The sequence below is a fragment of the Gymnoscopelus microlampas genome (assembly GCF_963454915.1).
Source record: "Gymnoscopelus microlampas genome assembly, chromosome: 6".
NCBI lineage: Eukaryota > Metazoa > Chordata > Actinopteri > Myctophiformes > Myctophidae > Gymnoscopelus > Gymnoscopelus microlampas.
This window is the reverse complement of record NC_139943.1, coordinates 28371613-28443491: the sequence shown is the minus strand read 5'-3', so window position 1 is coordinate 28443491 and position 71879 is coordinate 28371613. Positions and strand designations below refer to the sequence as shown.

The following is a 71879-nucleotide window of genomic DNA, read 5'->3' as shown; positions in this document are numbered from 1 at the left end:
AGGTTTTGTTTTGTTTTTTAATTCAGCAATACAACTTTTGTGAGTATCTTTGACTGCATTAATTTACAATGTTTTCTCACTTTCATTAATGTCTTACAGGTGAACTTAGGTATTATTTACAATCATTATGAATGTACTGTAACCTCACATAATCAATACTAACTTGTTTGACAGGTGCATATAACTTGGGATGATAATGACTTTGCAGCATCTCCTTGTTAATAATTGGTTACAATTTTTGTTTTTCATTCAAAGCTACAGAACCTGTAGTAATACAATTACTGTGAAATAACTTCCGACTCCAACACTACAGCCAACAAGTTGGGTTGATCGTAAACAACAATAAAACCAAAGTCATGCCCATCAACACCAATACACCAACACATATAACAATAGAGGAACAGGTCTTGGAAAACGCAGACCATTTCACATATCTTGGCAGCATCATTCACCATGATGGGGGAGCAAGTAAGGACATTCAAAACCGGATCAACAAGGCATACACAACTTTCATAAGACTTAAACAAATCTGGAAGTCAAACCAATACAGCACCAAAACAAAACTCCGGATCTACCAAAGCTGCGTACTATCAACACTACTATACGGTGCAGAATGCTGGAAAACCACAGAAAGCGACATCCATAAACTATCCACTTTCCACACATCATGCCTACGCAAAATCCTGCGAATATTCTGGCCCAAGACCATCTCAAACAATAATCTCCTCAACATCACCCAACAGGACGACATGCTCTGCATAATCAATAAACGCAGGTGGACCTGGATTGGCCATGTCCTCAGAATGGACATCAACGCGATCCCAAGAGTCGCATTACACTGGACCCCAGAAGGCAAAAGAAAGAAAGGGAGGCCTAAAACGACATGGCGGAGGACGATAGAGAAGGAGCTCCAGCAACAACACCAGAGCTGGGGGACCATAGAGAAGATGGCCAAAGACAGATGAAAGTGGAGAAACTTTGTTGCTGCCCTATGCGCCAGCCGGCGTAATGGGGATAAGTAAGTAAGTAAGTAACTTCCGACTGTAAATGTCATTCACAGTGAGAAATTATCAGTTAGTGTGTGCCATAGGCATCCATATAACAGTTAACATCCGCTAGTGATAGCTAAATAGTTTGTTTTGATAAATTATTCAAAACAAAGAGAGTATGTATTTTCCCCACTTACTGTTTCTGGCCAACTCTGTATCCCTGCTTCTTAATACCAACCCTGGATGTAGTCTAAAGTACAAGGCCCATTAGGACCTTGATACATACTGTACAACAAGTGCACAACATTCTCAGCAACAAAAATAAACATTTGAACAGGTTTGTTTTTCTGAACCGTGGTGTTTGACATGTATATGTATCTTTATCCCCTCAATAATGTGCCAGCTGGTGGGCAAAGCACATTGAGCCACACTCATCCCCCCGAGGCAGATATATGGCCCAGGCAAGGCAATTGTATTTGTATAGCACATTTCAACAACAATTCATTGTGCTTTACACTAAACATAAAGCAAAGGAAACACAATTATAAAAGGCAGCCGTTTCAGGACTGCATTTCTAGGACCCTAGTTATTTATGGTTGTGTGGGGGAGAGGGGAGCATTCATTTTCTTTCACTCAATGTCCTGCATATTTGCAATTCCAATTTCGAAACCTATTCTGTCCACCATGGCATGCCAACTCAGATGGCACACTTTTTGACATGTGTGTCTGTGAGCAGATAATCTCTGGCACCGCAGGGCAGATCAGCATCAAACCTTGCATGCACACTCCCAGTGAGCCAGACACTCCACCCAACATTTTTCAAATCAGCTTTATTGTGATACTATACCGGGGACGCTTTACATTTTGCCCTATAACTCTTGAACCGCAGGTCGTGCAATGACAAAACCTAAATCGCCTGGATTCCTTGGATCATGGACAAATTGGGTTTCACCAAATTAGACAAATGATCTCATGGGTCATGTGACAACAAAAATAGATTTTCTAGTTAATAGTTATTTCCGCTCTGGGTTGTGAAAGTGCCTGGGCTGAACACATGATCAAAGCAATTTCCTTCCCTCAAAGTACAACAAGGTGGCAGTATTTATCTAGTTTTTATCTGTTATAGATAGACCTCCCTCTCCTCCCCTCATCAGTGTGCATGTGTGTGCACAAAAGTTAAACACACACACAAGCACACACACACACACACCCACACACACGCACACAAACGCACGCACGCACACACGCATGCACACACAGGTGTTCAAAGCAGCTGGGGCATATTTTGCTGTTACTTCAAGGCCATTCCCAGGAAAAGTGTCCCCCATGCACCCACACCTCTCCTACATGAGAACAGGAACATTGACCTCCAAACAAATTCCTTTTTTGGTTTTGGTTTTTACATTTTGCTACTGTACGTGCATTGCAGACATTATGAGAACCCAAATAAACTCTGTAATGTGGCGTCTGTAACGTTGATTCTGTAAATGGGAAGAAAACAATTTGATTATTTTAGTCATGGGTAGTAGGACTAAGGTCATCCAAACATTTATCTTGTTTTGAAGGTTTGGTGGCACTGTAAAGGTTGGAAAGGAAATAACTCTGTATTTGGAACTAATAACATCACAGCGATATGACATCACAGTGTCAATATGATGTCATTAACTTGATAGCCGTGATCCACATGGCAGCCAGACACCGTCTTGTTTGTGGTAAAAGGCACTCAAGCTGACAGCAAACATCTGAAAAAAGTGTCACAGTTGGACACTTTTTTTAAAATTTTGTTTATAGCTCCTTACTATTCTGTTTACATTACATTTATTTTAATCTGTCAGAGGGTTTTTAAACAGTTAAGAAAGTCTAAGAAAATATCGTCCAAAACTAGTAGGCTAGTATAGTTTTAGATTTAACATGAATCATAAAAGAACCATTATGAGTCTAGCTTGGCTCTTTTTTGCCATTTAACTTATGTTGTATGCATATCATGTCACTCTACCACTAGATGCAAGTAGGCCTACATGGACACAGATCTGTTCAGCTACTACATGTTTAGTTTTATGTAATAGTCATACTATTCCAACTATTATACTGCACTCTATATTCAAAAATAGAGCTAAAGTGATGCAAGGTCTAATACAAAGGTTGATACAACCTGCCCACTAGTGGTGAACATGTCAAATTTCAACCTGACATTGTCCACTGAATTAGGTCAGTAGCAGGAGAAGGTATGCGAGGCCTCTGCTAATGTCTTCTATAGACTTCACCGGCACAATAACCTACAGACAAACGCAGGACATACATTTCTCTACTAAGCTGTTAACTGTGTTTACGGTGGAAACGTGAGAGGAAGGAGAAAGACAATATTGTGGATGTTCTTTCAACCTCAAGTAGATCAATTCATGCATTTCTGTGTGTAGGTTTACAGGTAGGTCACAAGCACAATATGAGTAATTGGAAATTAAAATATGCATATTTTCAGTGTGGCTTAAGGCTTGGCTTGGTAGCACATTAAGAACACAAGAACCTTTGTTAGACTGAGCAACAAAATAGCCAATAGAGAGAGACAATTACACTGCTTACTTGCCACAAGACAATGAAGGTTACAAAAAAGTCCAGTTTAGTAAGGCTACATTTTCCCAATGGATCACGTTTCAGTGACATACAATAATAGTCAATGAACATACTGTAAGACAGTATGCACTGACATAAAGATAATTAATACCATTGTTTATTCATCTGTAATGATATGCAAACCAGTGCAATATTTCCACATTGTCATTTACCAATGTTAGGGCACTCAGCAAGCAGTTTACAGTTGTATTCGCTTTCAAAATAAACAGCAATTGCATAACAGTTTGTTGCCAGCTAGGCAACACTTCAGGCACTCAGTGAGAGTGAATAGAAAACAGAAAGGCACAATGAGGACGTTGAACCACAGAACAGGAAAAGGTCAACCCCCACACCAACCAATGATACTGCTTCAGTGGTCACATGGCCACCTTTAATGTGCAGTTTCAGTTGTGTGTCTTTATAGCGCAGGACAGTGAGATATACAGTGGATGTGTGGGGGTCTGTAAGTAGAAGGCAGTAAGGTAAAAAAAACATCAACATGTTTGGATCTTTGATACTCATCTGGCTGGCAATCTGCCTCCTCTTTTTTCTCGTTCGGACTCACAGGGCTAAAAACTTTCCTCCTGGCCCCATGGCCCTGCCTTTCTTTGGAAACTTGCTTCACCTTAATTTGGAGAATCCCATTGCAGATCTGGAGAAGGTAAAGATGACAGTGACATCATGAAAATAGTTATGGAAATGTAAATATCCAGACCTGATCAAATAGTTTTTACACATCATTCTTATCCTTTGGCTTATCTAGCTTGTAGTGCCTTATGGTTGGGGTTTACTGCATCAGAACCATTTAAGTCTGCATTCACAGAAAGCTATTGTATTGCCATAGTATTGTCTTATGCGGCAATCCGTCTGTACTTAGTGCTATAAGCAGGTTGAAAAAACTCCTTGCAAATACTATTTTGTACAAGTAGGAATATGAGATGAGAGGTTTTGTGTTTGTTTGTATGTATTGTATACTTTTATCTTGAAGAACAAATCTATTTGATGCAATGAATCACATATCTGATCAGGGCTGACAGCACATATAAAGGGGAGTAGTTCTGTGGTGTTTGAATTTACATGTGTTTATGATGCATAAATTGTCATGATGGTAAGCACAACAATCAACTAAACCAACGAAAAAACAACTAATCAGTAAACTATCAGCCAATTAATAAACAACTGCCTACTTAGGTAATTACTGCATCTTGCCGGGTGCACAGCACTCAAGTTCTGTCCATTCAGGTACTTCTTATTTTATTTGCAAAAATAGGCAACATGGTGGCACACTGACACATTTCGGCTACAAGCCTTCCTCAGCGTTCAAGTAACCAACCAAATACCTTGCTACCTGAAAAGCTGATCAAATGACCTATGACCCACTGACCAACATGTCTTGACTTTCACCATGAAAGACATTTCAACATGTCTATTTGCTCACCATGAAAAGACCAACCGATATCTTGATTGTTATGTCAAAGCTGACTGTTCTCAATGCCAATGCTAATATCTATTAGTCTCGCATTGCCGTATGATCGGTGATCTCCGCCTGCTATACGTCTGGGGACTTCTACTTAAATGCAAGGTAGTTGCTAGAACAGCGGCAAGAATGTCCGCTAACTAACATACTTATGCCTACTGCTTTGGAAACCAATCCTGTCACTGCCCCAACATGAAGGACCGCCTTAACGTCTTTGGATTGATTCTGCAAGGCAGTTTTTTAAATATGTTTTAATTATTTCTACCCAGTTTTAGCTACAAAAGCTGGGAGATCCTCAGTCTCCATTGAGCAAAGCGTTTAGAGACTGACTTGTGAGTCTAATAATCTATCAACAGACTGAATCACTGATTAAATACACAAACAATCCCAGTAATTGACTAACTGGCTGGCTAACTAACAAACTAACTGAGACGTCTCTGTTGTTCTTCACTAGCTCAGTGCCCGCTATGGCAAAGTTTTCAGTCTGTTCTTCGGTGGCCGGCCAGCCGTCATTCTGAATGGAACCAAGGCCATGAGAGAAGCCCTGGTTACCAAGGCAACAGACTTTGCCGGACGTCCAAATGAAGTGCTGCTCAGCCATCTCACACAGGGCAAAGGCATGTTTACTTCTACACTATAGGTGGTAGTCATTCCACCAGACACAAGCACAACCAATTACACTTTTAATACAGTTCATGGTCCATCCACCCATGTTGTTGCCTAGCCCCGTTTGTCTCGGGTCCCGGCAGAGGTAGAGTCTATCCAAAGCAGAGAAGATGACATTTTTCGCAACATCGTATCCAAAAAGTAAAGGTAGTCCGAGACACCTGAGATTTCACCAGAAAGCAATATTTAACCGAAGGGTTGAAAAAATAAAAACGTTTAAATCAGCCTGTGCCATGTTTTCCCATTGTAGCCGAATCGGGAGCAGTACTGGCACCTGCCGTCGGGGGTCCGGGTTGACGGCTTGACCTTCCGGGTTGACCTTTACTTTTTGGATACGATGTTGTGAAAAAGGTGATCTTCACTGCATTTGGAAGGACTCTTCCTCTGCCGGGAACCAAGATAGCAGGACCTCATCTCGGAGCTATCGTGCAGAGTGAGGTTCCAGGTTGCCTAATATCCTAATTTCAGTGGTGTGTTCAAGTTTCTTTTCGGAGGGCATACAATAATCATTCCCTGCGTGTGGTCGTGGTTGCACACTTGCACATGGTCAACGGATGAAATGGTTAGTAGAGGGCTATGCTTTTTTTCAAAACATTCTGCACGTCATACTACGTATATAGCGTAACACGGTAGAACACACCACTGCCTAATTTCAACCAGGAAGTCATCTACTAATACCACTACGCAGTTACTATTAATACAGAATTTCCTATCATTATTATACGCAGCCTGAATCACTGATCTATTTGCACACTCTTCTGAGTATAATTAACAATGAGGATTTGACTTCTGTAGGAGTGATCATGGCAGACTATGGCCCTGGCTGGAGGGAGCACCGCCGCTTTGCTCTAACGACCCTGAGAAACTTTGGCCTGGGGAAACAGTCTATGGAGCAGAGGATTCTAGGAGAAACACAACATGTCGCTGCTGTGCTGGAGAATAACATTGGTCAGCATCAATCTATCAAGTGCGGCCTATAGTTAAGGGTCTACAAACACGGTTATATGGAGTATAGAGTTTGAGCCTGTGTGTCTCTTTTCTGGGGTGAAGGTTCAGTAAAAATAGCTGATCTAAAAGTGTGTAGATTAGCGATTTTCATCTGAGAATCACACAATAGGAACACTAGGGTTTAAGTGGTTGAAACTTCTATTCATCTCTTTCTGTGCACAGGAAAGTCAGTAGACCCGCAAACGTTGTTCCACAATGCTTCTTGTGACATCATCTGCTCTATTATGTTCGGGGAACGTTATGACTACGACCACGACTTCTTCCAGGCCATGATAAAGATGATGTCTGACAACTCCAAGATCGCCAACGGCCCCTGGGGAATGGTGGGTGTTACGTTCATGATTCAATGGTCCCTGGGGGACAGTGGGTGTTATTACACTTACTATTTATGACAATTCACATAAATTCACATTTTTAACAGTCTTTCAGGTATTTTTTGTCTTTATTTAAAACTTAAATAAATAAATATATCATATATATAACAACATAATAATTATATATTTTTAAACACCATGGGGGTAAATAGAACTAAGATGTCTTCTTCTTCTTCTTCTTATCATTATTATAATTTTTGTAGATCTATGACACCATGCCCTTGTTGAGGGCCCTGCCGCTGCCCTTCCAGAACCCTCTGAAAGCCTATAACGCCATCAAACATCATGTCAGCGACATCATAGAGCAGCACAGAGCCTCACGAACGCCCAACGAGCCAAGGGATGTCATAGACAGTTACCTTGACCAGATGGAAAAGAGGGTAAGGCTGTGTGTGCGTGTGTCCTTTGTCCTTTCCTACTTTCCACTTCACCTCTCCAATGTTTTCACCCTCTCATCGTTTGCCATGATTGAATGTTTCCTGTCCTTTGTGTCATTAGACATCAGAGGGGGGCAGTGTGTTTGAGGAAGATCAGATGGTGGTTATGTTACTGGACCTGTTGTTTGCTGGGACAGATACCACTTCCAACACCATCCGCTTTACTGTGCTGTATCTCATGACGCACCCTGAAATCCAAGGTGAGTCCCACTCCCAGTCTTTCTGTCTATAATAAGGGGCTATTTTGCTGGTCCTGCTTTATTCAAATCAGGAAATCTGCCTTCCCATGTATGAAAATAAACAAAACCTGGCACACAGGTCCAGTCTGATGGAAAACGTCCTCAATAGTCCCATGGCGTCACAGCCACAGCCGTCTCAAATTTAAAACCTTGACAATTCATAACAAGTCGGTTGTATGTGCTATCACTCTGTTAGCCTGGCATTGGCCAGACTGATAACGTGGATTCACTCACGTTCCTACCCAGCATCAGACTGGACTTCGGTCCATAGGGAGCGAGTATGAGAAATCAGAAAATGATCGGGCCAATCAGTGACTGCGTTTCAACTGCTGTCCGTACAACAGTGAAAAGAAAAACAACAGTAAAAACATATTTTTCTGATTTCTCATACTCGCTCCCTATGGGCCGAAGTCCAGACTGATACCGGGGAGGAACGTGTGAGTGAATCCACGTTATCAGTCTGGCCAATGCCAGGCTATCACTTTGTCACCTTCACCTAACAGTAGGGCCAAGTGAGCTGAAACGTTTGTATGTTTGAGTTGGTTGGAATGATCAAGTCAATCACTGTCTTTTTCTCATAAATGGTTAAACAAATTAAACCTGTCTCCCTCCACATCTTTGACTTTTACTCATTTGACGCCAAACAGGGAACATGAAATCTTAAGAATGTCCTCTACAAACGATCTAGATCGATTTTTTTCTGGGGGGTCCAGACTGTGGATGTGTTCTGGACGATCAGCAGAACTTATTACTGTAACCACGTAATAACCACTTATTAACCCAATCTTAAAACTGTATATTTTTTTATTGATATTATTTTATGTTGCTGGGATTTTTTTATAGTTCATTTTGTATCCTGTATTTGTATTGTCTCCTGTTCCAATAGAGGTGTGCACAAGCACAGCATAACATGAACACAGTTCTATTCTATTCAGCATCTGCCTGAAGCTGCAAAGCTAGCCCACGCCTTTGTCTCCTGCAGACTTGACTACTGTAACGCACTTCTCATCGGGATCCCAAGCAAGAGCCTTAAAAGGCTCCAATGCATCCAGAACAGCGCTGCTAGGATCCTGATGAGAGTGCGTAAATACGAGCACATCACACCCATCCTCCCCTCACTGCACTGGCTTCCCATCTCCTCCCAGACAGAATACAAATCTCCCTGTTAACCCACCATCTGCATCCACGGCAGTGCCCCCCTTTTGTTTTTATTCTGTACTGTAGCACTTTGAGGTTTGTTTCAAATGTAAAGTGCAATACAAATAAAATGTATTATTGTCTCCGCCAGGAGAGTTTGTTTTCACTTTCCGTCAGCCAAGCAAACATTGGTCGAGCCTCACGTGACACTTGACAATATGGTGAAATAGTGTGATCTGATTGGCTAGTGACATATAACGGGCTATAAATACATGTGTCACTTTGAAAGAGTCTTTGCCTCTTTCAAAGTGAGGTAAGACAGGAATAATCACTAAATGGCTGAGAAATGGCGGAGCAATACATCATGTAGACACACTGGTGTCATCACAATATGTATTATAAATAGCTTAGACAGGATTAATCAAGAACAGTACATTCCAGTACAAACTGAGATCACAGTTAATGACACAGTGCAATTAACTCTTATTATGCAAACTGAAGAAGCTAATCATTATGTGCAAACCGATGAAGAACCAAAGGCGCAACGCCAACAGGAGAAGGACCAAGCTGAGAAACAAAGACGAAGAACACTCGCATCTGAAAATGACAAAGAACGAAGACGAGCAGCTGACACCACAAGGAAAAGAAGTCCTTGGTCACATTTTCAATTATATAATACCAATAAGAAGAGATGCCTTAGACCACTTAAAGACGTTGAAGTTGATAAAGCTGCTGCTGCATTCTTAAAACAGTAACATGTTCTATTTTTTGTAAGAATTAGAACATAAGAATTCCCAACATTCCCAACACAAGTCTGCTGGCGGAGACTTGTGCTCCGAGGAGCACTTTTTCTAGTTATTATTATTATTATTATTATTATTATTATGTGTCATCTTGTCCTCCAGAGCGTTGTCATCAGGAGATAGACCTGGCATTGGAGGCCAAGGACCATGTCAGTTTTGAAGACAGACACAATATGCCCTACATGCAGGTACAGATAAAATATCATATACAACAATGATTGCTCATGATGAGTAACCTAAAGAAAAAGAAAAAAAGATACATAATCAGTAATATAAACAGTACCATTATTGTCCGTATTATCTAATCAAGTTCCTCACTCTGTGAACAACTGAACATTCTAATTATTGATGACTTTCCTTGCAGGCAGTGATCCAGGAGGCCCAGCGTTTCTCCAGCACCCTGCCTCTCAGTGTCTACCACTCCACCACTAAGGACACAGAGCTCATGGGATACCACATACCCAAGGTACAGCAACAGAGCAGGGTTACAATACAGCACAGCAAGTAACAATAACTGCTCACACAACAGAAGCTCATCTGTCACCCCCCGATACTTTTCTTTGTCCCTGTCTCTACCACGCTCTCTCCCACTCTCAGGGAACTTTGGTCATCCCTAATCTGTCGTCAGTGCTATACGAGGAGGGACAGTGGAAATTCCCATATGAATTCAACCCTGAAAACTTTCTAAATGACCAGGGAGAACTGGTGAAACTAGAAGCGTTCATGCCTTTCTCTATCGGTAATAATTCACATTTACAGGCTTTGTCCTTGGGGAGATAGTCTATCGGGTAGACATAACCACATGAACCCTATAGCGTCCCTATTCTGGGCATGTCATAATAGGCAAACATTCACCAAAAAGGGCACCAAGTACAGACCCCTGGGGGACCACGGTCAAGGAAGTACTGTACATATATATATATATATATATATATATATATATATATAGGGTTTAAGTGGTTAAATGAACAACATGAATGAATCACTTTGTCCAGTGCATATAATACATTTGTTCTTATAAAATATGGTGTTGACTCCTGCTCCAGGTCCCCGTATGTGTCTGGGAGAGGGCTTGGCTCGTATGGAGCTCTTTCTGATCTTGGTGACTCTGCTGAGGAAGTTTCAGTTTGTCTGGCCGGAGGACTCAGGGCCGCCAGACTTCAGTCCTATCTTTGGCATCACACAGGCCCCTAAACCCTACCGCATGATTGTACATCCCAGAGAGAGCCAGGAGGTCTAGGAATATTATATTTTTTGGTGAGCGACGTGGTCGTACCACAAAGCATAAATTAGGGTTAACAAAAATAATTTACGAACAGAAAAGGATCAATAACATCTTGATTGTGAACTATAGATTTGGATTGATGGATAGAAAGTTATACCTGCTTGTAATCCTTCATTAAACATTCACCGTCTAAAAGTCAACAGTTCACTGAGTTCATCTTTCACTGATAGTAGCATACACAGTGTCCTTGACTGACTGATAATGCAGTAGGACAAAGGTAAAGCTGTGTCTTGAGGTGAAGAAAATGCACTGTACTGTGTATTTCCAGTAGCTGAACATTTATTTTAAATTTATATATATATATTATTTTACTTGCATCCTCACACTAAATAAAGGATTAACATTTTTCTCTTGTCTCCTTTTCTTTTCCATTATTGTATTTGCAAAATGTAATAAACAAAAAAAGAATAAGCAATAAGTAAGAAAAATATGTAGTAATGAATACACCCCTGGTGATGGTTGTGACATACAGGTTGACAGCACATGCTAGTGGGAGGGGATGGCTCTGTCAGAATCTATATAACATGACATATAATGTCATGTTAAATATTGATCAATCACAACGGAACCCGATTGAGTATGTAACCTGCATAAATGGCAGAAGTCATTCTGTTGTGTAATAACAGCTTGGTGTATACCTGCTTAATGCTTATCACCTCACTGATATGTAAGATTGCTTTCTAAGACCATGCCTATCTTAACTCAATGTGGCGTTTATAGACCGTGGACTTTTTGTATATTAATTTTATTGGAGATTTTACATGGTGTATTTGTTTAGTTTTTTTGTGTGTTGTTTGTTTGTTTTTGTTTAGTTTTTGCTGTTGTTTATACCCTAATGAATTTATCTTTTTTTCTCACTCACTTAATATTTGTCTATCCTGTTACCCTCTTGGTTTCTTGACTGTTTTGAGATACCGTGTTTATTTGCTTCAATACATGCATTATGAGTATACATACATTATGCAACATACATTATGAGTATAAAAAAAAATGACAAGCACTTGGAATTGTATTACATTTAGTTTGACTCGGTTTCATAGATAAAGATTGTGAAAATAGCAGATCTACAAGCTCACAACACCTTGCTTTGCGAGGTGTTGTGAGCTTGTAGATCAGCTATTTTCAAAATGTTTGCCTCTTCTTATATTTGACTATGTGGCCAATGTTTGACCAGTTTTAATAGTATAGTTTGTTGATTACTTTTTTCTTTTCTCTCTTTTTTTGTTGAGGTATTAAAATGGTCTTAAAAGTCATTAAATTGTCACTTCATTGTCCTCTGGGACCCCCCAAAATCGGTCCCAACCCACAGGTTGAGAACCACTGTACTACTGAATCTACTACACTCCGGTGCAGTAGGTGGCAATATTCAGAAAACAAGTTCCTCACATACAAACAGAGGCGCATGCGTAGAGACACACCTCTCTTCTCGTGTAGCACGGATTCACTCAAGACAAAAGTATAATCTAGTGTGTAAAATCCACATGCTATTAGTACTACTGTATGTAACATTAGTGTAGTTGGCCTAAACTGACACTTGAGTTCCATAACTTTATGCTTGAGTTAGCCTAAGGGCTGTTTATCTTGGACTCACAAAATGGCAACAGAATCTAAAAGATTAAAGGTTAGAGTTTATTCTGTTTTACCCCCATCTAAGAAAAACCCAAAGCTTTAACTTTTACGTGTGCATGTTTTGCAGTGAATGTATTATTATATTATTATAACCTTGGATCAAGACTATCGTAGATGTATTTTATCGAGTCTGCCTTTTACTTTCGGGGCCTGTCTTGGCCTGCACCTCCCCAGTGCGTCCTCCACTTTCACCAGTAAAGCCCGTACTTCTCCGTACACTACATGTACAAAAAATATATAAAAGGTGCTTACCCGGTTTCCCCACATGTTAACTCGCACTTCGGAGTCTTTGTGCAATGTATTAGTCCGTATCTTTCAACAAAGAAGTGTTTAATCCCGTCTGTGCATAGAGTTAAGCGTCTGTGTCGGATTCTGTCGGAAGTTCAATGGGCGGTAGTGACGGGGCGCATCCGGTGAAAGCCGGAATTACAGAGTGTAAACAGGAAGTGAACGAGGGGGGGGAACGGGGTTCGGCCACAGACGGGATTAAAACACATATCTATTGAGAAAATATGGACTAATACATTGCACAAAGACTCCGAATGCTGAGATAACGTTTGGGGCAACCGGGTAAGCACCTTATATATATTTGTTGTACATGTACGGAGAAGTACGGGCTTTACTGGTGAAAGTGCAGGACGCACTGGGAGTTGCAGGCCAAGACTATCGTAGATACGAAAGTAAAAGTCAGACTCGATAAAATACATCTATGATGGTCTTGATCCAAGGCTAATATTATTATAGCTGTTAGCTAGCCATGGTTGCTGGTTGCTGTCTGTGTAGGAGACGATTCCTCTTTTATGTTGTAGGCTATGTATTTGATTGAAGCACATCATAACCCTGTGTGTTTTAGGTAGATGACAGCTCAGAGTTGGAGCCACTACAGAACTTCTTACGCTGGTGTGACAAAGTCGGTCTGACACTCAGCAGTAAGGTAATTGTTTCAGTAGCATGTAATGTCACTTTTTTTCTGTTCACCTTTAATCAGTCAATCAGGCTACATTTGTAGCTTGTATATCTGCTATTTTTGAATAGCCATCGCAAAAACCTGAAATCTAAAGATGTAAGATGATGGGTTAACTGCATACATCACTATCATTATTAGGGCATTGCCTCCTGGTGGAGATTTGCACTATTCTCAGTGCACCATTCTAGTTGCATCTGTTTTAAAGGTATAGACGTTACTGTCATCTCTCTCACACCTCAGGTTTATGTGAGTAAAGAAGGAACAGTGGCAGAGTATGGCATGCTGGCCAAGGCAGACATAGAAGAGGGGGAGGTTCTGTTCACCATCCCCAGGTCTGCTCTTCTCCACCACGGAACAAGCAAGGTCTCTGCTCTACTTAATCAAGGTAATAATGAGCAAAGAGGAGAATGTGTGTGTGCACTGTGCATGCATTGCACATGTATTCTACTACTTTTCTGCACTGCAGGGACAATTGATACAATTGTTGATTTTCTTGTAAATTGTTATTGTCCTATCCTTCATGTTTTTGCACTTTGACCAAACCCCATCCTGTAAGTCCTACTGGTGGCAATAAAGTGTCATCTGTGTTCTGAGTTCTTTGCTCCTCCTGTGTTTCTCCCTTTCTGTCTCCCAGACAAGGTATCTCTAGAGAACTCCTCAGGCTGGGTTCCCCTGCTGCTGGCCCTGCTGTATGAGTACAGCTCCCCACAGTCCCACTGGGCTCCCTACCTCTCTCTCTGGACTGACTTCAGCACCTTGGACCAGCCTATGTTCTGGTGAGGATCCGAAGAACCCCTGAGTGAATCTCACATAAATGTTGACTGGATTTGGGAAAATGAATGAACACCATATCATTTTAACTGTACTGGTGCATCACCACAAGTTCATCACTGCTATGGAGGCAGACACAGTAGACTCATCTACAGTAGCACCCAAAAAAGGTTCCATTGCTGCTATCCTACCCCCAATATCTTTAATTGTAACACCTTACACCTTTTCCTGTTCAGGCCCAAAGAGGAGAGAGACAGGCTGTTGAGGGGTACAGGTGTTCCAGAGGCTGTGGACAAAGACCTGGCGAACATCCAGAAGGAATACACAGATGTGGTCCTTCCCTTCATCACCAAACACCCTGACCTGTGGAACCCCAACACACACACACTAGAGCTCTACACACGTCTGGTGGCCTTTGTCATGGCCTACAGGTGAGAAGGCATGGGACATGGATAAAGCATGCATACATTACACACACATGCACACATGCACACCTGTACTCAGTCATTCTCCCTGACCTTATCCCTTCTCTGTAGCTTCCAAGAGCCCCTGGAAGAGGAGGATGAAGAAGAGGAGGAGGAAGAGGAGAGGGCCCCCAACCCACCGATGATGGTCCCCATGGCTGACATGCTCAATCATGTGTCCAACCACAATGCCAATCTAGAGTACACACCAGTGAGTAGCGTCAGACTGCTTTACTCTTAGTGCCCACAATTTCCATGGGAAACATAAAAATACCATTATTGAAATGACACCATCTGTATTTGATGGTTCATCATTGTTTACTCTGAAATGAAAACATAACTAAATCATCATTTAAAGTGAACAATGAAATAATGAGATCAAAACCATTGTGGTTGTCTTAACTCATACTCACGGACTCTTGTGATTGTTCCTTTCTCTCTGTGCCTCCATTCCTTCACTCATGTTCTCTCTGTCTCTCTCAGGACAGTTTGAAGATGGTGTGTGTGCGCCCCATTCGTAAAGGGGAGGAGGTATTTAACACCTTCGGACAGATGGCCAACTGGCAGTTACTGCACATGTATGGCTTCACTGAGCCGTATCCCACCAACACCAACGAAACGGCTGACATCCCCACAGCCGGCCTCTACAAAGTTGTCACTCAAGGTGATGCGCCACAATATTAACTGTCTAGCAAATGTACTCTCTCACACACACACACACAGTTTAACAATTTATTTATGTCCACACACAGGGAAAGCATACAGGGACACAAATATTTTAGGCGCAGTAAAGGTTACATTCACAAACTCATGGATATACAGTACTGTATGTCCTCATGATACAACATGCATGTCACTCATCATATGTCCTCATGATACAACACGCATGTCACTCATCATATGTCCTCATGATACAACACGCATGTCACTCAGCACTCCAAGTAGCAGCGGCTCCTCCACATATGGCAGCAGAGACAGCACAATACTTTGAGTTTGCCAGCCTTTCTGCCTGGTCCTTGGGCATCCCTCCCACGTTGTCGAAACCCTCCAACAAACAGTCCGTGGGTATGTCCTAGGCTGGATCACCAGAGGAAACAAAGTTCTTAGTCTTGCACTGCTGCTTGGTGTTAAAGCGCTCTCTCTAGTTGTTCTCGTGGGCCTGGAAGTCCACCCATTGCTATTCCGACAGCGGACGGACCCACCGCGGGATGGCCGCCGGGTCTATTGCCTCTCTTCCCGGTAGCTGTTCACGGGAGGGGCCGTCGTCACGTAGCGTGTTGGTAGTGTCCACCGGTGAAAAATGCCTTCTTGTATGCAAGCTACATAGTCCACAGAAATTGCAAATGCATCCACTGCACCCACTACATTAACGATGGTAGTTACAACGGGGCAGTTTAACGTCATGCCCAGGACACCACACACACTTGACACCAGTGTTGGTGAGGAGCTAATTACAAGCAAAATAATATCACTTACTGCACTGTCATCTATTCTCAGTGTAAGCTTTGCCATTTTAACAGTTTCTATTGCTAAAGTTGGAACAGGTCTCAACATTTAACCTCTCTCCACTCTTATCCTCCCATTCTGTCTTCCCCCTTTCATACCACACCTCATCTCTTCTTACTCGCCTGTTCCCAGGTGTTCAGTCTGACTTGGACCGGCAACTGCTGGAAGAGATGTGGAAGATGCTGTGTGAGATGATGGGAGAGACCAGAGCCTTCATATTCAGCAGACAGGGCTGTCTCACAGAGACCGAGCTTCATACCACGCTTAAGGTAACAACTAGAATAGTGGCTATATGCATTCCAGAAATATTCCAGAAATTATACTGTGCACTAGAGGTCTTCAGGGTTAAAAAAAATTGACCCGACCGAAATGGTCCCAGGAAATTTGGTCCGATTCCGAGCCATTCGGAAAAAAAAAAATCTTTGTAAATAAATGTGGACTTTATGAAATAATAGCATACCTATTGACCAATGACCATTTTATGATCAAAGCTTTACTTTCACATTGTCAAAGGTGTGCCATGATTTGCACACCGGTGCTTTCAAATCAGCCTGGCAGCTGGCTTGCCTTGCAGTATGGTGGTGCGCATGCATTGCGTTGCTCAAATTACTGCGCTGCAGTAATCTGATCTTAAACCAGCCTAAAACATCAAGCAAGATACACAGCCATTCATGTCACTGCTGCACTAACCTGATCCTAGGTCTGTCTAAAACATCACAGACAAGTTAATCAATACAGGTCTTCTCGGATCCACTCAGGTATTACACATAATGATAGACAGACCCGAGTTCTGAGGGAATATCACCGATTCCGACCCGACCCCGAGTGATTATGATAAATCACGGATCCGACCCGTGCGGATCTCGGGTCCTGTGGGGTATTTTCAGAATCGGGGGCCCCATGAAGAGCTCTACACTTATATTTTGCCATTTCTAACTGAAATGTAAAGATTAGCACTTAGAGGCCCAAGTATAATTCCACTACAGTTTAGTTCCCTTGTGTACATCTGTTCCCTCTCTCCATTCCCAGGTGCTTTGCATGTCAAAGGAGGAGTTTGTTGATTTCAGAGAGAATGAGGGATGGGAGGAGGAAGAGGATGAAGATGATGACGAAGATAAGATCTCCCAGGCTTTCTCCAGCGATGGTCTCCCCAGCCTAAAGGCTCCATGGCGAAAGATGATCCATGAAGCAGCTCGCCTCACTCTGGAGTCTTACAAAGAGGGGAGACAGGTCATAGATAGTGACCAAGCACTGATGGGGGACAATGCATTGCTCGCACAACTGAACAGCCGGCAGCAGAGGGCGCTGCAGGTGCGGTATGGCCAGAAGAGCATCCTGTACAAACTGATGGAGCTCACCAGCTCATGAATCCAGGTGCACACAGCAAAGACCAGAGCCATCTTTTTGCCTGGTCGTTCACGAAACATCCATCATCTATTTGTGTGTTTTTCATCAATGAGAAAATGTGCATGCTTTTAACTTCCATTTCATTCATGGCATTTCTCACATGTACCCTAGCATCCCTGTTGTGGGGTAAACATTCAGCAAAAAATAGATCTGCAAGCTATTCTTTGCTGAATTATCACCTGGTTAGGACATGCCTAGGATAGGGACGTTAGGGTTCATGTGGTTACGCCTTTATGTCTGTGTGGGTCAGAATGGCAACTTTTCTAATTTAGATCAAATCCAAAACGCTCCTCAGAACAATTCTTCACTTTGGTGTATTGCCTAAATTAACAGGTCTATTGCCAAAGGGGAGAATTCTCCCCTTTTCAGTCAATGGTGTTAACCGCCAAAGGGGAGAATTCTTTTTTTTTTTTCTCTCTAAAATGTTTCTCTAATTTTTGAGTATTCATTTTTTTCGTTCACAACGAATTAGATAAAATAAACAGATAAAAGATGCTGGCAGTGGGTGAGTACATTATGAATAAACTCTGGCAGTCAATGTGTTTTAAGCTGCCCTCATGTTTATGTAATGTGGCACAGAATTAAACCTCTAGATTGCTTCAAGCAATAAAATCTTGATTACTTCAAAATAAATCATGTCACTTGTTTGAGGAGACCCCAGTTCTAGGACATTAGAGTTGCCATCATGGTACACACACACACACACTTGAGCTGCTGAATGGGGCTAATTAACTTCTAGCTATGCACATCAAACATCCAGTTTCACCTTGCACAATCAAAGCTCCACATTTTTAAACCATTAGAACTTCAAAATTTGTCTTGCATTATAATTTACAGGTTCTTTCTGAGGGTGGAAATTCACATTGTTTAGGTTTTATTTTCTCTTTTTACACAAGCATCAGCCATAAAGTAAATTTTAATTGTCCTAAATAAACAAAAACAGACAGGTGCAGTTCAATTGTTTAATGTGTTATGTATGTATGCTTACTGCAGTAAGTAGCAAGAACTAAAGGCAACTACAAAGGACTACAAAATACAACACACGGACCAATACATTTACAAAACATTCAAAATCCTTACAAAATGGGCTGTATTGGTCCTCCTTTTTTGTTGTTCTGCAATTTGGATCTTTGTACAAACTTTGAACATACAACTTCACCATCTTTAACTTTTTCCACAAATTTTACAAGTGCCAGGGAGAGAGGCCTTCCGAGCCAGTTTCAAAGGGTGCACCGTCGACAACTGTCTCCGACAACCACACGCGCACACACACACACACACACACACTGCATCCCCCCATACACACAAGGAGTGGATCATTCCCCCGCTTTCTTCCCACTTGGAGAGAAGGGGGAAAAAACAAAAACAAAGTAGCAGGCAGATTTATTCTTAAATCCTATACCATTCAGCTTCTGAATGCACCAAAAAAAGTTCTGAGGAAAAAAATAGATCTTGTGAGAGAGGGAGGCAAACAAGGGACTTTGGTAGTGAATGAAAATATGTTTACATGTATCTTTACATGTCATGTTACATTTGTATGGAACACATTCTTTCCACTTATCTAGTCTAGCTCTCCCCTCCCTTTTTTCCCAATATTTACAGCAAAGCATCAAAAATTATATTAAACAGCAAGTCCAAAACCCTCTCTTCGTCTCTGTATTCAGCCCCAAGGGGAACAAAAACAAAAATCAAACTCTTAGATCCATGAGCAGTAGTCCTTGTATCCACATTTAGAATGAGTGTCGTTGCCAGTTTGTCCAGTGCCAGCAGTAAGAGGGTTGGGATGAGGGGGGGGTCAGGGAGCCGTGTGTGGGGTGGGTCAGCCCCAGCATCTCTCCCATAAGCCACACGCTAGCTGCCTGGTGCCCAGACTAGCTGGCACCAGTACCTTCCATCACCTGCTGGGCCTGCTTCTGTCCCATGCAGCACTGGGCTACCGACTGGAACAGCCTGAGGGGAGAGGCAGAACATACATAGTTCTATTGCTGCACTTCAAACACAGGCTCTACATACTCAATGCCAAAAACAATAAGATCAATGAGATTATATGCCTCCCACACATTTTGTATTAAAGCAACCGAGTGATGAGTGCTGAAGCGTGAATGAAAGAACTGGGAAAAGTGCAGAACCTACTTTTCAATCTCGGGGGCACAGTGCACAAAGTCATGGCTCCAGAACTTGAAGGCAGGATTCTTGATCAACTCAATGAAGGTGATGAGGAGTCCCCATGGGTGTGGCCTATTCACTATCAGCCTCTCCAACAGAACCCTGGCGAGATGGACACACACAAACACACCCAGAGAATGACCACAATGACCACAAGTCTGGGAAACAAACCCCTGAGTGCTCATCATAACCATCTGGTTGAAGATGGGACTACAAAAGGTCTCGCTTTCCTAGAGGGAGGCCTTAGTTTACTATCGGCAATGGGTACTGTTGCTGTGGAACATGTAGGTACAATCATTAAACAAAGTGTTTATGTCTACAGGATCAGAGCGGTTCAATTGGCAATTTAATCCAGTGCACACATCAAATACACTGCATGACCAGCGTGTTGGTCAAAGCAAAGTGTTACCGAATAAAACCTCTGAACACAGTCTTACCTGGTGATCTGCTCCTGAATAGCTTCAGTGTTCGCCTCGGCAAACAGGTAAAGCATGGTGCAGCTGAAGTAGTGGGTGTGGCTGTTGGGGTAGCGCAGCTGATTGGCTATTGCATTCAAGAACAGGTAACGCCCTGGAGAAATAGAAAGCAAGCCAATCAGAATTTTTCATTCCGTTATATCGTGAAATATAACAGTCTTTAAAGAAATCATCCATCAGTGAAATGCGTCTTACCCTCCGTGTCCAGGTCCACAGCTAGATTCTGGAAGATGTCCATGTGAGCAGAGTGGGTGATGGTGCTCATGGAGGGGGTGCTGCCCTTGTTGTGGATGTGAGCAATGGCCTGCGTCCCCACGTACAGCACTAGAGCGTTGATCAGCTGGATGTTGTAACGGTTCCCTGGGTCCTGTGAAACCTGCCATTGCACAACAACCAGTCAACCTTCAGGCAGGAAGATGTGTGCGATTGATACTTATTGGCTTACACATCATGCTCTTCATTGCCATTTATTTGACTGCCCATTTTCATTTAATTTGACCATCACTGTGATGACATGCACTCATGTCCTTGGCTAAATTACAGCTAAAATTCCTACTTTTATGTCCATTGTCTCCTTCTGGAGATATGCAATTGCAACGATGTGCGAACTACACTAAAGATGGCGGATCATCTAGTGTTCAATCCTGTGCGCAGTCTGCTGCAAATAACTTTGACAGTGTCAAACAGTACTGTAGGCAAGTAGGGAGACCATCTCCAACCAGTGCAGCTGTACTAGTTATATTGCACCCGCATACGCTATCATAAAATAAGGTCCTAAGCAGAACACTTTCCTGCTATGTGGAGTGCTCTCCAAACTATCCAGAGTTCTCAATTCATTCATTCATTTAGTGATTTTTTTTGTTTACCATTTGAGAACACAGATGCCATTGTTTTGAGGAACATTTCTTTCTCAAGCATTTAGCAACCGGTGCAACTCTAGAGGCTGGGTGCCTTGCACAAAGGCAAAATTATCCGCACCCACCTTTCTCATTACTGTTGCCATTCCCTTACCTGCAGGTTGCTGCGCAACTCAGAGAGGAAGGTGACTGGTGAGCGTGTCTTCAGATACGAGTCCAGATCCTTCTTGAACTGGGAGGGCATGACTCCAGTGAAGTTGGTGAGGATACGAGGAGCGATATTGATCTCACTCAGCATGTCCACCTGAAGCACAGACATGGACAACAGAAAAACACCACATCAGACCCAAATGTCATATACTATAGTGTATACACTTCTTTTTTACAAATAGAACACAGTTGACCGTAAATATCTGCCTAGTATGTGATATGATTGCTGCTATCCATTTTGTTCATTACAACTAACAATGTCAGCTGGAGTAAGCACAACACAGTTTGTGTGCATGTTGTCAGTGATGGTGGGTCAGGGGCAAGGTATTGAAGTGGGAAGAAAGCGGATATCTTGAGGGTGTTTTGTCCCAGGTGATAGATGATAGTGAGCCTTTTCGTGTGCATTTGTCTACCTTCAGGTTGGGCGTAAAGGGGTCAGGCAGCCTCATGTTGCGTGGAAAGGCACTGAGGATGAGGTTGCGGAGCTGGATGCAGTTGGGCGGGATGACGTCACAAAAACCATAATGGTAGTCACACAGGAACTCTGGGAAGTCGTGCAGCAGCACCAGGAGGACGCGTAGGGTGCCCTGAGGAGTAGAAGCAATGTGGGTCAAGCAACGTGTCATGAAGCGTTTTGAGCTTGTAGATCGGATCTTGTCACAAGTGACACCATCCACGCAATGGAGCATAAATGAAGCTTTAGAAAAGTCATTTTTCTTACATTTTAGGCTGCGTAACGATGAGTGTCTATACATTTAATAGCATTATTTGTATTTCACTAGAGGACAGAAGGACTAAAGGTCTAAAAAAATATTCACATTACAGCTATGTTCTGTTCTCTATGGTAAATAAATTAACAAGGGGGGAAGTGGAATACCTTGTAGAGGATTTGCATAGGTTTGTTGAGTTCTACATTCCTTAGGAAGGGTGCCAGGTACTTAAAGAGGTCGATGAGCAGCTGAGCGTACATGGGCCAACCCTGAAAGAGAGAAACATCACTATGGAATTGGAGCATAACAACTTTTAAACTGGCATCCACAATTTGTCAAATGATATGCGCACACATTTTGGCATATTCAAATACATTTCCAAAATATTGAAAATTGCTCATTGTGAGCTTGTAGATCGGATATGTATTTGTCATACGAGGACAAAGTATGTACTGTAGGGCTTAAGTGGTTAAATGACAGGGAAATAGCAATGTGATTTGAATTCTAATATGAACAGACTACCAAAGGTAAACCACATTATCTATTTGTAATGTCTGAATGTATGGAGGTGCAAGAAAAAGATAGTATATCCACACACTGCTCTTGCTCCCTAATGAAACACATTTGTACCTGAATGCTTTGCCAGGTACATTAAAAACAGATTCTGACGAAGACTCAGGTTAAAATACTTTACTACACTAAATACATTGCACTTTGGAAGCACCAAGAAGTGTGCAGATATCCTTTTTCTTTTACTAGTTTTTTTTTTATCCTGCACCCATTTCAATTCCTGTTCAGATGTGCGTGTACTATTGGACTGCAAATATATGGATGTGCACCTTGCTTACCTTCTGCTGTGGTGTGTGTGCCAGCATCCTGGCAATGAAGATGCGGTGGGAGATGAGCTCCAGCCAAGCATAGACGAAGCCAGGTGCTTTAGTGGGCCGCAGGATGTGGAAGGTGTTACTGCAAGGACAGGAAATCCAGTAAAAATGGGTTCAACAAGGACAAACTCTCTGAAACATTTATATTTCAAGATTGATATTCTTCAGAATTTGGACATGGATGTTTTAGGTTCAGACTAAATTATGTATTTTTTACTACCGAGCAACAGAGCATCTGTGAATACTTGAATACAGTGCGAGACCATGTCGGATGTTCAGTTATCCTACCAGAAAGCAGTGAGTGTCTGGAAGTTGATGGTCTCCAGGACGTGTTCGGGGGCATTGAGCTCCAGCAGTAGCATGATGAAGATGCGATGGTATGGCAGCTGCTGGAACTCTGTTTGACGCACGTCATGGTCCTGAATCAATACCCCTACTACAATACCCAGCACCTGGACGCACACACAAACAATGCACATAAGCAGAAATACAGTACATAGCCAAAAAGAAGACAGCTACATATGATCTTTGTGAATCTCCTTTTTTAACCACTTAAACTAGGTCTACATTAGGAACCCCATTTTCCTCCTCTACACAAAATTTCCTCAGCAAGAATTGCTGAGGAAGAATTGCGTTGTGAAGAGCTTGTAGAGCTGTTATTTTTATTGAATGTTCACCCAAGAATAGGGACGCAAGTGTTCAACGTTCACCACCATGAAGAGGTGAAAGAGGAAGTTCCATAACAGACATATTTCTTTTATTTTTTATAACTTACAAAAGTGATGTTATCCATATTTCAACTCCTTCAAAGGTTTGCATTGCAAACATGGGTCCAGTCTGCAGTTTTAACATTCCTAGACCTGTTTAAAATCGTATTGTTAGTTTACACATGTATGTATAGTTCTACCTTGTTGAGCAGGTTGATCTTAGTAACCGTGTTGGTGGCTTCTCCAGAATGTTTCACCAGCAGGGCAATGAGCCTAACAAAGGCATCCAGATTGTGGTAGCACTTGGCCCTGATGATTGCTGCACTGGCAGCTGGGTTGTGCTGCTGCTCGGCCTGTGCACGGTAGCTGATCTCCACACACATCTCTGTACAAAGCCGGAAGAACCGTGTAATGAGGTCATCCGTTTTCAGGATGCCTTGTTGGTGCATCTGGGGATGGGGTGAGGAAGCACAGTTATGTACTGTAAATAAAATGACACTTTGACATTTTCATTGAAGAAGATCGGACACGACGGACAGTAATGCAAGTTCAGGTGTTTGTACCTGTCCTACAAAGGCAGAGAAGGCCTTGGTGCTGTCCCTGCCAGCGGCAGCCGAGTGGTAGAGGTTGACCCACTCTCTCAGGAGGTACTCTGCTTTCTCCCTAAGGCCAGGAGGGTCGTCGTACTCCGACGCCTGGGAGATCCCGGAGTGCATCATGAAGTTGGGTCCACCATGAGCACGATCAATCATGGCCTCATAGTTGGAACGAACAACGTCCATCAGCTGTGGAAGACTGGGAGCAGGGAGGAGAAACGCATGGCAGGAGAAAAGGTGATCAGACAAGAGAGCAAAGGAGTCTGCCCAATATAATAGTGCAATAGTTAATTTAACTAATCAATTATATATATACAAAATAATAGGGGACAGTGTTTTAAAAAATGGCCGATCTACCAGCTCACAAAGCATGGAGACAGCGATTTCTTTAAACACCTGTCTGACCCAACTGCTCTCCCGACCGTAGTCTGTAGTAGTTAGTCAGTTTGGGATGTAGGGGCCTTTAGAGTCGTGTCTTACCCTTCTGGAGCATTTGCCCTGGAGTGAGCGCTGGTCCTCATCAGAGTCTCGATGGTGTGGAAGAGGTCAGCCTCAGTGATGTGGCTGACACTGCGCTCATCCACCAACAGCAGCTTAACCAACTGCATGGCAAACGCTACTGCCATGTAGTGTAACCCATTCTCCATTGACTGGAAGGGAGAAAACAGCTTAGCCTTCAGTTCAAATACATTTCACAGTTCACACAAGAGCTGTGACTTTAAGTTGCCCATACATGTTATTATTCTGTTGGGAAGGCTGCATAAGGCCTTAGATGTAAGCAACACAGCTGCAGCTAAATTAATCATGGGTGCGTTAGATTTTGGTGGGTCAATACGTTTATGTTTGCACATGGTCACACCAAACTTAAAAACACCCACACCCACTAACTCTGAGAGTGTACAAATGGAAGGCATGGAACCAAATGAACTCGTATGGGTCCATTTGGTTCCATTTGCACACTCTCAGAGTTATGTGGGTCCGTGGCCTAATGCATATCAGGTCCTTGAAATTCAACTGTTTGACAATTACTACTCTAGTACATATGAGTGACAGGAGTCATCTCCCTGTGTGTACCTGTGCCAGGTGCAGGTCGTACTGCTGCATGTTAACCAGGTGGTTTCTGATCAGCAGCTCCACTGCTTCCACGTTGTACTTGTACTCATCACGACACTCGATCAGACACCTGGACAGAGACATGCTAACAGTTTATACCAGTGTTTTTCAACCGGTGTGTGGTGTGCCGTCTGAGAGGACTGGATGCGTCATGTAAAACTTTGAAAGTGCACAACCTGCCTTGGAAAAACTGACCCAAAAATAAATTAAGACAAAACAACTGACAATAGATACGTGGGCTGGCACCTATTGGCTCCTCATCTGTGATATATTGTACTCTGTGTTCAATTGAGAGTACTGTCTGTTCTAATGTTCCCAGTAAACCGAAGCTGCTGCTACAAAACTACTCTCCAAGTGTGTTGTCAAGTTATTCTTATAAAAGAACCCAAACAAACGATAACATCTTCACTCGATGCATACTACTGGAGAAGAGGCTTTGGTGTATTCAACACGTTCACTTTTGACAATGGAGACGATGAGAAAATGTATGAAATCCTCACCTCAAAGAAGTTTGAAACGTATTGCAGCCCATGGGTGAATCCAACTCCTCCATTCATTGCACTGACAAAGTCTATATATTTGTAGGCCAAATTGAATACGGTATGTGTCCTATTTTGTATGTTCAAGGTTTCTTTATCATTACATCTTGTGTACATGAGAGTCCATGTCTGCTTGTCATCAATTACAGCCAGGATACAAACTTTGAGTTCAGCAAAACAAGAAATTGGTGAAACTAAGGCACTGTCTGTCTTTTTTTTTCTTTTTAAAGTTAATTGGTGAGTGCTGCTGTCATACATGTTTGGATATTGTGTTTTTTTTTATATATTGGTTTAGTACCAAAGAAGCTTTACTCTGGGAAAGGTAAACCAGACTCCTATTTTGTAATGTTTGTAAGGTTTCTTTATTATGTACATGAGTAAATATTTTGTTGGTCCCTCATACATTGTAGCAGCAATAAAAAGTAGTCAGACACACACACACACACACACGTCCTAGACATTCTGTAGACGCTCTGTCACAGCAGGAGCTCTCAAGCTTTCCACCCATTAGAACTAAGAGAATATACAAAATTAGGGGTGCAACAGTTAATTGTACTAATGGATTAAAACAAGATATCGACTTTAATAAAAATAATAGGGAAAAAAGCTTATCTACAAGCTCACAACGCACCAATGCATTGTGAGGTTGTATTTCAGCTACTTTCGCTATTTTTGCATGACAACAAAGTATAAAATAGGGATAAAGTGGTTAATCAGACTGATCGATTTATTTTATTTAAAAAATATATTGTTGGGGGCTTTTTCTGCCTTTATTGATAGTCCACAGGGAATAGAGACAGGAAACAGGGAGAGAAAATCGGGGAATCAAACCCAGGGACTCACTGTCAGACATCGGACCCTATATGGTACGCGCCCTAACCACTCGGCTATCGGCGCCCCCAGACTTATCGATTTAGTTAATTATTAAAAAATCGAAAACATTTTTTTCGTTTTGATAAGTTGATTTATAAAATTGTATATTAAAAAATGTGATTAATTGAAAGTAATCAATAGAAATTCACGAAGAAAATCGATAGTTGCATTCCTATACAAAATATACCAGTTGCCAAAGCCTGTTGGTCCTCACCTGGTGATCTGCTTGTTGCACCACTGTGGTCCATAGGCTCGTCCATCCTGCAGGGCTTTCAGGACCAGCAGATGACACTCTCTGTATCGCAGTAGGAGGTCAGCATCTGCCCCACTGGTGGCATCCAATAGACCCTCCACCGCCTAGGAAATGAAGGAAAATGACGGGAAGAAAGGAAATAAATGACTACTATGAATAGACTGAAAGCAGTTCGTGTAATGCCTGGGTAGTTGGACCCAAGTCTTCTTGCCGTCAATAAGGCATAATACTGTATTGAGCATTTAAATTATGTTTGCAACATGTACATTAAGCCATTTGGCCAAGCACCACTGTCATGTAATATTTTAAATTAGCTTGATTCGAAAGACCATGTTGGAGAAAGAACAAAATCGCTGTGGTCCTGGAGATTGGCCCAAGATTGCACAACAGCCTCCATTATTTTTTTAATATCCTGTAAGAGGGTATTAAAAGGTACATCCATCTACATGAGATTGCAAGGGTAGGCTATTTGTCTTACTTTTTGCAGCAGGCCCAAAGCAGCGATTCCATCCCTGGAGTTCCTGGCCAAGGCCACCGACTCCAGAAGGGTCCGCAGGGCCTGGGTCTGGGGGTTCATGGCCAGGGCTGGGGGGATAGCATGGAGGTGCTGCTCCAAGTCTGCCATGCATTTGTCATAGATCTGAGCCACATCATCTGTGGCCCATGCTTGTTGCTGTGAACCAGAAGGGAGACATGGTATAAGGCACTGTATCCCTCAAATGTTATTTCACACTTCCATTAATTTGTCAATCCTTTGTAAAAATCTACCATTTAAAATTCAGTCAGTACTAACAAATAACCACTTTGATTGCGGTGCAACATGCCAATGGAAGATTTAATTGTGTGTTGTTAATTATTGGTTGCTGATGTTGCCATTTTATCAGACTACCAATATAAACCCACCTTCATGGGCTGAGCCAAGAACCCAGTTGGTTGGGAGAGATCATTGCTGGGTAGGAAACCTGGAACGTTTCTGGCAAACTCCTCATACACAGCCAGTTGCTTAGGGTCCACTCCTCCCACCTACACAGACAGAAATGTTATGTACTTAACAGTCAATTCAACAGTTGAGGTAGCAGGGACTCATCTTTATCTGCATTCAAGTTAAACAAGCCGTTCTTAACCTCATCTAAATGAGGTGATCATGGTGTCAATAGATCTTGATCAGCATATAATATTCTAAGGTCCTCCCACAAGTCACTGAATGTTTCTCTAGTAGCGATGGTTAGCTGTAGTTTACTCATTAGTCACTGTGTTTATTAGAAGCTAGAAGTGTGGTGCGTTAAGCTGATGGTGTGGGTAACTGTGGTCCCACCTTGAGTCTGATCTGCTCAGGCATACGTTCAGCCTGATAGGTCAACACCACAGGGTCACAGTAACGACGGCCCTCCTGCCGTGCGTGCTTCCTTAGCTCAAACTCCTGGAAGAAGACAGAAATGCTGCATTAAACTCATATCATCTACAGAGAACATGCTTTTTCCAGAGAACTGCTACGACAGATTACTAGTGACTTGACTGTGGCACAGGTACGGGGATTCTGTAAACTGTCAAAGAGGACTTTAGGGTGATAAGAGATAGATATAAATGGGTTACCCCTTGTAATAACCTCTTTTGTTATTCAAGCATTACAGGGTCAAAATAACGTGTCAGCAGATTTCTGAAAGCCGTGAACTTTAAGTACAGTAGTGGCAGGGTTAGTATGAAATCAAATTAACAAACAATGCAAGGGGTCTTCAATTGTCAGCACAACTAGTTTACACTAGTCAGCCTGCAGGTCTCACCGTGGCCAGTCTCTTATCCATTTCTGGGCCAGCCTTCTCCACGGCCGTTTTCTGAATGAAGCAGCAAGCTAGCTCACAGTTGTCCTGGGCGATCCTGGCTGCAGCCTCCTCCATCATCTCCCTCTGTTGGGGCGTTGGCGCCTGGGGAATCAAATGGGGGAATGAGAGAGGGATGGAAGACGTATGTTTAAAAAGACCTTCGTTTTCAAGCATACAAAGATCAATGATTGCCCAAGAAGAATAACATTGCCTTTTAAGGAAATAACTAGGGGTGGGCAAAAGGTTTTAAAAAGTAGTTAAAATAGCTGATCTACAAGCTCACAAAGATGAGTCGTGAGCTTGTAGATCAGCTGTTTTAACTATTGTTTTGTTTTAAACGTGCTTATTGATTATTCGAAAATCAATAAGCAAGTAAAAAAAAATCGAAAGAAAATAATCAATAGTTGAAGCCCTTAAAATAAACCCTTTGGCAGGTCTCAAACGCACCCTAAGAGCAGCAGCAAAGCTGTTCTTGAGGTTGGTGGCGATGCTCATGAGCAGCGGCTCGCGGCAGGTGATCATGGCCATGCCGGCGGTCAGGTTCCTCATCATGTGGTGGGCGGCCACGCGCATGCGGGACTCCTCCGAGTCCAGGGCAAAGTCCTTCCTGACGATCTGCTCGCAGGTCGTCATGGCGATCTTGATGGAACGATCGACAACAGGATGAACCAGCTCCTGGACGGCCCTCTCCACTGACTGACGTACACACTGCTTCAGCTGAGGGTGGGCTTGTAGGAGGGGGATCTAGAGGAGTGTGGAGATGGACAGATAGACCTTTATTGACCCCGTGGGGGAAATTCAGTCACCAGTGGCAGCACAAAAGTCAAGCACAGACACAGTAAGTACTGAAAGATACATGGTAAAACACCATCAATAATGAACAATAGCATACATAGCCTGCACTATGCAGGACAGAAATACACAATGATTCTGTCGTAACAGTATCCCGCCCTGTGCTTATGCAAAATGTAAGCAACCAGAACACAAACAGAATATACCCTATGCAGGCACGCACGATAGGGAGGTAGAAGTCAATATAAGACACAGGAAAGAAGAGTTCAGGGGGGGGGAAACAGTTCGGAAAAGAGATCCAGAAGAGCAGATAAGGAGCAGAAGAGGAGATAAAGAGCAGGGGGGGGGGGCAGTTAGGTAAAGAGATCCAGAAGACAAGATAAAGAGCAGAAGAGATGATAAAGAGAAAAGAGGACAGAAAGGGGTAAGAGAAAAGAGGACAGAAAGGGGGAAGAGAAAAGAGGACAGAAAGGGGAAAGAGGGGAGACAAGACTACAATCAGATCTCTATTCACCCATCCAGTGGGTTTTGAACATCTTTCAATCAAGCTTGTCCAAGACTTAGAGGCTGCGGCATTTGATATGAGTGGACCAGGACTTCAGCTGCAGGCTGTCCTCTAAACCCTGTGACAGCATCACTTTACAGTCCTATGTGAAACCAACTTTCCGATGACCTGCGTACTTACATTTACGTTGATATTGATGTGTGGGGCCAGGCCTGCCAGGGCGTACACATTGATGTCATGGTAACTAAACTGTGGGGTGGGGGGCCCAGTGGTTGTGGGCCCAGTGGTGGTGGTGGCAACAGGGGTGGATGGGGCAACTGCAAATGGAAGAAATTCTCCTGTTGGTTACAAAACGCTTTATGGTTAAAATCCATGAAGGGGAAGCCTGAGAGGCTGGATAAGCAAAGCAAGAAAGCAAGCAGAAAGCATGGACACACATGCTTGCAGTACAGATGCAAATTCTAAACCAATCAAATTCCTTAGTTCAAACAAGAATGCACTCGGTACAGTGTAGACCTTTGACAAAAAAGACAAAAATCGTTTTTTCATTTTAAAGTTTGGACTGATGGTGGTGCAAGAAGACAACCTGAAAGATCTATAGGTTTGTTCGTCTTGGAAGCTTGAATGTTCACTGCAAATGTCATGAACTCCTTTTCAACATGTTGGTCACAGGCAGACAAACATACAGCGCAAAAACATAACCTCCTTGGCAGAGGTAATAATAAAAAAGCAAATTAGCAAGACTTATATGGACTTTTTAGAACATAACAGATCACAGCATAAAGCAGGATTTCCAGAGACATGTACAACCACAGCTGAATTTCCAGCCTCCTCGATAACCCCATAAGTTAATACATTACGACAACAGTGTGTCAATATTAGCGAGGTTCAGGGAGTGTTTCCAGAGGAGGAAAAGGGTCATGGCTATGAGGTATATTCACATTTCAGTCAGTTGCTGTAATGATTTCATGGGGGGTACGTTTGTGTTCCTGCAGCAACACCACCATCACATCATGCATTTGTGCGATTGGCTAGTTCCAGGCCATAGCCTGGAGGGACACTTAAGCCATGGCCTGCTGTAACCGCCTAGTTCCGGTTTATAGTGTGGCGAGATGCTTATCCCATAGCCTAGAGGAACAATTGTTCTGCCAATATGAAATTCTTCAAATTAAATAGCTGTTGACGGAATCGAAAAAATATAGGAGAATTGAGGTCTTTTGTCTGCTGCACAGGAAATATGATGCTGATTGGCCTAGTAGTTTGGGAGATTAGTGGCAGACAGACACGACCGGTCGCAAGAACAATGTATGTTGTAATGCTGTTCATTAATTTAGTATATATAGCCTACATTTTATGCCAGGAGTTATGATTTAGGACACATGGAATAGTGTCTACATCCCCCCCCTCCTCTTTAACATCTGGGATTAACTAATTTGGGGGGTTAATTTGTGAATACCATCCAACCCTCAAAAGCTGTAAACCATCCAACCCTAAAACAACTATGCTTATTCAGGCACCACAACCACACTGCTAAGAGCAATTCTGGGGTAAACGCTGTAAAGAAACTCGGGTACAACGCAAAGGCCATTAGGGACACAAGGTGAACAAGGCATACACTCAAGCACCCACCTGTGGTAACTATGGGAAGCATCTCTTCTGGAGGCTTCATCACCTCTTTCTTTGGTGCAGACAGCTGCTCCTCCAGGGTCTTCAGTTTGTCCTTGTCCTTCAGCAGGGTGCCAGGTTTGAGATCATTGATGTCCAGAGAGAGGTTCTTACATAGAACTTCAATTTCAAACTTCAAGTTCAACTACAGGAAATCAGACAAACAAGGTTAATCAGTAGGGCGTAAAAGACACCTAAATATTAGGCCTAATATTATATGTTTAGATACTAACAGAATATAATATATTTCAGTAGTGACCATAGAGCAGCAGAAACGCTGCAGATGATGATGACCACTTCCTTACCTTGAGGTCATGCTCCTGATGCAACTCAGCAAGAACATTCATGATGGCCATGGTCCAGGGGTTCTGGGGCCTGAAGATCTACAACGCAGGGCAGAAAGAAATTCAATAACAGTACATTGACAATTGTAATAAGTGACTATTCCAAAATACTGTAAGAAACTATATAAGATAACGTGTATTGGGATTTAGTTTTAAATCAAAACTATGCAAGCTCATGCTTTGCCTGCCATTAGGGTCCTTAAAAAAAAGAAAGAATGGACATAGAGTAGTATACTCCATGTCCCATAACTTAGATTTGATATTCACCATGCTACGCAGACTGGACTCCAGGACTTTGGCCACAAAAGGAACCACATACAGCAGCTCCTGTTGGCCTTTCACGTAGGCCTCCAGCAGGAGAGACTTTACTTCCAGGTCCTGGAAGGAAGGGATAAGGGTTTGGGAAGGTCAACAGAATAATGGAAAGTTAGTGTGGAAACTAGGTGAAAGCGCCCTGAACGATCATTTATGTGCGCACACACACAAAATAAATAATAAGTAGTCTGTATTAGGGCTGGCCGATAAGACTCCAAATCAATTTCACGATTATTTCAAACTTTTGCCTCGATTTAAATAGTGGAAATAACAGATCTACAAGCACTGCCATTTTACACCACCACTGTACAACAAAGTATATTACAGAGTTAGGAGGTTCAATCGACTGAGTCCATCATAAAAAAAAATCTAATTTTTTCATGTCAATTTGTTGATATACAAGGAATAATTAATTATATTAAAAAGAAACCTTAATTCTCGTTTATCGGTTCTAAATATCGGTTTTGATACATTTTCGGTTAATTGCGTAGCCCTAGTCTGTATGCAGGTACTGAAGCTGCTTACCGTGTACAGGATGGGCTTGTTTTTGGCCAGCGTGATCATGCCCAGCCAGTGGCCCAGGTTTTTCAGCAGGGAGCGATCAGAGAAATTGGCAGCTGCCTTGTCTGAGGTCAATAAAACCTAAAGCAAAGAAATTAGGCAAAGGAGAAAACAGAGAAGAAAGGCGTTTATTTAGGATGGGAGTCTTTCAAAAGGACAGCTTTCTTTTCATTCACAATCTTTCCACCCAGCATGTAAAACCCCCCTGGAAGTCTTTTCTAAATTAAGACAGCAATGTTTTACCTTGATGTTCCTGTAGGTCTCGGCAAGGACCATTTTGACAAACTCTGGGTTCTTGAGTGTATCCAGGAAGTTGGAGTAGAGACTGTGAAAGTTAGGCTCAATGCTGACGCGCTTCATCACCAGGTACTGAGACACCCAGGGCATGAATTCATCCTTCACCGTTTCCTTTAGTTCTTCAACCTGGAAAAATAGAGTTTATTTAATGGGACTCAAATCAATATCACGATTATTTCTAATTTTGCCTCGATTACAATTAATGAACGATTCTTTTTTAATAGTGAAAATATCAGGTCTACAAGCTCTCAAAACAGCAGACCTTTAGCAGTTATAAGTCGGTTATTGATTCTACATATATTTGCTATATATTTTTGTTAATTGCCCAGCCCTATTTTAAAACGTATTTTAACCAACAGATTACTGTATGCTGCTGAGGGAGATTAGACTACAAAAGAGATGCATGCACATGCAATATAGTCCAGTCCAGGTGCTAGATAAATGACAGATCAAGAGTAAATCCAGTCAAATCCAGACACTGATACTCAGCTCCAAATTTCTTTAAAAAGCTGTTTTCAACGTTTCGATCTCAGCCAATCTTCATCAGGAATTTCCCATATGAAGATCCACTGAGATCGAAAAGTTGAAAGCAGCAACAAAAGTCCTCTCAATCCATCCTTTACCTTCTGTGTCATGTTGGACTGAGAGAGATTGTTGAAGATGAAGGCGATCTTCTCCTGGACATTCTCTGGAGGCTCCACAATCCTTTCATTCTGGTCTGTGGCCACTAGCAGGGTGTCAATGTTGGTCGTGTTGATAGAGGGCTGCAAGGCAAGCACAAGACAATTGTTTCTCTACCTGCTGCTGCAGTAGCAAATACAATTTCAACAGGTGACTTGGAGACAAGGTTCTATTTTAAGTGCCCACGCATAGGGTTGAAATTATGGTGATGGTGTCTCAAAATCCTGGGCAGGATAAAACAGCATTTAGGTCAATCTTTCTCAAAACTCACCACCTAGCACTCGTTATTTAATTTCATCACTGCTAGTTATGCTATGCAGATGTATGTTGGTTAATTGTGCGATGTTGTTTATACAGATATATACTATGTTGTCCACAGATCCCAAGTATGTTATTTAGATGGCAAGCATATTCTTCAGATGTTAGCTTTGATGTTACTCTGAATACCTGATGGTTACCTAGTTTCTTTGAAGCACTTTCACTATTTATGTGACCCATTTACCCTGCCGTTCGACTAGTTGTAAGTCACTCTCGATAAAAGTGTCTTCTAAATGCATAAATTGTATACAGTAAACTCCTCAGTATTCATTTATCAATTTGTAAGAGTGCATAAATGTAGCATGCGTTACATTTGTACACTCTCAGAGTAAAATTCACACTCAGGATTTTACAACCCGACCATGGGGAATAGCCAGGACGGACAAAGAATTGATCATCATATTAATCACATTGGCAAAAGTGACAACAGGATCTATGCTGGTGGTTATAGCCACACTTACTGGCACATCTTTCTTGAAGGTGCTGGGTGTGGGTCTAGTGATGGTGGTGGTCTTGACAGCGGTGGTGGCCGTAGTAGTGGTAGTGACTAGGGTACTGGGGGGACCTTGCTGCGGGGCCTTGGGCACACCGGGCTGCTGAGACTGGCCCTGGGATTGGACTTGGGCCAGAGCCAGGCTGCCAGGGGTGGTGATGGATCCCTGCATCTTCACCGGCGGGTCCCGTGACTGCTGGCCATACTCGATATACTGCACGCACAGGATATGGGAATTGCAGAGCGAGAGATTTATTTATCTAGGAGTAGGATTCCCTGCTCCATGCCAAGGCTAGGACAGAGCTTAGGGTTGACAATAACCACATTAACGCTGGCGTGCCTATCTGGGACAAATTAACTTTCATGATTTTTCAAGATTATTATAATTTTTTCAACAACACATTGCAACACATTGTGAACTTATAGATTTTTTTGACAGGTGCAGAAAGAAAAACTGGGAATGTAGTGGACATAGATTAAGGAAACCTGTTTACCTCTTGTAAATGATGGGGAAATTGCAAGAAGTGACCGATCGAGGCCAAGTGTTGACAGTACTGGGGATAGTCCTTTAGCCTGAAGGGGAAAGGAAACATCAAACAGCCTGCCTTCCCGCATACGACAAAACTAAATGATCATTTTTCTTCAGTCCCATACCTGTTTTTAAATCTATCTAGAGCAGCAATGCCAAAATAATACATTTTGGATCCGAAAGGTTTTCGTAAGGCTTCAAGGACATATCGGAGGGCCAGCCCTAGGGCCATGTAAGTGACCAGGCCCTTCTCAATGATGCCTCCAAACAGGCAGGCGGTGATGTGAAGCTCCTTATCCGGATACTGAGGGAAGAAGCGGTACTCTTCAAACAGGTTGCGCAGCATGCAGTTGAACACCTCCCGCTCTCGTTTGATGGTCGAGTCCTTAAACCTCTGCAGCATCTCAAGCACCTTGTGAGAAAAGGGTGTGAAGAGGGAAAAAGAGAAGCCGGGGTCAGAAAAGTTAACCAAGGGCGCTGATGGCCTAGTGGTTAAGGCGCATAACACATAAAGGCTCTAATGCAGCCTGACAGCGAGTCGCAGGTTTGATTCCCGAACCCGAAGACTTTTACTGCGTGTCACTCCCCGTCTCTTTCTGTTTCCTGTCACTCTACTATCCAAATAAGGCAGAAAAGCCCCAAAAATATAAAAGGAATGTTAACCAGGGGAACAGTTTGCTTCACATAGAAATTAAGGGGGTGACAACAAGAAGCATCACTAGCAGGCATGCAGGCATCAATTGACGACCAAAGAAAAACATGAACAAATGGCTACTTTAACGTTTTGTTGGCGAGTCGAACAATGCGACTATTTCCATCATCAGCCCTGATGTAAATGCAGAGGCTGCCAACACGTTTGCGTCGTTGTGTTTACAACGACACGACGACATCAGTAAAACAAGCTGCATGTGTGCACTCACGGTAACCCCACCCCACCCAGATGAGATGTTTATGCCAATTTAGTTAATTAATTGGGTGATCAACAAAAATAAATATTCCATGACCATCAGACCCCTATAAAACAAGAACAAAGTGATAAAGTAGTACTATGGACTACCGTTTGTTTGATTGGCTCAAGAAAGTGACATTGATGAGCGTTGCAACTCTGCGCCTTCGTCCCAAAAGTACAAAATATAATATCTTGGGTGCACCTAAATAAAACCCCAGAACAACTATATTTAACTAACTAACTATATTTCTTAAGTGTAATCACCCCCCAAGATGGAAATGATTCTGAAATGCTGCAGTTTGATATACTGGGTTTTAAAGAAGGAATTTGAACAACATGGTAGACATAATAAACCAAAGTGTGCTTATATAGCCATTATCTACCTACCTCATCCACAGACATGGTGGGGTGTGGTGGATGGTTGTAGATGCGTTGAAAATAACTGTTAGCTTCATCATCTATCTCCTTACTAAAGTGCTGGTTTGCCTCTGGCCACACCTGAGAGAGGTCCGCTAAGGAGAGGAGGGGGAAAAAATACCTCTTAGTCCTCTTGAACATTCTTAACACCAATAAAGCATTGGTACAACAAATACAGCAAAACATAAAAAAGTATGGGTAAAACCTCAAAGCAACATAAAATACATCAAAAGAATACATCAAAAGAATTCCAACTGATCAAGTCGGAGCTTTTTTTGATGGCAAAAGCACACTTGTGACACTCAAGTGGGGCTGTCCTCAGAAGCAGACAGAGAATGGAAGACTGATCTGTATTTCCTCATCCATTTAAAAATGCAAATTAAAATGCTATACGTTGTCTTTATAGGTAGTACAAAATGTCAGGCATTTTTTTAAGTTAACACGAATAGCCTCATCGATGTCAAGAGGTCGTCAGTGACAGAAAACCTGTCTTTTTTTAGAACATTTGTCAGTCAAAACCTGGTACTAAGTTGATTGAAATTGATGTAGAAATAATTGGAGGAAATACAGTGTTGAGCAGCGCAGGGCGGGGCTCTCAGTCACACCACTGCCGCCACTTACAGGCCTTCATCTTACTCTGCTGAAAGGTGGGAGGGTTCAGGCCTGGTGTGCTCATCTTCCTTGTGCCAAATGGGTCACTGCTCACCGCCGGCATCCCCAGACCAGAACCAAGACCAGAACCAATACCAGAGCCGATGCCTGAACCTAGAGGACCTGAAATGGTAGCAAAATCTTCAAAGTTTACAATTCATACTAGAATTGTTTATTTCTTAGAAATAATCTATTTGACTTCAGTGTTGGGTAGTAGCCCAAAATAAAGATCAGTAAGAGAAATCAAGACTATGTTTTAAAGATAAAAACAAGGAAATGCAAAATGAAAATGATTGCTATTTGCCATTTAAAAACTTTAAAGCCTGTTTTGTGTTCATCAATAGCATGTAGTTACACAAAACCTGTGAAGCTTTATTGCCGTTGTTAGAACAAAGTCTGATTGTTCCCTTAATTTTTGGGGTTGAAACAAACCTAAAAAGAGGACACTTCTCTACATTGAAAACTGACGTGTGTATTGTGGTAGAAAAAAATCAAAAAGTATAAGTACCAGAGTCCATACCAGGAAGCTGCGATGAAAGGCTGCCAATACCCCCAAACGGTGTGCTGGGGTTAGGGTTTGAGAGTGGTGGGAAGGCCTTGGCAGGGGACTGAGGGTTGCTGAAGGCCGAGCTCAAGGAGGAGGGGAAGCCCTGCATGCTCTGGGTATGAGAGGTGGCTGTGCCACCCAGGTTCAGAGAACCCATTGCTGACAGAGGGTCCATCTGCCGGAAAGAGAAAGAGAAAACAAATCGGTGCTGTCGGATGGAAACCGTGTATGTCCAAAGCCATTCCTTTGGTATTATTTAAAATAAACGTTCAAATAGTGTGTGTGTGTGTGTGTGTGTGTGTGTGTGTGTGTGTGTGTGTGTGTGTGTGTACCTCTAATTTTTGTATCTCTAAATTAAGTGTTTAGTTTGGTTCTATCTTTTCATGACTAGTGGTAATCTAAAATAACTGGCAGCAAGACTTGCATATCGTATGCCCTGCAAATTGCTGACCAATGATGACTCTCCTATGCTGGCGATGTCAATTGCTTTGGCGCATATTTCGCACAATGCTTTGGGGTCAGGAACAATCCAGGTTTTATATTTGGGGGCAAGCCAGGAAACAACCCTGTGATACGTATGCAGCAGCCAGACGGTACCCTCCACCCAGAAGGTGAAATAAACAATGATACCTGTACAGGAGAGATGGCGTCGAGGCTGCTGGTACTGGGAGCGCGACCCTTTGGCATCACCCCTGGTGGTGGCTGTCTGGCTTTGTTCATTACATTGCTGCAGTTGGCAACCATTGTCAGGATGGTCTCTGACAACTCTTGGGAAACGCTCCTGGAAAAAAATCCGTCAAACCAGCAGTCTCAGTTATGGCCAAATTATACTTTCTGCGACTGCGTAGCCGCAAGGGTCCACTATGTCTGCCCGGACATCCTAGATTTTGTGACTGTTGAAATAAACTATGGGACATCATGCACTGACAGAGAAATCTTGGCCTATTAAAAGGTAGGGTAAGTGATTTTCTTTGGTTAAAATAAGTGTTAAATATCTCTATATTCTGATAGTACTCATTGCTATAGAGTGTTTTTGTTCGGTAAAAGGAGTCTCCTTGTCTCTCCAGCTCTTTATAAAACAGAAAATGCATTTTTTTTTATCCAATCAGGATAGAGAACTCATCAGGATATAGATTAAACAAGTGAAATTGGAAGTGATGACACTAAGAAATGAGAAGGCAAAATTGGAACTGGAACAGTATAAAAATGAAACTTAAAAATGGGTATTTTCTCCTGATTGGCTGAGATTTTGACAACTACCGGAAAATGTATTTAAAGAGCTGGAGAGACGGGGAGACTCCTGTTACTGAACAAACAATCAATGTCAATGATTACTATCAGAATATAGTGCTTTAACCTTTTAACAAAATACTTTTTGTTTTAACCCAAAAATATCACTTACCCTACCTTTAAATAGATACTGTTTGTGTCAAGACTGAGTGTTTGTCTCATTACTTACTTTTAGTGAGACCATAATATTCTATACTCAATTAACAGCTACAAGTAAAACCAACAACAATAACAAAACAACTGTGTCAACTAGATAGTTTCTTACCCTGCACAAGACTGCAAGCAGGCCAGCATTGTGGCCAACGTCTCAGGGGGCAACTGGGCGCTTTTAGGCTGGTCCTTGTCTGGGGCCAGGCCCCCCATGATGGATGGGCAACGCCTCTTTAGGAACGTCACACAGGCTTGGATAAAGGGCTCCTGGAACAAAAATGTTGCACATTGACACGCAAACACAAGATTCTCTCATGGAACTCCAAAAATGTAATGAACATAATATGCACAAAATGTATTTAAAAAATATACTTGAGAACGCCATAGCACACAGAAATAAGCCCTAGAACTATCACTGATATTTTCAGAATACTACTGGAAAGAAACTATTGTCGTATAGTCAAAGACTCACCCCATGCTCTCTAATTTTGTCAGTCAGCCATTTGTCAAGTTTGAGGTATTCACGGCGAGAGGCAAGTGCAGCAAGGTCAATAACAAAGGCAAAAGGAGTACCATTCAGCAGCATGGATAGGGACTGGAGAACAAACAAAGAACAATGACTTAGACTAAAGCTGCCATTATTCAAGTTGCCCGCCAGAGTTTCAGGATTAACCCAAATAATTTGTTTTATATCACAATTACATAAACTAATTTATAACTATGTGCTTTGCACAGTTGCTTCAGCAACGCACCCATCACTCGCAGCCAGTTGCAGCTGCTATAAACACGCATGCGAGAGGAGAGCAGGCCTTAGGCACTGCAGTCCCTTTGGAACGCTCAAGTCGTGCATCTCGACCCCACAAACAGTATGTTTGTGACCGGTTTGTGTGGTCGATTGAGCTGTTCTATTACCAACTGTTTTCTTACAAACAATTTAAACGGTGTCACTGTTAGAATGGATCAACTGAATCTGATCCGATACATACTGTATGCTCTTGTCCTTTAACCTCAATTTTGACCTCCAATTTCAGCCACAACCAGCTCCATCTCCACTTGATCCCTGCTTCCACCCGCTTCACTTATATACATAATTTTCTCTTAAAATCACTCAGTCTGAAAGTAAACATTATTAACATTATTTTTGGAGGTTAGCTGACTTTATAGTTAGTTCACACTGTTGGAAATGTAACAATGTTGTAACATGAGCTAGCTAATGTTACCATCTGTTACTCTGAGTGAGTGTGTATTTTGTAAATTATCTTGCCGTTTGCCAACAGCTTTAAGTTATCTATCTGCCAACTTAACAAAATGGTAACATTACTGTATCTTACACGAGTAAAACTCTTGAACACCTACAGACAAACTACAACAGGTGTGTCGGAGAAGATCAAGGGCCGGGCAATGTAGAAGCAAGACTCTCGCAGTCTTCAAATTCTAATAAAATGTTGAATGGGAATCACAATGTCTCGGTCTGTAGACCTTCATCGGGTTATTTGAAGATACGGACCTGGTATAGATCTGGTCTATGGACCAATTTTTTTTATTGTATTTGCATTTTATTTTGAACACAGGATGCAGGAGCCTTGATTCTACATTAGTGTAGTTAGCAAGATAGTTAACAATGTTCCTAAAAGGTCACAGACTGTCTCTGGGTCTGGACGGAATTAAATGGCTCCACATCTTCAGATGCATGCCGACAGTAGATTCACACTCGTCACTCTATCAGTACGCTCATAAGCTCCAAACGAAACAACATTTATTTTGTAATGGGATCAACACAAGTCACTTACATGACCTATATTAGATCCAAAACAGCACATTTCACCAAATTACTGAACCCCCTCCCATAAAACTTTAGTTTTTCCTCTTGTTTTGGAGGTAAAACATACTGATCTCCTGCATTGTTATGATGATTATTTGGTACCTTTGTACATACCTTCAAGTCCTGGGCCACATCCAAGATACGAGACAGCTTGGCCTGGTCGTACTGCTCGCCTCTCATGTACCACTCAGCCATTGAGTGCATGATTAGCTGGCGAATGGATGGGGACTGGCCCTAGAAAAACAACCACTAAGTTTTAGAGACAGAGGCAACACAAAAAACATGCCTAAGCTGAAAGCCCAGGTCAGAAACCTGTGGCCTCAAACCCTGTAAAGCGTGTGCACACATACACTCAACTATAGTAAAGATAGCTCTAAAAGCAACAGTAGCATTAACCACTTGAACTCTAGTCTCCCTATTCTGGGGGTAACATTCGTAAAAAGTAGCAGTTGCGACGCGTTGTGAGCTTATAGATCGGACAGACCAAGCACAGAGCGGACGAGCATCAATTAAGTATTAGTTTACTAAGAATAGAGGGTTTAAGTGGTTAATCCATAGAATCGGTCAGCTGTTAACAGTACCACTCACCTGTCCATGCCAGGCGTAGTGCAGGATGATGGCAGAGTTGGGGTGGTTGCCCAGGAAGATGGGCATGAGGGTGGAGATGAGCTCATGGCGAAGCGTGTGCCAGGAGGTGGAGATCTGCAGCAGCGCCAGCACGAGCATGTCCGGACAATGCTTAATGGGAAAGCTGAACAGCTGTTTCACCTGCTCATACTGCCCCACCTCAGACAGTCGCAGCAGGCTCTCCACCAGGTCCAGGCTCTTCCTGTGAATGGAGGAAAATGAAGCTCAAATGCTCCGCTTCCAGGGAATAGTGGTCTTAACAGCTAATGTTATATTGCTGTGTGTGCGTGTGTGTGTGTTTATAGTCTATGCGAGCTGTACCAGGTGGCAATCTCCCTATTGTCATCTTCTGGTGGGGCCTTGAGTATATCGATGGCCACTGTATGGCAGGGGTAGTCAGCAAAACAAAACACTTCTGGGCTCATCAGGGAGTGCTGGATGAATGACAGCTGGAAGAAAAGTTTATTTTGTTGAGCTTGTAGAATTCCTATTTTCAGAGTGACAGTATAAACCAGGCTTTATACATGCAAAGGTGGTGCCGGTGACTCATTTACCTGCCCTTCGGCATGTTTCCATGGCCGATAAATGAGGTCAACAGGGAAAACCTCCATGCCCAGCCCCCGCTGGATTCCACAGACCACCATCTTTAGACCCTTACTGTCCCGGATCATGAAACCAGGGTGGTCCAACTCATATGTCACCTCCTTGAAATTCAGATTGGGGTTCTATAGGAAGAAGATAAGGAAAGGGGGCCATTTCATTCAGGGATGGAAATATTACACGTTGTTAATGTTCATTTAACAAATTTAACGACATTTGTACTGGGCTTGTAGATCGGCTATTTGAACCATTTTAAAATGTTTTTCAAAATAGTAAAGAAATGCCTTTAGAAAGGCAAGATAGGGCCCCTAGAGCCTTGGAGGACCCCAGTCAACTAACTAATTTATATAAGTGTTACAATATGCAATACTTGAAGATCAGTGTATTGTATATAATGGAATGGTGGCTTTATATTGTGCCATAGGTAACCAGATTTGGGCATTTTACTCTTGGCTGGCTACTTTTTCCCGCTGGCTGCCAACTCCATATCCTTGTGGAAAGCCCTACAAGTGCATACAATTCTAAAATGAAACCATCAACTTACCACTTCTTTAACCACATCAATGAGAACTTCAACGTTCCAGGTGTGTGCCTGCGAGCCATCATTCTTGTCCTTCCCATCACTCCAGATACCACTTCCTGGAGCAGAGATGGACTGTGGGAGAATATGGACAGAACATTTTAAACGCATTCAATTTGCCACAATTTAACTCATGTTAATGATAGCCAGGCATCCCCATCAAAATAGGGACGCCAAGGTTAATAATTCACTGGAGTGTTAGCAGCTCACCTGTAGTGGGATGCCATCAGCCAGTCCAGAGTGTGTGCGAGCCATCATGCCCAGAACCCTGGCCACCTGGCTGGCCGTCACCTCTCTCACCCCATACTGAAGGATTATGTTTCGGCACTCATCAAGACTAGGAAGACAGTACAACACAGCTCTGTTAGAATTTGGCATTCGACACATTAGAACAAAAGCCAAATGCGTAAAATCTTGACTGAAAAAAATTGCATGCCGAAGTCCTATGATGTGATTTGTGAAACACTGTGAAAGGAGCCCCCCACACTAGTGCCGTTTCCTAAACAATTAACACAGTATGTAAAATGATGATTTAGTAATGCCAACCAGGTGAAGAAATCACAGACTGAGAACTTTAAGTAGCGACTGAGAACTTTAATCCACGTGACTATCAAAACCACTATTCGACACTGCATAGTTGTAGACTAATTGTTCATCCATGGTTTTAGTATTTAGCATGTAGATTTGGCATAGCACAAATATTGATTTCAATAAACCAATACATTTGTAAACTGTATGCAGCCTGTGAACATTTAGTGTTTATTGTCAAGATTGCTACAGTAGTTTCACAAGTTATAGGATATTCAGAGCTTTTTTATTCTTTACAAAATGCGTGTATGTGCATCTGTCAAAAGGACAAAACACAAAAATGCTTGAGAGCCCATTTCAATTGTGGACCTTCTTACGACTGATGGACATGCTTTGTTCCATCAAATATAGTTCAACAACAACCCATTATTTGTGAACAGCCTCTCAGAGCCAATCACAGAATTTACTATTTCACGTACCCCAAGGTTGTATTTGAGACCTTTTCGACCAGAATTGTTATTGGGTGAAGAAAATGATACACCACCCAAAATGAATCAATCAACTACTTTCTAGGAGTAGACTACTAAAATGTAGCAGTTGTATCAATGCTCTACTGAACAGAGGCTAGGCCAATCATACAAGTCATTCACAAAGAATTAGCTTAGTTACAGAAACAATAATATTCACCTTGCACAGAAGCCATAGCCTACTTCTTGCATGAACTCTGCAAGAGAACTCTCCATCATGGTTTTAGCTAACTCTCCCGAGTCTGGAAGGATCCTGTCCATCAGAATGTCCCGTTTTTCAGGGTACAAAAGTGGTGCAAGCACCACAGGACAGCGCTCCTGGGGAAAATCTGAAGCACAACAAGCACTTTCTATGAGCAAACTTGGCACAGCATACTCAGCACCGTTTCAGTTACTCCACTATGCGACAATCACCATATGTCTACCCCAGATGGTCTCCACAATGTTAAAGCTTACCTCTGCACAGTGTCTTGAGGAAGGCGTCAATCTGCTCTTGGCCTACACCACAAGCTCCCTTCTGACCAAATATTAGATGGGAGAGGAGCAGGTGCAGGACCTCTATCGCAATGTCCTGGAAGCCACCTTCCTGGTTTCCTCCAAGATCTGCGTCCACGTACGACCGCAGGAGATCCGGGAGCTTCTGCTTTATGAATTGCGCCGCTAAGAACAGAACACACAACATCTTAGAAGTTTTATCAATAATTGGGTGTTTTGATCTGTTTTTTTTTTTGTGTTAACTACCCAACTTGGATGAAAATGTTTTGTCATTGTGCAATTTCTTTTTTTGATAGCTGCTCCCATTTGGATACCTAATACTGAATACATCTTTTGATTACTTACCAAAACCTCGTAGGTCTCCGTTGGAAGAATTTAGCAAAGCAAGGCCGAATATCACCTGGGGGGAAAACAATTACTATATTAGATTGTTCTCAATTGCTGAATGTTTCTCTTTCAAAATGATTACAATAAAGCTGGCTTACCTCTTGGACCTTGCTGAGCTTAAGAACTTTACTCAACTGAGTAAATAAGTGTGTCGACGGTTTTAAACTCTGAAAGATGAGATTCAGGTAAATTCATTATTTTATCATTACAAGAAGTGTGAATTCTCATTCATACATTCAAATGCACAATAATGTTTATCCTACTATTTACAACTGGTGTTTTAGAGGTTTAGGGAAAACTTTAATTTCATTGCAGCAGGGCTCCTTCGAGTCGCATTCTGCATCTGTCAAGCCAGGGTTGAGGGTTGTTTTGCGGAGCATAAGCAAAAGCAGTTGTATAGTTCTTGAACCCATGACAACACATAAATTCACACTGCTTAATTTAACAAAACGAGTGCAGGCTGTATGACAAGTACTCTTGTCTTATGCCCCTGCTACACCAGACACATACAATTGACGGCGCGGAGCGAGGCAGGGTGCAGTGGTTTACCTGCTACAACAGCTGTATTTCTGTGGTGTGGGAGCCACGTTGCCAAGGATACTTTCCAACTGTGCAACTTTAACGGTGATTTTACATTTTAGGAGACTTTCCAACAGTGAAACTTTCCAACTGTGACTTTATCAAAACAGAGAATAAAGAGACACAAAACCAAGAGAAAATGTCATGCGCTGATGGGTGTCAGACAGGGAAAACTGTTACTCATTACATATTTTCTTTACATTTAGCATTTCACTTGTGTTTTGATCTTATATGTTATACTGTATTTATTGTTATATTCATGTAGGTAAAAACAAAAACTCACAATTTAATTATGAAAAATAATTATTATTCTTAAAACGTACATATACTAGGGCTTACAACAGAGCTACAAAATAATTATCAAATATTTTATTACTGTTCATATATTTTGCATAGTAAGTAATGAATATAATGCAGGTAAATTAATGTACCACTCAAGGTTTATAGTTGTCCACCTGTGAAAGTCACGTAAACGGCGCAATAGTTTATAGCTGTCCACCTGTCAATAGTCAGTTAAACTCTACAATAGTTATCCACCTGTCCAAATCCCTCATAGATGAATGGGAGGCTAATATGACTACACACACTCAAGGTGGGCTACATAGTAGAGCTCTTCACGGGTCCCCCGATTCCGACAGGACCCGAGACCCGTACGGGTCCAGATCCTTGTTTTACCATAATCACTCAGGCCCGGTTCCATTATCTCTGACCTCGGATCTGATTATCATTATGTATGTATAATACCAGAGTGGATCCGAAAAGACCTGTCGCTGATCGGTAGAGCATGTCAATTCAGTGAGAGCGTAGAGAGCACATCAAACTATACCCCCATAGAAAATAGGTACGTGGAGTGTGCGATCATGTATTCCACTATCCATGAACACAGCCAAATCCTCAGTGTTCATAATACTCGGATTGTGTAAAACAGTCTGGGTCCAACAGTCTGGGTCGGGTCTGTAACGGGTCTCGGAACTAATCAGATCTCGGAACGAATTTCACAGGTCCAATTAGGGTCCAGGTCTGTAGAAAAAGAAATGTCACGGGTCCACCCAAACTCGCTTCCGTTTTTTGAGAAAAATCTCGAGACAAGTTTTTTTGGACCCATGAAGCGCTCTACTACATAGCGGTGTATCAACAACTGTCCGTTTGATCCAATAAATAATTGTCATTGTAAACTGAGCAATAGCTACTTTAGTTTTTCTATGATTTCAACACATTTTTCTTGTTTACAATGTAGCATACTTATTTTACAATATAAATCATTTTACTATCGAGGAAAGCTTGAATAAATATTTCACAGCCTGCAAAAGGTGCTGGCTGTACTGTTCACATATGACAAATAAGAACTTGACTCCTCCATCTAAGTTGTCCAACAAACTTGTACAGCTTGCTCCTCTGAAAACCATCCAGATTGTAACCAATAAATACTAAACAAGTTTGAAATGATCAGGGCAACACAAAACATTTGGGAGGTTTAAGATTGGGAGTCTGCACCTACATTACCAGATGTTCTGTGCCAAATTATAATTGTGCTGCCTTGCATTCATACACTATAGCGTTCATTTTAAACACATTTAAATGAATTATAGTATTTTTAAACAGCATTCTATCTATGTAGTTTCACCTATTGTTACTTTGTAAAAGCAACCTCATGTCACAAAAACAGAGATTACCCACACGACATGTGACAAGTGTAGCACCTTGCTTCACCTGATTATAGTGGAGGCGGCAGACGTGTCGCAGCACTCTACTCACATGTCTGGTGAAGCAGGGTTGTTTGATAAGGTGGAGTATAATACCACCAAATGCAACAGCTCAAGAAAAGTTATTTTGTGCGATTTTTTTACTGCCCCATGGGAGATGAATTAAGTTTATTATTTAAAAACTAAATAAAACAGTTTTTTGTGGCAAAATATGTATATATTTTTAATGACGATTAAGATGATCTACATGATCAATTACACTGCCTCTTACCTTCTGGTAGTGCAATGGATTGTCGATGGCGTAGCAGAGAGTTGAGATAAAATTTGGCTTTGAGATCAGCGACACACACTCCTGGATCAGAAACTGTGTCTTGGGCAAGATGAAAAATGAGAATATAGGGTAGAGTAAGGGAGTGAAAAAAACAAAATCAAAAACGGTAAGTTACAAAAAAGAAACATCAGGACAATCATCCACAAATTTAACGCTACAAAAATGTTTAATTTCAAAACTTAAAACGTGTTGTTTCACGTTATCGGGCATACATTCTGCACACTTGATGTGAAAAGATGTTTGACACCATCGTCATTGTATGCAAACTAACTGTACAGACATCTGTCATTACGAGAAGTTAAGGGGAACCCCCAAAAATATAATCTTCCAACAACATTTAAAGCCGCAATCCTTATTGCAATTAATACAAAATGATGTGGTACCCTCCTACTCTTCCACTGAGAAATGTAGACCCTGGTGTCAGGTAGGACAGCAGGGTAAAGTTGCCTTGCCTGAAGCTAATATGGCCAAATGCAGATTCCCTCTGGTAAGTGACAGATGTGTGGTCTCCCACGAGGGAGACACAGATAATACATTATACAGTTGCAATTACCTCTCCATTGGAAGAAAAATACATAAAAAATACGGATTGCAGCTTTTAAAGAAAATTATTCCTACAAATCATTTTGTTCCTTATCTTACCTGATGGAAGTCCTTGCCACTGCTTTTACCATCGCCACTAAAATCCACATGGGAGAAGAGACAGCGTAGTAGATGCCTGTCTGCCTCAGGACCGTGACGATTCACAATCTGGAATGACAGATGAAAAACATCAGTGTACATGTCACAAGCATGGCTTTCAAGAACTGAATATATAAACAAGAGCATAAATGTCATTATTGCTACTCACATGCTGTATTTCCTGCTGGCTGGCTCTGTAGTTTTTCTTTGTTAAATTGTCCACCAGGTAGCTGATTTGAGACAAAGCCAGCGAGAGCGAGTCAAGATTCATTGCTGGTTGGGGCGGAAGCAGGCGGCCGTGCCCGGCGCAAAATCACCATTATTCCCCTTTAGGTCACTTCAGTGATAGGTTACTGCTTCCCCCCCCCCCCAAAGGTGTAAAAAAAATATCAAATTCCAGATGAGTGTAAACTCTCAGCGGCTCCTGGTGCAGGTAGAGTCCCTCAGTTTACCATCAAGTTCAGCATCTGTAACGTAAAAATATGTACACATGTTGATTTTTTATTTTTATTGATTGAATACTTTATTAACAGTTTGCAAATAATACAGTGGTACGATTATACAATGGTGCTAAAAGGATAACACAAAAAGCCCTGAGGGCTGTGTATCCCTGTGTATTCAATTCATAGAGGACCACATTTAAAGCAGGCTCTGCCCAACTTACATAAGAGAAATGGGTTACATGTAATAACAGTACAATTCTTCAATAAAAGCTAAATATGAATTTGCTAATGTACTTGAACCTAATGAAATAATATATACACACTTATTTTATAAACTGTGCAAACATTACAAGTGACACAAATGATCTACTGGTCATACTGTGACAGGCTTTGGGGCCTTGCTGAAATGACGACCCAACGGGCTATTAACAATTATTTATAATGTTTTCGTGTATAATACGCACTTTTCAGTCGAATACGGTTCCTGGATTATAGTAAACTTGGACAGCATAGTTCATTCAGAGAATTATTGTCAAATAATCACGCGTAACTTTTTCAGTACCAGTGGCCTCGACGTTGACGCAAGACAAGGCACTTTAATAATAAACGCAAAAGCAAAGCCACCAACAAATCTGTCAAATAACAGACTGTTAACTTTGTAAACGTAGTAAAGTGCTACACACAGACACAACAACGATGTTACGATAAGCACCAGAGTCGTGTCTCTCTGGCTGGTTTAGCTGGAGCGACGACTGGCGAACAAATATGCTGATTGTTTGTTAGCTTAGATCAGTGGTTCTCGACCTGTGGCTCGGGACCCCCAGGAGAGTCTCCACATGATTTTGTGGGGGTCCCCAGATGACAGTGAAGTGTCCATTTAAGGACTTTTAAGACCTTTTTAATACATCGAAAAGAAAAAAAAGACCGTACTGCATCAAAGGTATTCAACAAACTATAAAAACTGGCCAAACATTGGCCAAATAATATAAGAGGCAAAAAATAGCCGATCTACAAGCTCACGTCTACTCACTTAGCGAGGCGTTGTGAGCTTGTAGATCGGCTATTTTCCACAATATTTATGCGTAGAACCGAGTCAAACTAAATGTAATGCCTCAATCAAATATGTTTATTTTGGGAGTCCCCAGTTCGAATACGATTATTTTGGGGGGTCCCCAGTACTTCAAATAAGATTACTTTGAGGGGGTCACGGCCTGAAAAGGTTGACAACCACTGGCTTAGACAAAGAGACAGCTAATGGTGCCAGAGCCGCACCGACAGCTAGCAGCACATTGCGGAACACAACCCGACATTAAGCTGGTTGGTTCAGTGGTAACCAGCCATGTCTGCTCCGAACACTGGACCAGAAGACACGAGTGAACTGAAGTATCCCATCGTAATCTCAACTACATAACTCTTCGACAGGCAGTCGCAATGAATGAATAAACACGGCGCGAGTTAACGTTAGCCGAGGAGGTCATGCTAACAAAACAACGTTAGCTGACATGTCAACACCCGATACCAACATCACACAATGTGTTACATCTGTCACTATAAACCATATACAGTGTGTCTCTGTTATGGGATCAATAATCATAATAACAGTTATCATAATATTAAACCACACATCCCCCACCGATCTGGAGGTGCAGATCTTCTCGGGCTGGTCGTCTAAACCAATGCTAGCAAACACGCACACACACACGCACACACACACACACACATACATACACACTACTGTTAGCAGCACTTCTTTGAGGGACAGTCTAATACAGTGCTTGTGCTTGTTGAAAACAGTAACCACCCATGTTTCATTGTATTTAGTGGTCGATGAAACTAGGTATCTGCTGGCCGACTAACTGGTCAGTCGGGGTTCATCGGTAAAACGTTAAAAACGAGGCCGTGTGTGAACCCCACACGGCCGCAAGCATTGCGGTTAGCATGTAGCTTAGCAGCTAACGTTAGTCATCTTCTCTTCTGTGAGCCCCGACTATTGTATGGCAACGGCTAGTTAGCCGTTGCCATACAATAGTCGGGGCTCACAGAAGGTGTCAAACTGTTACAACCGTCTGCTGACGCTAAGAAAGCGTAGCTCACACAACGTTCACGTTACAACAACGTACAAGCTTAAGCTTCTTCGCTCGGTATGTGCGTGGAAAAAATAGAACGAAGTCGCTGAAATATTAACCTAACGTCTCAAGCGATACGACGAAACCGACATTTCCCTCCCAGCAGATAGACGTGTCCCACACTGCTGGTGGCTATGACGGCCTCATTGCTGCACAGCTGCTCCTGGATTACATGGAAGAAGTACTACCGTCCGTTCGTTTTTGGATGTGTGTGATAAAACTCACCATGCTTCCAAGAAGGTAATTTAGATGTTCATCCCTTCGTGATCACTTCACTAAACTTGACGAAAAAAACAAGGGTCGCTCTGCCTAACAGCTCTGTTTGATTTTCAAAATAAAATGGCGACCGTCACCGCCACGGCGCGCTCACAGTGCTAATGCACGAGTCCACGCTCGCGACACACAAATGGATCATCACACTAAACTTAGTCCTCCTAGACTAGTAGTTAATTGCTTAATTGCAAAACAAATAATAACATGTATATGCTCTTGAACGTGTCCAACCCTCCCCTGGGGTATCTTGACATCGATTCTGTATTTACTAATTAAAAGGGGCCAATATCAAATAGGACACTTAATGGCTAACTTCATGTCGGTAGAAGATGAGGTAGGTTACTGTGTACTTGGTGCAAACTGCAAAGTCTGGGTAGATCCTGCCTTGCCCAAGGGACATGTATGTTTATTATGCAAAACGTCTAACCCAGTCTATGGATCTTGGGTCTAGCAGAGACCTCTATTGGCTCAAACTAGGTATAGCAATGGCACAACCCAACATTTTATTATAGTCTATCTATATCTATAGCCATCAGTATTTATATAAACACTGCATTTCATGGATAAGAAATCAATTAAATTGCATTCATTATTTAATTTTGAGAAAGCTTTTTACAGTTTGCAACAAATTAGATTCTAGCTAGAAACCCTGGCCTTATGCAATGCATCCATTTTTGCATCTGTGATTATGCAACATGCCATGGCCACGACATGCATGACATCACAGAACAGAACTGCCAGGCCAAGCCTAGGCCAAGCCTGAAGTGCCAGGTGAAATAAAAGTGAAAGGGTTAAAACACATGAAAGTTATGTCATAATGCTGTGTTCACACCAAAATCACGCTTTTATAAAAAAACGCCTATACCTCATTTGACTTGGCGTTATTTGATCAAACTGGGCGTGTCCAAGGAGCTGTCACTCAAGTCTCCTCAAGTGAGCTTTTTCGAGGCGAGACGAAAACGGGCTGTGCGAAGCAGAACGCATTATGAAGTCAAAAATGAAAAATAGCAGCTGCAGATGAGAAATAAGTCTATATTTAGTTACTACATAACCTATTTATGGAAAAAAAATCTACAGAATGTTTATAAACAAGCTGCTAAATAACTGAACGGGCCGTCTGGTCGCTACCCCCCCACGCTGCTCTCCATGAGGCCGTCATATGGCACTGTGTCACGGGGAGCACCGCTCGGTGTTTCCCCATGCTAGAACTGACCAAAGCGAACTTAATAAATCTTTAAAAAGCACAAACTACCTACTTCACAAGAATAATGTTGGTGTAATTAGGAGATTCGACAGGGAATCTATATTTTATATACACAAATTAACAAGTTAAAGAAAAAATCATGTTGCCGTATTTCCTGCTTTTTTAGCGGACGTTCACTTCACGTCTCGCCGGTCAGCTGCTGCTGTCTCGGGGGCAGACTGACTGCGGGACTCCCGCTCCCTCCAAGGCCAGAGCCTGTAGACAGACAGATCTGTTCAGATCTGCTTCGCTATTAGTTGAGCGACATATACACTGACTATTTAGGAAAAAGAGAGAGACACGTGTGTGTGTGTGTGTGTGTGTGTGTGTGTGTGTGGGGGGGGGAGGGGGGCTCGCGTGTGTGTGTGTGCGTGTGCATACATACACACACACACACACACACACACACACACACACACATGCCGTGCTCCTCTCCTTTGCCCGAGGAGAGGGGTCTAGACCAGTGGTTCTCAAAGTGGGGTCCGGGGACCCCCAGGTGTCCTTGAGGGGGTACCAGGGGGTCCCCAGCAAAAATGTGGTAATACAGCATCACAATAATTTTAACCTTTTATACTTTGGCTATTCTTTTAGCAGATCTACAAGCTCACAGCGCGGCACTCGGTGCCGCGCTATGAGCTTGTATATCTGCTATTTTTGAAAAAACGTGAAAATGTGTGCACTTTTGAATATATATTAAAGAGAACATTTGTAACTCAAATCTTTGCTTCTGGGGGGGTCCCTGAAACAAAATATTTTAGATGGGGGTCCGCGGCCAAATACATATCATTTTGGGGGTCCTTAGCATGGAAAAGTTTGAGAACCACTGTCCTAGACCTAGAGTGAGTTTAACAATCTTCAATACTTTAACATGCACAGCTACTAACTAAAACATTCATATAAATTGCGAATGCTGCGGAAAAAGCACCAGAGAACCTGCTGCCTACACCAGCTTGAAAATAGCAGATCTACGAGTCGCCAGTGGGGCATCTCCTCACGACCGCATCGCGACCACCGGGCGGGCGACTGGAGCTGTGTTTAAACTTCTGTTCTCAATTACATTGTTTAGTTTGTTGTCTGTCTATTAGATGTACATCTGATAGATTAAAAACTTTAATATTTTGTTATTGTGGGCGTGTGTCGGCGTTCAATGGTTATAGGGGGACAGTGACAGAGCTAAAGTAACTAAGTACATATACTTAAGTTAAGTACTGTAGCCTACTTAACTACTTGAGGTATTTTTTTTACTTTACTGGAGTATTTCCAATTTTCAATACTTTTAGCTCTACTCCACTACATCCAGAGGCAAATATTGTACTTATACTCCACTACAATTATTTGACAACTGTAGTTACTAGTAGGCTACTATACTACTACGTGGATTTTGATACAAAACCACTTCATCAACCCTATATACATTTCGGAAATGTGACATATATATATATATATATATATATATATATATATATATATATATATATATATATATATATATATATATATAATACACGATCTATCTATCTATCTATCTATCTATCTATCTATCTATCTATCATATGCATAGGCCTATTCTAATCTATGTGATCTATCCATCTATCTTTCAACTTTTGCAATGAGATGAAGCGATTCGATATCTGAACGCAACAAACCAATTAAAAACTACTATTTTTCGTAGGCAACATATATGGTATAAATAAAGGGGTTTTAAGGCTCATGTCATAGCAAGGCCCTCATTGGAAACAAGACCGCAAGGACTTTCATGAACGATTGATCATTTTTTGTCTCTATAGCATTTTACATTTTTCTCTCTAGCATCTCCCCACGACCACATCGCGACCACCGGACTGGAGCCGTGTTTAAACTTCTGTTGTCTGTCTATACTCTATAGATGTAGGTCTAGTACAGGGGTGGGTCTTCAACGTTTTCACGCCAAGGACCCCCTAGCTGAGAGAGAGATTAAGCAGGGACCCCTTTATATTGTATAAAATTGTGTTTCAGATTTATTTATTTTTTTACTTAGGTAGTCTGATCTTTTTTCCCTCTACACCTATAGACTATTGTAGATCTGCTATTTTCGGCTAATGTTCCCCTCAGAAAAGGAATTCTAGGTTTCAAGTGGTTAATGTAAAACTAAATCATATCACACAAAGATTTGGCGGACCCCCTATAGTAGCTCTGAAGACCCCTTAGGGGTCCCGGACCCCCTGTTGAAGACCCCTGGTCTAGTACATCTGCTAGATTAAAAACTTTAATATTTTGTTTTTGTGGGTGTGTATAGTCCACGATCGGCATTCAATGGTTAGGGGGACAGTGACAGAGCTAAAGTAACTAAGTACATATACTCAAGTACTGTACTTAAGTACTTGAGGTATTTTTTACTTTACTGGAGTATTTCCAATTTTCAATACTTTTATCATCAGCGGATCGGACGGGACGAGACGACCGCATAATGAGTACTTTTACTTTTGGTACTTTAAGTACATTGTGATGCCAATACTTTTGTACTTTTACAAGTAAATTTGGATTACCAGACTTTTACTTGGGGTGCTTCTATATTGCAGTATTGATACTTTTACTTAAGTAAAAAAAAAGGTACTTTTCCCACAACTGACACACACACACACACACACACACACACACACACACACACACACATTGCGTCGGCGGGGAGAGCTCCTCTTGCTCGCCGACAGCAGAGCAGAGCAGGTCAGAGTTATCTGTTGTGATTTGTCGGTGATATAATTATACTATCTGATATATAATCGAGAGATATATCGCTATACTGGAGCGATATTAATATATATATAGGGACCGTGGCAGGTCGTCTCCCCAGGCCGAGCTGACTGGCACACACACACACACACACACACACACACACACACACACACACAGTGTCTCCCCGGGAGATTTCCACTCGCTCGCCGAGTGCAGAGCAGAGCAGGTCAAGTGATCTGTTGTGTTTTGTCGGTGTCTCGGTGATAAAGGTTATTATTAATTCATGATAGTATGTAGTAACTTTAATATTCGTTTTGTGTGGGTGTGTGTAGTCCAATTCGGCCTCCGGTTTTCATCTACCCCGCTCCGCCCGGTGAAACCGAGCGGAAAACCGGACTGTGGTCCACTGACCACAGCGGACCGTGTGGCCTGTCCGCCCCGAGCAGGGCGCTCCTTTCCCCGGGGTGAGCTGGTAGAGCGAGGGGCCTGCCTCACGGAACATAACCAGTTTTAACTGCTTTCACGACTTGTTGGTCACATATACTTTTATTTCCGACCATATCTATGCAATGTTCTTGCCAACTCACCATTAATATTACATATACAGCCTTTATTTAAAAAAATAGATTTTTCTTTCGGAAAACTGTCTGCTGCGCCTGCTGCGAGCAGCGAGCTGACATTATTTTTTGGCTGAGCGAGGTAGTCCACGCCTACTCAGGTCCTGCTGTGCTCTGATTGGCTAGAATTGCGCTTAATAACGCCAACAGTTTCTAGGCTTCAAAAATAAAAGCTTCAAAGCTCGGGTCTGGGGAGAAATAAAGCACGCCTTTACGTTTAGGCGTTTATACGCTCATGTTTGAGCGTATAAACGCCAATTTGCATAGAGATAACATTGAAAATAGAAGCCAATTCATTGTTATGCCGTGTTCACACCGGAATTACGCCAAGTGAAAAAAAGCTTTAATTTTCAATGTTATCTCTATGCAAATTGGCGTTTATACGCTTTTCATGAGCGTATAAACGCCTAAACGTAAAGGCGTGCTTTATTTCTCCCCAGACCCGAGCTTTGACGCTTTTATTTTTGAAGCCTAGAAACTGTTGGCGTTATTAAGCGCAATTCTAGCCAATCAGAGCACAGCAGGACCTGAGTAGGCGTGGACTACCTCGCTCAGCCAAAAAATAATGTCAGCTCGCTGCTCGCAGCAGGCGCAGCAGACAGTTTTCCGAAAGAAAAATCTATTTTTTTAAATAAAGGCTGTATATGTAATATTAATGGTGAGTTGGCAAGAACATTGCATAGATATGGTCGGAAATAAAAGGATATGTGACCAACAAGTCGTGAAAGCAGTTAAAACTGGTTATGTTCCGTGAGGCAGGCCACTCGCTCTACCAGCTCACCCCGGGGAAAGGAGCGCCCTGCTCGGGGCGGACAGGTCACACGGTCCGCTGTGCACAGCCCGGTTTCCCGCTCGCTTTTCACCGGGCGGAGCGGGTTAGATGAAAACTGGAGGCCGAATTGGACTACATACACCCACACAAAACGAATATTAAAGTTACTACATACTATCATGAATTAATAATAACCTTTATCACCGAGACACCGACAAAACACAACAGATCACTTGACCTGCACTGCTCTGCACTCGGCGAGCGAGTGGAAATCTCCCGGGGAGACACTGTGTGTGTGTGTGTGTGTGTGCCAGTCAGCTCGGCCTGGGGAGACGACCTGCCACGGTCCCTATATATATATATTAATATCGCTCCAGTATAGCGATATATCTCTCGATTATATATCAGATAGTATAATTATATCACCGACAAATCACAACAGATAACTCTGACCTGCTCTGCTCTGCTGTCGGCGAGCAAGAGGAGCTCTCCCCGCCGACGCAATGTGTGTGTGTGTGTGTGTGTGTGTGTGTGTGTGTGTGTCAGTTGTGGGAAAAGTACCTTTTTTTTTTTACTTAAGTAAAAGTATCAATACTGCAATATAGAAGCACTCCAAGTAAAAGTCTGGTAATCCAAATTTACTTGAGTAAAAGTACAAAAGTATTGGCATCACAATGTACTTAAAGTACCAAAAGTAAAAGTACTCATTATGCGGTCGTCTCGTCCCGTCCGATCCGCTGATGATAAAAGTATTGAAAATTGGAAATACTCCAGTAAAGTAAAAAATACCTCCAGTACTTAAGTACAGTACTTGAGTATATGTACTTAGTTACTTTAGCTTTGTCGCTGTCCCCCTAACCATTGAATGCCGATCGTGGACTATACACACCCACAAAAACAAAATATTAAAGTTTTTAATCTAGCAGATGTACTAGACCAGGGGTCTTCAACAGGGGGTCCGGGACCCCTAAGGGGTCTTCAGAGCTACTATAGGGGGTCCGCCAAATCTTTGTGTGATAGGATTTAGTTTTACATTAACCACTTGAAACCTAGAATTCCTTTTCTGAGGGGAACATTAGCCGAAAATAGCAGATCTACAAGCTCTCAATGTTGAGAGCTTGTAGATCGGCTATTTTTGGCAAAGAGGCTATAGGTGTAGAGGGAAAAAAGATCAGACTACCTAAGTAAAAAAATAAATAAATCTGAAACACAATTTTATACAATATAAAGGGGTCCCTGCTTAATCTCTCTCTCAGCTAGGGGGTCCTTGGCGTGAAAACGTTGAAGACCCACCCCTGTACTAGACCTACATCTATAGAGTATAGACAGACAACAGAAGTTTAAACACGGCTCCAGTCCGGTGGTCGCGATGTGGTCGTGGGGAGATGCTAGAGAGAAAAATGTAAAATGCTATAGAGACAAAAAATGATCAATCGTTCATGAAAGTCCTTGCGGTCTTGTTTCCAATGAGGGCCTTGCTATGACATGAGTCTTAAAACCCCTTTATTTATACCATATATGTTGCCTACGAAAAATAGTAGTTTTTAATTGGTTTGTTGCGTTCAGATATCGAATCGCTTCATCTCATTGCAAAAGTTGAAAGATAGATGGATAGATCACATAGATTAGAATAGGCCTACGCATATGATAGATAGATAGATCGTGTATTATATATATATATATATATATATATATATATATATATATATATATATATATATATATATATATATATATATATATATATATATATATATATATATATATATATATCTCTCAAATTTCCGAAATGTATATAGGGTTGATGAAGTGGTTTTGTATCAAAATCCACGTAGTAGTATAGTAGCCTACTAGTAACTACAGTTGTCAAATAATTGTAGTGGAGTATAAGTACAATATTTGCCTCTGGATGTAGTGGAGTAGAGCTAAAAGTATTGAAAATTGGAAATACTCCAGTAAAGTAAAAAAAATACCTCAAGTAGTTAAGTAGGCTACAGTACTTAACTTAAGTATATGTACTTAGTTACTTTAGCTCTGTCACTGTCCCCCTATAACCATTGAACGCCGACACACGCCCACAATAACAAAGTATTAAAGTTTTTAATCTATCAGATGTACATCTAATAGACAGACAACAAACTAAACAATGTAATTGAGAACAGAAGTTTAAACACAGCTCCAGTCGCCCGCCCGGTGGTCGCGATGCGGTCGTGAGGAGATGCCCCACTGGCGACTCGTAGATCTGCTATTTTCAAGCTGGTGTAGGCAGCAGGTTCTCTGGTGCTTTTTCCGCAGCATTCGCAATTTATATGAATGTTTTAGTTAGTAGCTGTGCATGTTAAAGTATTGAAGATTGTTAAACTCACTCTAGGTCTAGGACAGTGGTTCTCAAACTTTTCCATGCTAAGGACCCCCAAAATGATATGTATTTGGCCGCGGACCCCCATCTAAAATATTTTGTTTCAGGGACCCCCCCAGAAGCAAAGATTTGAGTTACAAATGTTCTCTTTAATATATATTCAAAAGTGCACACATTTTCACGTTTTTTCAAAAATAAAAATAGCAGATCTACAAGCTCATATCTGCTATTTTTGAATAGCCAAAGTATAAAAGGTTAAAATTATTGTGATGCTGTATTACCACATTTTGCTGGGGACCCCCTGGTACCCCCCTCAAGGACACCTGGGGGTCCCCGGACCCCACTTTGAGAACCACTGGTCTAGACCCCTCTCCTCGGCAAAGGAGAGAGAGCACGGCATGTGTGTGTGTGTGTGTGTGTGTGTGTGTGTGTGTGTGTGTGTGTGGTGTGTGTGTGTGTGTTGTGTGTGTGTGTGTGTGTGTGTGTGTGTGTGTGTGTATGTATGCACACGCACACACACACACGCGAGCCCCCCCTCCCCCCCCCCCCCCCCCCCCCCCCCCACACACACACACACACACCACACACACACACACACACACACGTGTCTCTCTCTTTTTCCTAAATAGTCAGTGTATATGTCGCTCAACTAATAGCGAAGCAGATCTGAACAGATCTGTCTGTCTACAGGCTCTGGCCTTGGAGGGAGCGGGAGTCCCGCAGTCAGTCTGCCCCCGAGACAGCAGCAGCTGACCGGCGAGACGTGAAGTGAACGTCCGCTAAAAAAGCAGGAAATACGGCAACATGATTTTTTCTTTAACTTGTTAATTTGTGTATATAAAATATAGATTCCCTGTCGAATCTCCTAATTACACCAACATTATTCTTGTGAAGTAGGTAGTTTGTGCTTTTTAAAGATTTATTAAGTTCGCTTTGGTCAGTTCTAGCATGGGGAAACACCGAGCGGTGCTCCCCGTAACACAGTGCATATGACGGCCTCATGGAGAGCAGCGTGGGGGGGTAGCGACCAGACGGCCCGTTCAGTTATTTAGCAGCTTGTTTATAAACATTCTGTAGATTTTTTTTCCATAAATAGGTTATGTAGTAACTAAATATAGACTTATTTCTCATCTGCAGCTGCTATTTTTCATTTTTGACTTCATAATGCGTTCTGCTTCGCACAGCCCGTTTTCGTCTCGCCTCGAAAAAGCTCACTTGAGGAGACTTGAGTGACAGCTCCTTGGACACGCCCAGTTTGATCAAATAACGCCAAGTCAAATGAGGTATAGGCGTTTTTTTTATAAAGGCGTGATTCCGGTGTGAACACAGCATTAAGCTTCAAGCCGGTGTGAACACGGCATAATACATGAATGTAAAACAAAATTATATATTTTTTCAGTGAAGCACTTTTATAAACTTTATTTATTTAGCACCTTTCTTAACAATGTTACAAAGTGTTTTTGAGATAAAGGAAATAAAATAAAATGAACAAAACAGAAAGCCAGCTAGAAAAGGTGCTCCTCGGAGCACAGGTCTCCGCCAGGTCAGGTAGGTTATTGTGGGCCAGCAATGTTGATGGAATATGAAAAATCGGACAGATCCGTATTGATGACTATAGAGATAATGACTATAGAGATAATGTGTACCGATTTGCGTGATGTCTGGAGGAGTAATCTGTAGGAGTAATATAAAAAAAATGTTTTGCAAAAATCGGCCTCCTGAATTTTCCCAGCAAAATAATTAGCATAACTTGCTGGAATGGCAATTCATATGCCCTTTTTGGCAGCAAAAGTTCTGGTATTGCCTGATAAGCGATGGTTTTCATTTGTACGGTATAGTACTTTATACTCGCGCGAGAGGTGACTGTAAGCCCGCGTGATTGTAACTTTAGTCCATTCAAAGAACAGAGGATAAGAAAGCTGTTTTTTCATTCTTTTTTCTCTCTCTCAATCATTCATTATCACGCGGGGTTTATCAGGTGGAGTGGAGTTGGCAGATCTGATTCTAGCATAAAATCTCAAGATATATCTTGAATTAAGGTTGTCAAAATATTCCTATCACTGACCAAAACTTGTTCATACAACGAAGAATTATAAAACATATCTCTTCTTCCATAGGATATTCTTTTCAGGATTAAGTTAAGATCACAGGAGATGTCACATGCATTAAAATGTGTTAAAATCATGGATACTTTATATTATTCCCCACCATTTTCCTTATTATACTTCATTGGTTTTATATTTTGGAAGCAAATGCCCATTTAACATTGAGCTGGCCACACTGTTTCGCTGCCCACTGAACCTGTATCCGTCTGGGCCTACAGGGGCCTTTCACATAGAAAGTGGCCAAACCCACGAAGGGGCTTCTTTTTTTTCCTATACTTATTTATAAAGCTCTTACAAAGTTTAGCTCCTGAATTCACATCGTAACTGTAAACTCTGCCTATATAACAACCAATCAGACCTGTCAGATGTATTTATTTATTTACCAGGGACAGTGCACATTTGCTTTAAGCCATTTCTAAAGGTTGAATTTGAAAGTCAAATAATCATCAGATACTTGTCTCTTAACTGTATATCTTACCCCTGGTGAATGTGCTTTTAGTCACTATAGGTCCTACTGTCTACCTAACTGATGAGCTGATATCTGCTTCAACTGTGTCATCTTTTTTTTAAAAAACGCTTATACGTCCTACCTATTCTCAGTCCCAATTGTGTGTATGGGCATCATAAATGCTGTATCATGTGAATGTTTGACTGAATATTCATATTTTTGTGAGGATTACTGCGGTATATAATTTATATGTACGCTTCCATTGTGCTACGCAATAGGTTGTATAGATTCATTTATATTATATTAGTGAATGAATTGTTCCCATTGACTTGAATGGGAAAATGCGAAAACTCCCATTCAAGTATTTTTCTCTTGAAAACCGTAAGGTCTACAGTCACAAGACTTGGAGAGGATGTTCATAGTCCAGTGGCCTGCATATGAAAAAATAACCAGTTGGACTCATGGTGGCACTATAACAGCCCACTTTACGTTTTGGACTAACTCTTGAACCGTAGGTCGTAGAATCCAAATTTCATGTCATGACGCAAGTCACGCAAGTCAAATTTTGATAATCCCTACCGTTCGTCCATAATAGGCATCCAAAGTTAGTGGGAGGGGCCTAGTTTACAAAAAATGCCAGAAGTCATGAACGAAACGTCCAATCGACCCCAATTTTTTATCAAATGTCGAAGTTCGTGTACTCAATGAATACTTAGAAATAGCAAAAACATTTTGATTGGATTGAGCCTCCATTTTGGGGGATCAATCCCCTCAAAATGGAACACACATGATCTCAGGAGTGATAATGCCTGCAAAGTTTGTGGGAGGGAATATTTCTTAAAACACCATTTGTCAGCGACGCAGGATCCGATCAGCACCAAATTGGATTTGCATGTTGCATGGCCTCCGATGCTATTCCCCCCAGTGGATTTCTCGTGTCCCAGCAGCCGCAACCCACGACTCGCATCGGGTAAACCAAGCTTGCAATTTTCCGAAATTACACCTTTCTAGTTTACTTTTTGCACTGTTTGTCCAGTTGTTTGTGTTGAATGTTTAATGGACCGTAAGCCTTTGCCAGTTTGCTTTTTTTTAATCATTTATTTGGTGTTTTTAACTCATTGTATTGCTGTAATTAAAAATATTTCAATAAAATATTCAATCAATCAATACCTTACCTTATCGTGAGTGACTGTATGACTCATTGTTGAATGCCTTCCAGAGCTCATACCTGTATTATGCTTCAAGTATGGCTTGTGTACTTCCCTTTTCCCCCATGGCTTCTGATGTGTGCATTTATATTCACTTATCAAGACACAATGTACCAGCTCTGATTTCTAGCGTTGTGTAAATTTATATTTTATGGTTTCTGATTTACAGATACATATAGAGTATTTTTAGCGGCGCTAGCCGCTCTATACCTTTAGGTATAGAGCGGATCCTGCTCTATACCTGACTTTGTCCTTGTTCACCGTCAACATTCTGATTGGTCAGGCCCGTCAACAAAGTGATTGGTCAAGCTTCACGTGACACGTGGCTATAAACACATTATAAACACATATCGATGACAAAATGTATCAAAGGCGCCGCTACCTTCACACAGGGTGTGATTTTTTACAGTATAGGCTTGCCACCTGGCAGCCACATTCAGAGCATTCTGCATTGTCAACTTGTTTCCATTGTAGGGAGGAGTTGGTATTCAAACAGAAAACATCATGACATATTTTCAACATGACAGGTTTACCTGGTTAAAATCTGACAGAGGTGCCTTTTAAATAAGTTCTTCGCAAAATCAAATATTGTATATAGTTAAATATTGTTGTCAGTGACACATAATTAAAGTAATATAATAATAATATTGTTATTATTATTATTAAATAATAATAAGGAAGCTACGGTGCAACTGTTTGTGGCACCCCCAGAAGTGAACGCAAGCAGCTTGTTTTAGTGCCACAACAAGGCCGATTTGAAACATTTGGGGGTGGAGGTTCTTCCTTGGCGTACAAACTGGTAGTGTGCATGCAAAGTTTCAAGATCGGTGCAAGTGCAAAGGTGCTGGAGATTAGCTGTTCACAGACATGCAATCACAGATCAACAAACAGACAAACAGACGGATGGACAGGGGTGTTAACATAATCTCCAACACCCGGCTATTCCGGCTAGGCGGAGATAATAAAGAGTAGCCTAGGCCAGTGATTCTGAACCTTTTCTGGATCAAGCCGCACTTGAAAATCCTGAAAGACCTGAAGACGTGAAAGACTACTTAATACAGCTGCATGTTAATGGTCAGTTGGGTGGGCCACATGCATTTTCAGAGCATGTTCATTTATGTTCCTGCTTGGATCGATGGAACTAACATTAAGTTCCTATGTATCGGTATCCTGAAAACACATTTTTAAAAGTTGTAAAGAAACATTCTTTTTTTTAATATTAACGTTATATTATCATTCAAATCTTAGTGTTTTGCCAAACTGGGGGTCCACACTTACAATATCCTCATGCCACGGCCCACCAGTGGGCCCCAGCCCACAGGTTGAGAATCACTGGCCCTAGGCTACATTTACTGAATTATGTTCAGTCTGTAGGCCTTACACACATACTCACTATACGTGTAGTGGGAGTATAGTTTGAAGCTGCGTGCTCATGATGAGGGTTTTAAACTTTTAAGAGATAGAAGATAACGTTACAGTGTGTCTGTCTTGAGGTAGGAGGAGGGTGGGACAGATATATTCTAACTCTAATGGGTGGGACTCACTCGGGTTGGGGTTGGATTGAACCAATAAGAGCAGGTAACCAGGGTTGCCATGTCCGCTTATTATTACTTGGGGAAGTTGAGCTCCGTTCCGTTAGCAGAAATTGGACTTCCGGTTTTCGAGCTAGCAGAAATAAGGTTTCCGGTTGCCTTCAAAATAAGATCGTAAATTTTTTATGTTTTTTAAAAGACACAAATCTAATTTAAAAATACATTTATGATGTATGCCTTTTAAATGGCTCATACTAAAACACTTCTAAGTGGCAAGTTTAAAAAAAAAGACACAATTGTATTTAAAAAATAAATTTATGATGTACAGTATGTCTTTTTAAATGGCTTATACTAGATCACTTCCAAGTGCCAGGTTGTTCCAGTTTGAAATTGGCTATTGACCATTAAATGTGCACTTAGCACTGTTTTGCACTTTAACTGGATATTGATTTGTGTGTGTTACATATATGTATTGTTTTTGTATTGTTTGTCCATTGTTGTAATAATGATGACTCTAGGCCAGGTCACTCTTGTTTATTGCAGAAGCAAATAAACAATGATAAAAGAGACCACAAAATATGCTACAAATAATAATAGTAGATAGTGCAGGCGAGATAAAAAAAAAGAAGAATTTGGGGTTTATAAAGTTGATCTCACCTATTTAAAAACTAAAATACAATACAAATACAAATGTAATCAGAAAAAAATAATTCAAAATTTATATTATTTAACAACATACATACAACATGGAAACACAGCATAAAAAAAGATAGAGAAATATTAATACATTTGTAGTGTGTGTGTGTGTGTGTGTGTGTGTGTGTGTGTGTGTGTGTGTGTGTGTGTGTGTGTGTGTGTGTGTGTGTGTGTGTGTGTGTGTACTTCTCCATAACTGAGCGCCCTAAACTTGATAGAAAATGGATACAGACCAGTACAGAATGTTGGTGAACATTTGAGAGATAATTTGTAAAAAAAGGAAAGTGGCAGGCCGCCCAGTGCGGCCTGACGTAAGAAAAGTGTCAATTTCAGACTATACTGGACACTGGACAGGAGACGGCTGTTGGCGCCAGCACTTTTGACATACGCACACGTTCAGGGAGACCCCCTCTACAACGCCACACTCTCCGCTAAGCGGGAGAGGTGTATTTGGAAAAGTGGCGGGCCGTCCAGTGAGGTCAGGGGTCAGAAAAGGTAAATTTTCAGTGCATAGACTTCACAAATTGGGCGCTGGACACGAGACAGCTATTTGCGGGGGCACGTGTGACATACGCACGCGTTCAGGGAGACCCCCTCTACAACGCCACACTCTCCGCTAAGCCAGACAGGTGTATTTGGAAAAGTGGCGGGCCGTCCAGTGAGGTCAGGGGTCAGAAAACAGCCATTTTCAGTGCATAGACTTCACAAATTGGACGCTGGACACGAGACAGCTATTTGCGGGGGCACGTGTGACATACGTACGCGTTCAGGGAGACCCCCTCTACAACGCCACACTCTCCGCTAAGCCAGACAGGTGTATTTGGAAAAGTGGCGGGCCGTCCAGTGAGGTCAGGGGTCAGAAAAGGGCCTTTTTCAGTGCATAGAATTCACAAATTGGGCACTGGAAACAAACATTTAAGGTGAATAAAATATGACTAAAACGAAATTAAATGTTATTCAAAAGACTATGACTAGAACGAAATAAAAATTAACACTGCGTCACAGTGACATGACAACAACAGGTAACCTCAGTCTGTGATATTAATCTACAATTTTTTGTGTTAAATTGTGACTGTAGCCTGAATGATCAGCGGTCAATTGTAAGCAAGAACAGATTGTTATAATAGTAAGTAAGTAATAGTAAGTGCCACGGCAAATAGCTGTCTCATGTCCAGCGTCCAATTTGTGAAGTCTATGCACTGAAAATGGCTGTTTTCTGACCCCTGACCTCACTGGACGGCCCGCCACTTTTCCAAATACACCTGTCTGGCTTAGCGGAGAGTGTGGCGTTGTAGAGGGGGTCTCCCTGAACGCGTGCGTATGTCATACGTGCCCCCGCAAATAGTTGTCTCGTGTCCAGCGTCCAATTTGTGAAGTCTATGCACTGAAAATGGCTGTTTTCTGACCCCTGACCTCACTGGACGGCCCGCCACTTTTCCAAATACACCTGTCTGGCTTAGCGGAGAGTGTGGCGTTGTAGAGGGGGTCTCCCTGAACGCGTGCGTATGTCACACGTGCCCCCGCAAATAGCTGTCTCGTGTCCAGCGCCCAATTTGTGAAGTCTATGCACTGAAAATGGACCTTTTCTGACCCCTGACCTCACTGGACGGCCCGCCACATTTCCAAATACACCTGTCTGGCTTAGCGGAGAGTGTGGCGTTGTAGAGGGGGTCTCCCTGAACGCGTGCGTATGTCACACGTGCCCCCGCAAATAGCTGTCTCGTGTCCAGCACCCAATTTGTGAAGTCTATGCACTGAAAATGGACCGTTTTCTGACCCCTGACCTCACTGGACGGCCCGCCACTTTTCCAAATACACCTGTCTGGCTTAGCGGAGAGTGTGGCATTGTAGAGGGGGTCTCCCTAAACGCGTGCGTATGTCACACGTGCCCCCGCAAATAGCTGTCTCGTGTCCAGCGCCCAATTTGTGAAGTCTATGCACTGAAAATGGCTGTTTTCTGACCCCTGACCTCACTTGACGGCCCGCCACTTTTCCAAATACACCTGTCTGGCTTAGCGGAGAGTGTGGCGTTGTAGAGGGGGTCTCCCTGAACGCGTACGTATGTCATACGTGCCCCCGCAAATAGTTGTCTCGTGTCCAGCGTCCAATTTGTGAAGTCTATGCACTCCAGTGAACAGCATTTATCCATTTAGATACATTTTTAATGTTATTAAAACAGTTAAAAACTTTTTTTATTACAAATATACATAATATTTGTTTTCTAGCTTCGTTTAAATGCTTAATGTATAGTTTTAATGTGCAAATGAACCGTTTTTCAATGGTTTTCAATGGTTTCTTTTTACTCTAGAGGGTACTCTTATTCTGAAGAGATCGTCAACCGGAAGTCTTATTTCTGCTCCGTTATTTCTGCTCACGGAACACAGCTGGGAAGTTGTGGGTTGCGTTTTTTTGGGCTTGTTTCTAAAGTGTAGTTGCTTATTTGGGCTCGTTTCTAAAGTGTAGTTACTTATTTGGGCTTGTTTCTAAAGTGTAGTTGCTTATTTGGGCTTGTTTCTAAAGTGTAGTTGATTGATTGATTGAGTGAACACTCAATCAGTTTGCAAAGAGAAGCACAGTGAAGTACAGTTCATACAAGGTCTGTTAAGAGGATCTTAAACCCAAGAAAGCACTATGGCTTGTTTCCTTACTCTATTAATCAAAAAGTTGAATTGAGTTGAGTTGCTTATTTGGGCTTGTTTCCGATGTGTTTTTTTTTGTTTGTTTGTTTGTTTTTTGTTTTTTTACCATGGCTGAAACCAGTGGTTCTCCAACATTTCATGTCGGACCCCCATCTGAAAATATTTTGTGCCAGGGAACCCCCACCCATAAAAGATTTGTGTTTTTAAAAATATTTTTTTTTGAAAATAGCAGACCTACGAGCTCGCTTTGTGAGCTTGTAGATCGGCTATTTTCAAAATTGCCAATGATATGTTTAAAGGGCGAAAGGCTCGCTTCTTTTGGGCTTGTTTTCATAGACGTGGTTGCTAATGCTTATTTCTCTCTCAATATCTGGCAACACTGGTGTAGGTAACTGAACGAGACAGTTACTACAGTGAGAATTAAACACAAAGTCAAACCAAGCAGGAATTCTCTCTAGTTGTGAATGAACGAGTGGATTTCTTCTGAAGTTGGTTTACCAACAAGTCTGATGGCGTCTTGGGCAAAACCGTCTGGTGGCGGCAGGCGGCCTCAGTCCAACCCGAATGGAAGGTAAAGAAAAGGAGGGCTTCCTTGAATTAAGGCCGGGGGTTTAGCGTGGACATAATGCTAAGTACGCTAACGTTAGCCACCGGTCAGCCGCATCGTGTGGATGAATATAATACAGTATATATCTCTATTATTTTTGTATTGCATTGTGTGGTATATTAACCACCCGGTGACGAGCTAACTAAAGGTAGCTGATCATAGCGCTGATGTTTTTGTTTTTGTGCAGCGGCCCCCTGCAGCCCCACCGGGCGTTCAGGAGACCAGCTCCCTACTCCAAACCAGAGGAACGAGACAACACACAAGAAAGGTACTTTAACGCTGTTCATTCATAGTATAATTATAGATTAATGGGGTTTGGATGTGGCCAACCAGTTTACACACCGATCACATAGGGCTGTCACGATTACACATTTAAGTTGACGATGAATTGTCGCTCAAATAATTGCGATTAACGATTTAATTGTGTATTTGGCATTGAACATGGGAACAAATGTAATAATTACAAATATGTACAAATTACATTTCTGTTTGCTTTAGGCTTCGTATTAAGAAATTGCACAGGTGACAAAGAAATAACTTGAATATTCAAAGAAATTATTGACGTCATTAATAATTGTAAATACATGTCAAAATAGCAGAAGCGTGTAGATCTGCTATTTCTGCTTTCTTTTTTATATTTGAAAATGTATGAACATTTTTCAACATGGAAATGATTATACAAAAAATAATTGCGATATCACAAATAATTGCAATTATGTAATAATTGTGACAGGCTTTTACGATCAAATGGTTCTTAACAGATGACATTGTCTTGCTATACTTGCGATTTGGGTAACAGCTTTTGTCAACACTATAACGGTGAACGTTTAGAAACCTCCCCCAAAAGAGAAGAGGAAGCGGCAGGGAGATTCTGCTCTGAGCCTATACAGTCTATGCTCTGAGCTCACGCGCGTTATAAATGGCCAACTACTGATAATCAGCGTTGCCAGATTTTGTGAGAGAAATGAGCAACCAGGTCTAGGAAAACCCAGCCCAAAATAAACGACTAGGCTACAGGAGAACTTTAAACCCATGTACTGTATACATCGGCTATTTTAAAATAGACAATCTACAAGCTCACAACGTGTCGCATCCGCTTGTAGATCTGCTATTTTCAACAAATTTAGAAATCAAATGTGTAATATTTGGAAGATTTTTAATTTGGGAGTCCAGGACATAAAAATATTTTAGAACCACTGGTTTAAATAATGAAATGCAAAAATTGAAGTAAGCCCAAATAAGCAACTACACTTAAGAAACAAGCTCAACAAGCCGCAACCCACAACTACCAATATTTACAAGCAACTTTATAGAAAAACAAGCTACTGTGTCGACGCCGCAACCGTCCCTTTCCCACTGGATCGCTGTAACTTGGCAACCCTACTAGTCACTGCGTCACATTCCAGGCGGATAGCACTGCCTGGGGGGGCGGGGTCATTTACGATTCTGTCTCTATCATGACGTAACTCGAACTACGCTGAGTGGGCTGAAGCGGACTTCGCAACATTCGGCACAGCGACTTGCTCACCTGTCGGCTTGTGTGTGACCAATCAGAGCCCACTATTCAAAGTGGGATTTTTTTTGCTGTGACGTTTGAATCTGTTTGTAACCGGCCCTTGGAAATGAATCTTCCGCACTGAAGTTCCAGACTAATATCTACGCAGTGATATTAGTCTGGCCATGCCAGGCTAGCTCGGCGGTGCCTCTCGTAGCTCAAGTCTCCGTCGTTGTAACTAACGTTGCCTAACTACTAAAATAATTTGCGACGCATTTTAGATAAGGTAAAATTGTAAGTGGGATTCGATTTCACAACATTGGGACTGGGAGTCCAATGCTTATGGCATGGTATTTAAGGGTTTCGGAAGCTATTTAAGGCGGTCTGCTCATGCGAGAGGCAGTTCCGCGTGCGTTTAAAGCTAAGGGGGCGTTGCCAAGTTACAGAGATCCGGTGGGTAAGGGCCGTTCGCGCAGACGGTTTTGGTTTGTTCCCTAGAAATGCATGAAACCATCTATAGAACTAGATTGTTACTGCAGCAACATGATATTACAAATGAAGCAAACAGTGGAATAAACATATATTCAATACTCAAAAGTTTGAATTTCTTGACATCAAGACATCAGAGGCTTGATTTAGTGCAGTATCAAAATGGATCTAATTTCCCTAGTCGACTGCATGCATTGCTTGCCCATATTGCTAAGAACAGCAATTCTAGAACAGCAAAGTATTGTCACTACTAGGCAACTATGAAGCACAACACTGATAAATGACTTCTGAGAAAGGGTTCATTAAAACAAACTACTGTATGAATGTTCACTGTTGTATATAGAAGGCTGAAGACTGTGGTAGCTGCTGGTAAATGCTGATGTTGTAGCCACAAGCAACTCGGCTGCTATAATCCTATCTGGCATCTTGAGTTGCAATACCAATTACCAACCCTTGACAGCCCATTCATCCATGATTGTATAAACAACATTAAACTCACCAAGATTTCTGCTGTACGGAAAGCTTGGGTTCTCTTCTTTTTATGTGTTTTATACGTTTTTGGTTCATACAAATCCACCGTAGACATGTTATGACCTACTTTCTGTCATTAAATTCTGTGCAGGTGATTATTTTTCTCTGTGTCAGAGTTTGGAAACATTCGTTTTCAATAACGCAACGTACTGCTGCCTCCTGCATTTATTATGGGCGCTTCCAAACTCAAACACTTCAAAAATGATCACCTGCACGGAATTTATTGACAGAAAGTAGGTCATGACATGTCTACGGTGGATTTCTATGAAACGAAGACTTGACAGATATAAAGAGGAGAACCCAAGCTTTCCGTAAAGCTGCAATATTGATGAGTTTAACGTTGTTTAATACAATCAGATAGGATAGGACCTTTCTGTTTGGATGAATGGGCTGTCAAGGGTTGGTATTGCAACTCAGATGTCAGATAGCATTATAGCATCTGAGTTGCGTTCACCTACTGATGTTGTATTTAATATGCCAAGCTACCATGTACATACGCTGACCTATTTTTATTATCCTATCTTTGCTCTGGTTTTTCTCTTTCACTTTCTTTTTTACTTTTACCTCTGCTGCTACGTTGTCCTGAACAAAATACGCTTTACTCTTATGTCGCTGTGCACAAGTACAACCTTGAATCATGTCATTGTGGGACCCAAAAGAAACAGAATCACACTCAGTTTTCCCAAACATTACTAGTTTTCTAGGAAACATTTAATGATGGAAAATCTAAATATGTCCTTGTTTTGCTGCCATTTCAGTTATGAAGAGGTGGACTCACAACAGCATGACTATACTGGCAACATGCAGTATGAGGGCTACCAACATCAGCAAAATGGTGAGATTGTCTATTGTTTGTTTTTTCTCTATTTATAGTACAGTAGTCAGGTGATTGACTTTTGTATTATTAAGGTTAGGTAAGGCCGGTTTTGGCAGATGCCAGTTTTCTCTCTCACTCGCTCTTGCTCACTCAAATACACACACACACTCGGATAGGAGGGAAATACACAGCATTACAAAGATGGTAGAGATTTGTACGTATGACAAGTTCAGTGTAGTAATGAAAGCGAGGTCAAATGGACAGCTGTGCCACCCCAAGTTGCCCTACAATCAACAACATCAATAAGCTGAATGCACAAGCATTTGAATATGAAGCATCCAACACAGATGCTTCAAGAGACATCTGTCCATTACTAGCATCACTGTGAGGTTGTCCCATACAGGTGAAACCAAGGTGCTAATCACAAAAA

At 41.9% G+C, this 71879-nt stretch overlaps 4 protein-coding genes across 9 annotated transcripts in view; 3 read left to right on the top strand and 1 right to left on the bottom strand.

Annotated features, from left to right (window-relative positions):
* Positions 1 to 4051: 4051 nt before the first annotated feature.
* On the top strand, positions 4052 to 11184 carry LOC311047504 (cytochrome P450 2F2-like). The gene is made up of 10 exons (XM_084060242.1): positions 4052 to 4260; positions 5531 to 5693; positions 6538 to 6690; positions 6913 to 7073; positions 7328 to 7504; positions 7623 to 7761; positions 9843 to 9928; positions 10105 to 10206; positions 10338 to 10479; positions 10787 to 11184. The coding sequence occupies exons 1-10, from the start codon at positions 4099 to 4101 to the stop codon at positions 10978 to 10980; spliced, it is 1479 nt and encodes a 492-aa protein (XP_083916368.1). The 5' UTR covers positions 4052 to 4098; the 3' UTR covers positions 10981 to 11184.
* A 1267-nt stretch (positions 11185 to 12451) lies between these two features.
* Positions 12452 to 18627, top strand: setd6 (SET domain containing 6, protein lysine methyltransferase). Its single transcript, XM_084060566.1, has 9 exons — positions 12452 to 12646; positions 13508 to 13588; positions 13862 to 14006; positions 14256 to 14397; positions 14629 to 14823; positions 14929 to 15067; positions 15340 to 15520; positions 16495 to 16631; positions 17392 to 18627. Exons 1-9 carry the CDS (start codon positions 12620 to 12622, stop codon positions 17728 to 17730), a joined length of 1386 nt encoding a protein of 461 aa, XP_083916692.1. The 5' UTR covers positions 12452 to 12619; the 3' UTR covers positions 17731 to 18627.
* Positions 18628 to 18717: 90 nt separating this feature from the next.
* cnot1 (CCR4-NOT transcription complex, subunit 1) lies at positions 18718 to 51272 on the bottom strand. 6 transcript variants are annotated; one of them, XM_084060561.1, is made up of 49 exons: positions 51132 to 51272; positions 48507 to 48804; positions 48299 to 48406; positions 47597 to 47695; positions 45142 to 45210; positions 45002 to 45056; positions 44618 to 44821; positions 44322 to 44490; positions 43317 to 43443; positions 43071 to 43181; positions 42481 to 42651; positions 42248 to 42375; positions 41888 to 42128; positions 41414 to 41533; positions 39950 to 40072; positions 39593 to 39744; positions 38668 to 38818; positions 37999 to 38212; positions 37476 to 37613; positions 36810 to 36934; positions 35599 to 35885; positions 35439 to 35517; positions 34913 to 35158; positions 34076 to 34216; positions 33399 to 33578; positions 33120 to 33236; positions 32547 to 32657; positions 32241 to 32318; positions 31900 to 32080; positions 30451 to 30608; positions 29421 to 29717; positions 28935 to 29075; positions 28469 to 28573; positions 28057 to 28176; positions 27632 to 27826; positions 27115 to 27257; positions 25450 to 25558; positions 24856 to 25025; positions 24343 to 24574; positions 23980 to 24228; positions 23361 to 23524; positions 23037 to 23154; positions 22356 to 22457; positions 21892 to 22065; positions 21423 to 21572; positions 20607 to 20787; positions 20373 to 20505; positions 19903 to 20037; positions 18718 to 19719 (listed from the first exon to the last, which is right to left on the bottom strand). In XM_084060561.1, exons 2-49 carry the CDS (start codon positions 48606 to 48608, stop codon positions 19641 to 19643), a joined length of 7182 nt encoding a protein of 2393 aa, XP_083916687.1. In that variant the 5' UTR covers positions 48609 to 48804; positions 51132 to 51272; the 3' UTR covers positions 18718 to 19640. The 6 variants fall into 6 exon arrangements, with proteins under 6 accessions (XP_083916687.1, XP_083916685.1, XP_083916689.1 ...); XM_084060559.1 differs by having other exon boundaries at positions 34913 to 35168; positions 35440 to 35517; XM_084060563.1 differs by having other exon boundaries at positions 38011 to 38212.
* A 16621-nt stretch (positions 51273 to 67893) lies between these two features.
* Positions 67894 to 71879, top strand: part of LOC311047726 (uncharacterized protein) — a 16045-nt gene continuing 12059 nt past the window's right edge. The window contains exons 1-3 of the mRNA XM_084060548.1: positions 67894 to 68081; positions 68305 to 68385; positions 71391 to 71467. Coding sequence (XP_083916674.1) covers positions 67975 to 68081; positions 68305 to 68385; positions 71391 to 71467 — 265 coding nt within the window. The 5' untranslated portion in view covers positions 67894 to 67974. The remainder of the gene's footprint in view (positions 68082 to 68304; positions 68386 to 71390; positions 71468 to 71879) is intronic.

Bases quoted from the DNA above. Each gene is read 5' to 3' on its own strand.
- LOC311047504 (XM_084060242.1), top strand. From the start codon at position 4,099: ATGTTTGGATCTTTGATACTCATCTGGCTGGCAATCTGCCTCCTCTTT. The intron at 9,929-10,104 runs GTACAGATAAAA...CTTTCCTTGCAG, and splicing joins ACAATATGCCCTACATGCAG to GCAGTGATCCAGGAGGCCCA. The intron at 10,207-10,337 runs GTACAGCAACAG...TCCCACTCTCAG, and splicing joins TGGGATACCACATACCCAAG to GGAACTTTGGTCATCCCTAA.
- setd6 (XM_084060566.1), top strand. From the start codon at position 12,620: ATGGCAACAGAATCTAAAAGATTAAAG. The intron at 14,007-14,255 runs GTAATAATGAGC...TCTGTCTCCCAG, and splicing joins CTCTGCTCTACTTAATCAAG to ACAAGGTATCTCTAGAGAAC. The intron at 14,398-14,628 runs GTGAGGATCCGA...TTTCCTGTTCAG, and splicing joins TTGGACCAGCCTATGTTCTG to GCCCAAAGAGGAGAGAGACA.
- cnot1 (XM_084060559.1), bottom strand. From the start codon at position 48,608: ATGAATCTTGACTCGCTCTCGCTGGCTTTGTCTCAAATCAGCTACCTG. The intron at 38,819-39,592 runs GTAAGAAACTAT...ATTTTTTTCCAG, and splicing joins TGCTTGCAGTCTTGTGCAGG to GAGCGTTTCCCAAGAGTTGT. The intron at 29,076-29,420 runs GTGCGTTTGAGA...TTGATTCCCCAG, and splicing joins GCTTTGCTGCTGCTCTTAGG to GCGCCAACGCCCCAACAGAG.